Source organism: Patella vulgata, chromosome 5 (genome assembly GCF_932274485.2).
Source record: "Patella vulgata chromosome 5, xgPatVulg1.2, whole genome shotgun sequence".
NCBI classification, from domain to species: Eukaryota; Metazoa; Mollusca; class Gastropoda; family Patellidae; genus Patella; species Patella vulgata.
Window position 1 is genome coordinate 47,520,142 of NC_065883.2, and position 60,948 is coordinate 47,581,089.

General features: G+C 37.8%; 1 protein-coding gene and 1 long non-coding RNA gene across 3 annotated transcripts; one reads left to right on the forward strand and one right to left on the reverse strand.

Moving 5' to 3' along the window:
- Positions 1-12,487: 12,487 nt before the first annotated feature.
- LOC126821202 (uncharacterized) lies at positions 12,488-24,005 on the forward strand. 2 transcript variants are annotated; one of them, XR_008788297.1, is made up of 2 exons: positions 12,488-20,276; positions 23,811-24,005. It is a non-coding gene; the product is annotated as an uncharacterized LOC126821202 (long non-coding RNA). The 2 variants fall into 2 exon arrangements; XR_008788298.1 differs by lacking the exon at positions 12,488-20,276 and adding an exon at positions 20,283-20,498.
- A 10,431-nt stretch (positions 24,006-34,436) lies between these two features.
- Positions 34,437-39,514, reverse strand: LOC126821179 (uncharacterized). Its single transcript, XM_056101395.1, has 2 exons — positions 37,308-39,514; positions 34,437-35,181 (listed from the first exon to the last, which is right to left on the reverse strand). Exon 1 carries the CDS (start codon positions 38,633-38,635, stop codon positions 37,367-37,369), a length of 1,269 nt encoding a protein of 422 aa, XP_055957370.1. The 5' UTR covers positions 38,636-39,514; the 3' UTR covers positions 34,437-35,181; positions 37,308-37,366.
- Positions 39,515-60,948: the final 21,434 nt, after the last annotated feature.

Below are 60,948 nucleotides of genomic sequence, written 5' to 3' on the forward strand. Positions count from 1 at the left end.
GGGAACAGGCTATGCCTATGTGTAACCCCTCTCTCTGATTTAGGTACATGTACACATTATAAATATTTACATACATACATACATACATACATACATAATTACATAATTATAGAGCATATATGATACATCATGGATAATATAGAGACTTAGATGATTATACAGAGTGCAGGGCTTGGAATGACTTAAGAGTTGTTTATGGAGATTTAAATCTTTTTGATAAGGAAATAAATTGTTGGACTTCTTGGAAAATAAGTGTGTTTATCTCTGGACTAAGTTTTGTTGACCCATACAACAGACAACTGATTGTTTTATGATTATGTTGAAGGTTATGGATTGTCCGTTTTCTTGCATCTGAATATAAGTGGCATACGAGTAAATAGTGTTCGGTATCTTCGAATTTGTGACCACAGAGGCAAGCAGGGCTATCATCGACGTGTCTGAGGAATTTATGGCCTTGTAGGTTCGAGCAGCATAATCTTAGTTTACAGTGGATTATTTGTAATTTTCGTATCCCAGTATAGTAATATGATGGCACGATGGTGTCTAATTTATTTAGTGAATTTCCAAAGATAGCAAGGGATCGAGAGTTTCTAATTTCAACGTTAAGTTTGTTCCATTCTCGTATACTGGAAGGGATGAAGGACTCTGAGAAAATTTCGGTTCTGCATCTGGTTTCCTTCAGAAGGTAATATATTGTGATCCTCGAATAGAAGAATCAATCAATAAGATGCCATTATATGTAGAACCTCAGTTAGAAAATCGTAGAAATACTGAAATATTGCTGTTTAATGTAGAGGGATTAATGCAACATTATGAAGACGTGAAGAATGATTATAGGTTTACCCAGGCTGACTTTATCTGTTTAACAGAAACTTGGATCTCCCAAATAGCAGAATGTAAAAACTTTAAACTTGATGGCTATACATTATTTAATCAACCTACACATACATGTTATGATAACTCTAATATATAAGACACAATAGGTTATCTCCCTAAGATCTCGGTTCCTTTCGATATTGGCAGGTATCGGAACGTAACTTCATGGATTATGGCTCCTGATTGTACGAAAAATCGCGTTTTTAGCTTGTGGACACTCTAGAGGTCACAATTTTCATCCGATTTTGATGAAACTTGAAAAGTATGTTTATAACCTTTCGATATTCGCGCATATCGAATCGCAACTTCCTGAATTATGGCCCCTGATTGTACGAAAAATCGCGTTGCTGGCTTGTGGTCTCTCCAGAGGTGACAATTTTTATCCGATTTAAAAAACCGTTTGATTATATCACCGTTATGCGGTAATGAAGGTTGAGTTCGAATTTCGTGAAAATCGGACCAAAACTGCCGGACAAAATGGCTGCCGCTTGTACGCGAATAGTGTAAAAATATTGTATATCAAGGTTGTGGACCCAGTAGAGGTCACAATTTTAATCTGATTTTGATGAAACTTGAAATGCATGTTTATAACCGAAAGATCTTGGTTCCTTTCGATATTTGCGCATATCGAATTGTAACTTCCTGAATTATGGCCCCTGATTGTCCGAAAAATCGCTTTTTTTTTTAGCTGGAGGTCACAATTATTATCCTATTTAAAAAAAAAACGTTTAATTATATCACCATTGGGATGCACTGACCCGCATCCAATATATTCTACTTTCTTTTTTATACATGTAGCGTTGGATTTTATTGGTTGATAAATATAGCGTGATCGGTCAAATCTACCGCTAGGCGAACAGGTTGCCAATTTGTGTTCGTTGTAATTGTAGGTGTTGTTGGGTAATTCGACGTGCCTTACTAATACAAAAGGAGAATGAATCGTCTTCTTCAACCACTTATGACTGGTAGGCATACAACAGCCATTCTTTTCTGTCGATTGTTGCCCGCAAAATATTCAACTAACACAGGATCAAAAGAATACATAGACAACCTTATCAAAGAAAAGAGATTAGTGGTGTTTATGAAAGGCACTCCTGATGCTCCAAACTGTGGCTTTAGTAATGCAGTCGTCCAAATATTGAAATTTCATGGGGTTGATAACTACGATTCCTATAATGTATTAGAGGATGAATCCCTTAGACAAGGTAAGAATGAATTACGCTTAAACTTACTTAAAGCCAGGAGCTAAACCGCTAATTAATATTTGGGACCTACAGAAGGGCCCGCGGACTAATCACCAGAATTCACCGGAAATCATTTACAATCACCGGAATGCACATATAATCACCGGAATTCACTTCGAAAACCCCCCCGATTCCTCCCACAAAACTAATTTATTTTAAATGCATAATACATTATAATCGGCGCATCGAATTACCCAATAACACCCAATAACTCCAAAATGTTGCCGTTGGAAACACAAAATAACAATCTAGTTGAATTTAAGAAGCCTCGCTGCTTTGCCCAAACTATAACTGGCAGACAACAGACAATGTCTGCTAGAAGTAACCAAAAGCTAGCAGACAAGAATAAATATAGTTCAAAATATTCACGTCTTTGCACAATGGATTGATTGCTCTAATCACGTGATCAATTCTGTCCACTGGTCGCAGTCGGCCGAAATCAAGCTGGCCGTCTATAAGGATTCTAGCCAACGATAAGCAGAATTCAAGCTAGCTAACTATAAGAAATTCGCTGGACGACCGTGACTGCAAATGAGATCATGTGATTGGTATGGCTAATCCGTGCCATCATAGATAATACGGTATTATCTATGGTGCCATCGACAAATAAGATAAATTGAAAGTATAGTCTACTTTTATAATTAGGTTACTGTTAGACAGCGACCTTTTATTTTCACAAAACAGCAAGCATTTTTCTCTTCTAAAGTACCTAATCATGAATGTGCCAGGAAATAACTGATAGGCCTAGATCCAAAGAGCGATAGAAACATACTTTCCAGTGAGGTATGACACTGTAACTGGAATTTCGTATTAAGATCCGTATTTTAACATTTTAAACACTCGCCCCCCCCCCCTCTCTCTCTGTGTAAGTGTAACTAGAGTTTAGCAGGCCTGGAGGCTTATTAACTTTGATCCATTTTGAAACAAAAAGTATATATGCACTGTGCCCAACAAATAATGGATACAATTAAAGTTACAATTTCATATTTTCTAAGAAAGTCAAAACATAATTATTTCTATGTCTTTTGCTCAATAGGTTGTCAACTCACTATTATACGATCATTCATAGGTCATCTTTCTCACACTTAAAAATCTTCACACCGGAAATAATAACACAATTACCTCCCAATTTCCTCCATTGTTTTCCTATTCCCCACCATAGCTATCATCAAACGTTTGAATTTGAAGTTGAAAATGATATTTTTGCCAATTTCTCAACTGGCAATAGTGAATTATAGGATTAATAGGATTATTCTTGAACAAGGTAGGACTGTTTATAGATACCATCTATTTTAGGGCTTTATTTTAATACATTTTAAAAATATAACTTAAAAATATGAAATTGTAACTTTAAAGAGAGCCATAACTATATTATACTTTTCAGTATAGATATACGGAATTTTGGATTAACCCCCACGCCTCTTCCCCCCCCCCCCCACCATCCCAACCATTCCTTCACTTCAACTTATGAAAATATGAATGTGCCAAAAATTTATTTACATATTTGAAAAGAGCAATGAACGTGCTTTTCACTAATATGTCAAATCATATCTGGAATTTGGTATTAAGACGCATATTTTTACCTTGAATACCCCCCACCGGTAATCACAGTAATATCAACCAATTTTGGTCGTTGTGTAAACTAACTGAATATGAATGTGCCAGAAAATTATTTACATATTTGAAAAGAGCAATGAACGTACGTTTCACTGATATGTAGCATCATATCTGGAATTTAGTATTAAGACACATATTTTTACCTTGAATCCCCCCAACCCCCTCATAATCACGGTAATAGAGTTGAGTACCACTCAACTTTGATCTTTCTGTAAGCTAAGTAAATATGAATTTCCCGGAAAAATAATTACATATTTGAAAAGAGCAATGAACACATATTTTTACCTTGAATCCCCCCACCCCCGCATAATCACGGTAATAGAGTTTAGTACCACTCAACTTTGATCTTTCTGTAAGCTAAGTGAATATGAATGTGCCAGAAAAATAATTACATAATTGTAAAGAGCGATGAACGTGCTTTTCACTGATATGTAACATCATATCTGGAATTTGGTATTAAGACACATATTTTTACCTTGAATACCTCCTCCCCTCCCGTAATCACGGAAATAAGAGTTTAGTACCACCCAACTTTGATCGTTCTGTAAGGTATCTAAATATGAATGGGCCAGAAAATTATTTACATATTTAAAAAGTGCAATGAACGTGCCTTTCACTGATATGTAACATCATAACTGGAATTTGGTATTAAGACACATATTTTTTACCTTGAATACCCCCCCCCCCCCAACTTCGATCGTTCTGTACGCTAACTAAATATGAATGTGCCAGAAAATTATTTACATATTTGAAAAGTGCAATGAACGTGCTTTTCACTGATATGTAACATCATATCTGGAATTTGGTATTAAGACACGTATTTTTACCTTGAATCCCCCCCACCCCCTCATAATCACGGTAATAGAGTTTAGTACCACTCAACTTCGATCGTTCTGTAAGGTTACTAAATATTAATGTGCCAGAAAATTATTTACATATTTGAAAAGTGCAATGAACGTGCTTTTCACTGATATGTAACATCATATCTGGAATTTGGTATTAAGACACATATTTTTACCTTGAATACCTCCTCCCCCCCTTGTAATCACGGTAATACAGTTTAGTATCACCCAACTTCAATCGTTCTGTAAGGTAACTAAATATGAATGTGCCAGAAAATTATTGACATATTTGAAAAGAGCAAATCGGTTTTATTATCGGATCCGTCTCTTGAGCTTTCCTAATTTCATCTATTGTTAAAGAGGCATACATCATAGTCGGACAAACTGAACCATCGACATCATCCACACGATCTACATCCGTGGTTATTGCGGAAATCCAACAAGTATCATCGTCATACGCTGCTTCCTCAGCTTGTATGATTGCAGTCTTAAAGTCGTTGGTTATCGTCTCTGTGCACTGTTCTTGATATTTTTCAATATCCAGGGGCATCCTAGACAAACCGTCTGCTGCTTTATTACTGGTCCCTGGTTTGTACTTGATTTCGAAGTTGAAGTCTGAATGTTCTTTTAACCAACGATGTCTTGTGCTGTCCAGTTTTGCACTTGTTAGTATATATGTTAGGGGGTTATTATCAGTATATATTTTAAAATGTTTTGCGTAATATAGAAAGTCTCTGAAACGTTCACTAACAGCCCACTTGAATGCTAAAAACTTGAGTTTCCCAGAATGCAAGTGATATTTCTGTTCAGCTGGGGTTAATGTTCTAGAACCATATGCCACAACTCTTAACTTGCCACCGTGTCCTTCCTGGTAGAGAATACAACCCAAACCATCTTGTAATGCGTCTGTGAACACTACATAATCTTTCTCGAAATCAGGATAAGCCATTACCTCTGATGATAGTAATGCGTCGATTAGATTGTTGAGAGTTGTTTGGTGATCAGTAGTCCAATTAACTCTGTGGTTTGAAGGAACTTGACCTTTAAACTGTTTAGTCTTACTACCCTTCACAGGTGTGTCTGTTTTTGTTGACTGCTCCGGTTTCTTTAATAGATCATATAGCGGCTTACTACGACTTGAAAAATTCTGCAGATACTTCCTATAGTAACTGATAAAGCCTAACATTCGACGTATATCGCCTACTGTTTTAATTTTTCTGGTCTTCAAATCAGCCACTGCTTTCTTGTCCATGGGATCCATCTGGTAACCATTTTCTGACACCAGGTGCCCTAGATATCTAATTTGTCGCTTAAATATCTCGCATTTCTTTGGCTTCAGTTTTATTCCCTTTGCCTTTAGTTTTCTAAACACATTTCTCAAATCTTCTAAGTGACTATCAAATGATTTGGGGAATACCAATACGTCATCTAAATAAGGACAGCAACATCTGTCACGAAGGTCACTCAAGGTCTCCTCCATAAATCGTTGAAATTGACCAGCTGCTCCCATGAGCCCAAATGGAATCCTCCGCCACTCGTATAAGCCCCAAGGCGTAGTGAAGGCAGTTAAATGACAACTCTCTTCATCCATATACCCTTGATGGTAGGCTTTTCCTTGGTCCAGTAGAGAAAACCATGATTTACCAGCCAAGCCACACAACATGTCGTGGGTCTTTGGTATTGGCTGTCTGTCGGGAATAGTCTTTGCATTCAGGTTACGAAAATCGATACACAGGCGAAGGCTTTGGTCCTTTTTCCTTACGCAGACCATACTACTGGCGTATGATGAACTACTTCTAACAATGAAGTTTTTGCGAATCAAGTCATTCAGATACGTCTTAACCTCTTCGTACAATGGACGAGGTATCGGAATATATGTTTTCTTGATGGGTTCATCATCCTTTAAGTTTATTTTCAGTCGTAATTCTTGGACATTTCCAATGTCATCATCATATTTTGAGAAGACGGATGATTCTTCATACAGTAACTGTCTAATCTTGTTCTTTTCTTCTTCAGAACAATCTACATGCGAGATGTCAACTGGTGGATACCAATTTATATCTTCTTTGAGGTCTTCCTTGCTCACAACATTATGCGTCTGCTTGTTAATACTATTTATTTGTGTTTGACAAGATAAATATGGCGATCGATTATCTCCCTTTATTTCTGGTATTGTCACTGGAACTACTGACTGTACGGCATGAAGGCTACCAATGACTGTTTTGCTCCGGAGTGAAATATCATTGTTCGTTTCATTACTAGCATATACTACTACAGTTGATGTGGAACCTTTCCTTAATTGTAACAGCACCCCAGAAAGAATAATTCCTTCCGGTATTGCCTCAGACTCTGAAGGTTCAAACAGTGCAAGTGTCTTTTCACTTAAATTCGTTCGGGCTAAACATTTAATTTTCACAGTTGACTGTTTTGGCACTTTAATATTTGATCGTCCTAAAGCTACGTTACTTATGTCATCAGTCTTCAACTCTCTGATGAACCCGACTAATGCTTCTACCGTCTCTGCTTTCACATTCGGATTTCCTGACTGAATTGTCTTGACCATAACATTCAAATTATTATCAATGATATTTATATAGTGTTCGATAAGATTGTAGCCTACTAACGGTTTGTCAACTCCATCAGAATTGGTCACTAAAAATGGAACAATACATTGTTTATCAGCTGAATTTTTTTTTTTTCGCTATCTGGAACTTTAATGCTACATATCCCAAAAATGGAATAGACCCTCCGTTTGCTGCCTTGACATTCAAGTTGCAGTCAATTAATTCTGAAACTTGTCGAAGTTCTTTCTTAGGCAGGTTCAGTTTCAACCATTTTAGGGGCAGAATACAGATTTGTGCGCCTGTGTCCCACAGAACTTATGTTTGTACATCGTCCAACAGACATAAGACGTCACATTGTTTTCCAATTGTCTTTCGGAGACAGGGTAGATTGGCCTTTTAAAGTGTTGCAATCTGAGTTTTGTATTCTATTTAAAGTTTTACAGACATCATGGTGATCTCTCCAATGGTGCCTTTGACAAATTTTAGAACAGTACTTCGCAACTAGACATCTTCCACAAGAAAAGAGTTTACATACATGTTGTCCACAGTTAACACAAGCTAACTTTTGAGGGTCATGGGGATTACTGTTTATGTGGATCAGGGGTTTCCCCACTGCCCGGATCCCTGTACGTTTTTTGATCGATTCTTGCGTTGTTTACACCCTGCACGGAAATGTTCTTCAGATCCACATATGAAACAATGTCCACAGATTTCAACTTTGTTCAGCTCGCACCTTTCACACTTTTTTCTGATGAAGGGTTTAAACTTTTGAGTCTTAACATCTGAAAGTTCTCTTTTTAATGATAACACTTCCAATCGCAATTGGTCTATCTCCGAGTTTGAGTTAATAGTAGTCTCTGAAGCAACAACATTTACTCGCGTTTTAGTCTTGAACTTTTTAGTGCGCTCCTCGTATTCTAAAACTATCTTGTTACAGGATTCGGTCAGGAACTCATCTGATGGATTTTTTGCTAAAATATCCTTCATTTCCATGGCAGTTGTGGGGTCCCTCAGCCCGAAATGAATACTCTTTAAAGTCATTTGACGAACCAACTTTCTATCATAATTCAGACTAGAATCCTCCTCCTCAGATGCGAAAGAAACTTTCTGACCTAAATCAAGTACACGCCACACAAAATCTAGAACCTCTTCTTTCTGTCCTTGGATAGCTTCAGTTAACTCAGTATATTGTTCAGTGGCAGAGCGTTCTTTATAATATGTCCGTAGTAGCTTCCTCAACACTGGAAGAGTAAGATCTGATTTACCCTCAAGGTATCCCCTGAGTTTCTCTGATGTGTGTATCGCACGAACTATAGCCCACACAATTTCTGCAGCTGGATAACCTCTCTGTAATCCCGCTTCTATTTGTCTGATGATGTTTACGAAACTGATTCCATCTTTTCCGTTAATTACACCCACAATTTTAAATTCTTTTCTATTGCTATTGTCTATAACCTTTGGTTTTTCTGTTTCATTTATAATCTCTGACTCGATTATAATTTCTGGTTCATCGGCTATTAGTCTATTTTCAACAGTTTCTGTTTTTGGTTTGTCCTTATTTGACCTATTTTGTTTATCTAATTGTACCTTCAGCACGTTTAGCATATCTTGTAGCGGACGAAGATCCTCCGCGTCTTCATCACCAGTTAAGGACAACAAATATTTCTCAAGGAGTTTTACAAGTTCAAATCTATTACCCTTTGTTTTTCCATCTACAGTTATATGACCAAGCATAATGACCAGTCAGTTTTAGATAATTTCTCATGGTTAATATAAATCAGGATAGAAGCTAATTAGTTAAGTATTTAATCCATTATTGTTTATTTATGTTAATGTCTCTAGTGATAATCCTGTATAGTATATGTTTTGATGTCAACACTTGAGCTTATCCAATTATAGTTAGAATATAAAAAGGCTAATGTACATCAATAGGCAAGTCATTAGGTCACCCGACTTAGTAGCAGCTACGTCGGTTATCCACTGTGCTGTAAGTGTACATTGTATGTATTGAATTATTGTCATTTGTAAGAGATAAGTTCCAGTAATTAAAAGATTGAAGAACCATTCCAGACTTATTAGTTATTGAAGAACCTAGCGGTTATAGTTACCTGCAGCTGTCCACAACACTTTTCAAGATGAACTGCCGACAACTGGTAAAGTATCACCTTTATATCCCACAAAATTCCTTGTTCTTCCATCTCTACTGGTACACTGAATCACCGACTAGATGAGAATAAGATTCTGAGCTACTGCTTTTCACCAAACGGATAAAAGTTGCTTGACTCATCGACACGCAGATACCATTCACTGGTCACCAATCGAACTATCAATACCACTCATTGAACACCAATCGAGTCACTGATAATATTCACTGGATACCAATCGAATTATCTCATGACATCATACATCAGCACTTTACACCCAACATCCTGGCAAGCTCGCCAAATAAATGTAGCACTCTTAACTCTCAATTAGTCTTTTAAGGCCAGACCTGAAGTGTGAATAAAACAGCAAAAGTTTATAAGGCATTTATTCTTTTAAAGAGTATGGCGAAACTCGTGTTTCCTTCTGCATACATGTAAAATACAACATATAACAAAATACAAATACTATGTTATAGCCTTGGCTATTGTTACGCAATGGATATTATACAGAAGACATCTTACATTTTTTAAACTATTATTTAGCTTATTCTTTATATTATGTCGTCAAAGCTATGACGTCATATTAACATTAATAAATTATGACATCACTTGTTACCATGACTAACCTTGTACTGCAACTGTATCATTTGTGTAGCTTGTATTCTCTGAAGAAGTAGGTTTTTAGACTTACGAAACGTTAGATTAGATACTATAAAAGATGGTTTTGTGATACCCTTGACTTTGTTTTTAACCACTCCTACTACTGGTGTCATCGTATCAAGTTTATTATGACTTAGATCCCATCTAAGTTTATGTTATTAAAATGGTTTTGGATTCCCCTCTCTTTATGTATTTGGATTCACTAATGGAAATGTGGTCGTATATTGCCGTCACACCCGTCTGTCTGTTGGTCCGTCTGTCCGTCGTCCACAATTTCTTGTGAACACTTTACAGACTACATTTATCATCTGATTGTTTTGAAATTGATATATGTTGTTTGCATTAGTCAGATGAAGAAGCCTATTTAATTTCAATAAATTCTGTTAATTTCTGCTAGAGTTATGGCCGACAGTGACATTTATAATTATCATATACAATGTCAAACGAAGAGGAAATTATCAAACATAAGAGGCGTGTCCGTGGAGGCATAAAAGGCTCTGTGAAAAACCTCATTTCAAGTGTAGATGAAGTGCCACACAGCCCAGAACTTCGTCCAAAAATTCAAGCCACAATCAATTCTCTTAAGAAAAAGGAGCAAGTATTAGAAAAAATAAATGATGAAATATTAGATTCCACAAAACAGGAAAATATTGATGAAGAAATCCCCACGGCGGATGAATTCGCAACGTTCATTGGTTTGGCCATATTATAGTTCCAACAACTGTTGATCAGTATTAACAATTCCACTATCTCCCCAGAATCAAAGGTTAATGACATTGTTAGAGACATTGAGGTTTTAGAAAATTCAATTTCGCGTGATGCTGGTCCTGTTCTCAACACGGAGGGTGCAAATGATGCAGAAACAGATGAACCAAGAAATACAAACATGGTTTCACCCCAAAGAAGGTCACATGTGAAATTGCCAGAATTGTCTATGGTGGAGTTTCATGGGAAATTGGAAAGCTGGACCACATTTTGGGATTCGTTTGAATCCACAGTTCATAATCATCCACATTTACCTGATATTGATAAATTTAAATATTTGCTCAGTTCTATTAAAGGAGAGGCCGCCCACACCATTGGTGGTTTATCCATAACCTCAGATAATTACAGAAAGGCAGTGGAAAAGCTGAAAAGAAAGTATGGAAATAAACAAAAAATCATTGATCAACATATGAAAGCCCTGCTAGCATTAGAAGTCAGTGGTAAAGGTTTGAGGTACATATATGACACTATAGAATCCCATGTGAGTTCATTAATATCATTGAATGTACCCTCACAGAACTATGGAAGCCTGTTGACGTCAGTAATACTAAAGAAATTACCGAATGATATTCGTCTTACTATCAGCCGAGAATTGAAGGATGACGATTGGGATTTTGACAAATTTCTTGAATTGTTACACCAGGAAGTTGAAGCCAGAGAAAGAGCTTCTATAAAACCACCGAAATACGACAAACCACCATTAACCAATTATAATTCCAAATTTAGTAAACCAGTCAGTCAGAACTCCAGTTACATGAAGAATATAGGCACAGCTACAACATTGTTTACGCCATCCAATACACCCAGTTACGGTCCAATCCAGTGATGGGATTTCAAAAAAATTATTGTCTGACATTTTTTCCCGAAAATAAAGGGGCATAACTCTTATCGTAATTTAAGCAGACGTTTTCAAAACACAATTAAGAATCACGTGTCAACAAAATATATTCAAATTCATATGTAAAAAAAAATAGGTGCACCTCGTTATATTTCATTTTTAAAACCCGAACGGTATTCAAATTTATGTCAATAATATTCCTACAAAATTACATGACATCAATACTATAGAATGGCAGCGTGCCGACTGCTGTCGATCTGTTTCAAACTCCCCCAAAATTACCGTATTTTCCGCATCATACGTCGGTACATTTTTCAGCAAAGTCCGACATTCGTCTGATACTACGTTTCGATTTATATACGGAAGGTAAAAAAATGACATCCTGAAATTTATTTGGCCGTAAACCGTAGTTAACGACGCTCAAATACAACGAGCGTGTGACACCAACACTGCTAAATAATTGCATTCGACTGTAGCACGCGCTATCGTCTAAAACAATTAACTACTTACAATGTACGTCATTCCAATCGAAATATTCGTCAACATTTCTTAGCGTGTTTATTTATTTAAAGACATAAACCCCATTCAAAATATGATCATAAATCCGACAATATGCCATCAAAATAGAATCTTTTCCCGGACATCAATCGTATTGGATTCGGCACGTATACACCTCTTAATTTCACGTGTCTCGCGAGATTTGTACTTTCATTTTAATTACTGAACTATAGCGCCATATGCGTGTGTGTGAAATATCTTTATTTAACTTCGGCTTCCACCGAAAATATATCACAGACAAGTTATCGGATACAATGTATGTTGATTTGAGGTGTTATATACTATCAGGATATGTGACATATATGACTAATTTCTACGTGAGAATGGACAAATCACGGGTTAATCAGATTAAGTTTATAATCACTCTTATTGGATTGATATATCGTCCAACAAAGGAGAAGCAATGACATCTGTTCAGGATTGATTTGATGAATTGTCCGACAAAGGATTAAGTCAGCCAATCAAGGCAGAATAGTAGTTAATCAAGGTAGGTGTGTAGACGACATAACACGATAAATAGTCGATCACTTAATTACCTAATCAATCCAGCCTATTATCAACGATAATCGGGTTGCACGGTAGTTATACACTCAGTACACTATATTAATTTTGGAATTTGAATATTATTCACCATGTCTTGATGTCCGATTGGGCATATTCCCGGTCGGACAATTTTGGGCGTTTCGAAAAAAGATTCGGACAAGTCCGGAATATACGGGTAAAATCCCATCACTGGTCCAACCTATACCTATTGTCATAGTTCTCATGCCTCTAATTCCTGTAAAATTGTTACAAGTGTACAAGCCAGAAAAGAGATTCTGAGAAGATCCAAAAGATGTTACATCTGTCTCAGAAAAGAACATTTTAATAGAAGTTGTGATGGTAAAAACTGTCAAAAATGTGGACAGAGACATATAAGTATTTGTTCTCAACTCCACCCTGACTTCAATAATCGATCAGAAAATCCAAGATATGCAAATTATAGCCAAGATTTTAGGTATCAAGTTCCGCAATCCCAGACTGCTAATTATTATCAACCCATGCCCAACCAGGTTACACTCCAAGGAATGATTACTATAATGAGCCTGCAAGAACTCAGAATGCCAATCCCAGTTATAAATTTCCAAATAATGGTCAACACCGTTATCCACCCACACAACAACAGCAGCCGTCACAGTCAAGAGGCAATAACCCATATCAATCAACGAATCCAGCTCAGAACAGCCTCACAAAGTTATATTTTGAATCCACGACTCCTGTTCTATTACAAACGGCCTAATGCCATGCATTTCATCCAGATAGTTATTTTAGAAGAACAGTTATAAGACTTTTATTAGACAGTGGTAGCCAGAGAACATATATCACCATGAAACTTCGAAATTATCTGGGTTTGCCGACAATTGCTAAAAGAGACATAATCATAAAGACGTTTGGTTCATCCAAAGAAACAAGACATATGCGAACTATTAACCTGTCAAACTTTATACCAGGCCAAGCAGTATTTTCCACAATTGCCAAATATATCGTTTGCTGATAGCTGTTTGCCAGAAAGTAATGTTGAGATAGACTTATTGATAGGATCCGACCAATATTAGAGTGTTGTCACCGGAGGTATCATACGGGGGGAGTCAGGACTCTCAGCCATTTGTACGAAATTAGGATGGGTATTATCAGGACCATTACACACTAGTGATGTATCCATTGAAGAAAATACAAACTTTATCACTACCCATGTATTAAAGTGTGATACCCAATTAGAAGCTAGTATTTCGTCAAACCAATCAGAACTTGAAACCAGTCTTCATAAATTCTGGGACTTGGAGTCATTAGGCATTAAGCCAAGATCTGTTTATGAAGATTTGAGTGAATCAATAATGTTTAAAGATGGACGATATCAAGTACATCTACCATGGAAAACCCCTTATCCCTTGTTGCCTGATAATTATTTGACTTGTTTCAAACGTTATGAAAGTTTAATCAGGAGACTCAACAAGGAACCTGAAATTCTCAAAGAATATGACAAGACCATTAAGGATCAGCTCAAAAATGGAATCCTGGAAGTTGTTGAAGATAGCAATATTGGAGAAGTTGGTAGAACTCATTATTTGGCCCATCATTGTGTTATACGTGAGGATAAGGAAACCACAAAACTCAGAATTGTGTTTGACGGGTCAAATAGAAATCCAGGTCCTTCTTTAAACGATTGTTTGCTAGTAGGCCCCCCACTGACACATTATTTATTAGATATTCTTTTGAGATTCAGAGTAAATCGAATTGGACTCACCGGTGACATCAAAAAGGCATTTCTCATGGTATCCATAGCAGAAGAAGACCGAGATGTAATATTTATTTGGACCAAGGACATTCATGATCCTAATTCACCATTTCATATTTTACGGTTTACCAGAGTGACATTTGGTGTGTCATCCAGTCCGTTCTTTTAAATGCCACAATAAAATTCCATATGGAACAGTTCTTGGAAGATGACCCAAACTTTGTCAAGAAATTCATGGAATCAATTTATGTTGACGATCTAAGTTCAGGTGCCAATACCGTGGATAATGCGTATGAATTCTATAAAAAATCTAAGGATAGGCTCACTATGGCAGGTTTCAACTTACGGAAATTTGTTAGTAATTCATCAGAACTCATGGATCGAATCAATACCAATGAGTCGTTATCGGATGATTTGAAACCCCAAGAAACTGTTATTCATGATAATCATATTATTAGTGATGAAGATAGTTATACCAAAATTTATTTTGGTTCATCGGACATTAACAGTGAACAAAGGATACTAGGTGTAAGGTGGAATTATATCTTGGACTTATTCGTTTTTGATCTCCAAGAAATAGCCGATTTAGCAAAAAATTGTGTTCCCACCAAAAGAAACATTGTAAGTCTGGCTTCTAAGATATTTGATCCTTTTGGGTATTTATCACCAGTAACAATCCAGTTCAAAATGTTATTCCAAGAACTCTGTAAGTGTGATTATGATTGGGATAATGAACTCAAGGGAGATAATCTAGATCACTGGACCACTTTAGTGGAATCATTACAAACCAAAACTACATATTTTCTTCCAAGATGTTTATTTTATGGCGTTTCCGAAGCAGTCATAAGTATTTCATTACATGGCTTTTGTGACAGTTCCATGAAGGCTTACGGTGCAGTCATTTATCTTAGAATTGAAACTACAACAAACTGTTAAATTCGATTTCTGGTCTCAAAAACTCGAGTTTCACCCATAACTCAACACACCATACCACGTTTAGAGTTATTATCTGCTCTTGTATTGGCCAGGTTAATGGAGAGTGTAGTCAAGGCCTTATCAGACCAATTAGATATCCAAAAACTCTATTGTTGGACCGATTCAAAGGTATCATTATATTGGATCAAAAGCATACACTGTGAATATAAACAATTTGTTCAAAACCGTGTATCAGAGATTCGTAACCTCACACCAATTCACAGTTGGGGTCATTGCTCAGGAAAATCAAATCCAGCAGACATTTTATCTAGAGGGATATCACCATTAGATCTCTTAACCAATACATTGTGGCAAAATGGACCAAGTTGGTTAAGTCAATTCACAGACACTACAGGTAGCGGAACTGACAAGCCCGATATAATTCCAAATGAATGCATCCAGGAAATGAAAATTCAGGAACGAGATCGTGTCACCACTAGTCTCATGATTACAGATTTGTTAAATACTCACATCAGTCAAATTATCAATTGTGAGGACTTCAGTGACTATAATCGCCTAATCCTTGTAACCAGTTATATACATATACAATCTGGGGGGTTGGATGGCTGAATGGTTAGCGTGCGCGCGCTGTATCATAAAGTCTGTCATTGAGTCGACTGGCGTGATTTCGAATCCCCGGTTGTACGTGGCAAGGAGTAGAGTCGCCTGTCCAACCTCGTGGGTTTTCTCCGGGGCCTCCGGTTTCCTCCCACTGCTAAAGACCCCTACGCGCAAGTGAATTATGTAAATAAAATTAAACCATATGTTAGTCCCGAAATGACCTAGTTTGTGTCGAGTGGATGTTGAACCACATTTCTCTCTCTCTCTCACATAAACAATCTCAAAGCCAAATCAAGGGAAACTCGGAATTTAGCAACTCATTTGACTCCAGACGAGCTCAATAAATCCGAGAATTTATGGTTAAAGGACAACCAATCAGGTTTAATCAATAATTCAAAGTTCAACCAGTGGAAGCATGAGTTTGATTTCTTCACTAGCCACGACGGGTTAATCAAGTGCCAAGGTAGACTTCAAAATGCAGAAATTTCTGATTCATTCAAAAATCCAATTATCTTGAACTCACAACATCATGTGACCCTATTAATAGTTAAAGAATGTCATAATCGTGTCATGCATGGAGGAGTAAAATCCACATTGACTCAGCTAAGATCGAAATTTTGGATTATAAGAGGACGCCAATTTGTACGGAAAATCATATTCCGGTGTGTCGCATGTCGAAAATTTGATGCTAAGCCATATCAAGTGTTAGTTCCGCCCCCACTTCCTTCATTTCGTGTCAATGAATCTACACCTTTTAGTCACACAGGAGTAGATTTTGCTGGACCTTTGTATGTGAAAACGCAAACCCAAGAACTTCAAAAGGTATGGATTGCCTTATTTACCTGCTGTTCCACACTTGCCATCCACTTAGAATTACTACCAGATCTAACAACAGAATCATTTCTTCGCTGTTTCAAACGTTTTGCTGCCAGATACGGAACTCCAAATGAAAGTCATCTCTGATAACGCGAAAACCTTCATATCCGCGTCAGAACAACTCCAGAAATTCACGGATGATCCAGTTATTAGGAATCATTTTTCCCAGGAAAGAATTAAATGGTCTTATAATCTCGAGAAAGCTCCGTGGTGGGGAGGCATTTTCGAAAGACTCATAAAATCCACAAAAAGATGTTTACGGAAATTCGTTGGAAATGCCAAATTATCATTTGATGAACTCTTAACTGTTATTGTAGAGATCGAAACCATTCTTAATTGTAGACCACTATCATATGTGTCAACCGAAGACTGGGAAGAACCTTTAACCCCCTCACATTTACTTTACGGTCGTCGCATACTCGGATTACCAAGCGAAACAAAGGACTTAACTAAAGACTTTAATCCAGTGAAACCAATCGAAATGCGAAGAAGACTTAATCATTTATCTATGATATTAAATCACTTTTGGTCAAGATGGAAGGGGGAATATCTTTTAGAACTTCGTAATTCTCATCGAAGTCATTCATCCAATACTTCCAATATCATTTCAGAAGGTGACATTGTAATCGTTAACAACGAAAATCAACCACGTAGCCTTTGGAAGCTTGGAAAGGTGGAGAAACTCATTAGAGGAGATGATGGACTTTCGCGCGGTGTCAAAGTCAGTACTAATGGAAAATCATTTAATCTACGCCGTCCAATCCAGTTCTTGTATCCATTAGAAGTCAGTCATAAGACAGAAACCGACAACCCAGTGGTCATCGATATAGTTTCACAAGAAGCCAAAACTATTGAAACAGAAACCATACGTCCACGTCGTAAGGCAGCCGTGTCGGCAGATATCAAACGTAAAGGATGGATAACTCAATTAACCCAGGATAACGACGATATTTCATAATCCATTCTAATCATTATATTTGTGTTACAATTTATAGGACTCCAATAATCCTTTACAAGAGTTCTTATCCGTTTATGTTAATTTTCCATGTTTATTATCTGTGTATTATTATACTGTGTTCTATTTCCCATTGTGCCAGGACTCAATTACCAAAGACTCATATTGTGATAACCCTTTTTATACGCCCACATTGAAATATGGTCGTATATTGTTGTCGCCCCCGTCCGTCCGTCCGGCGTCCACAAGTAGAGGCTAAAGTTAATATCCGATTGTTTAAGGTCATGAGACGAAGAAGCCTATTGATTTTTGGCGATTTCCGATAATTACTGCCAGAGTTATGGCCCTTGATCACTTCAAAAAATCATGTGGACGCTCTAGAGGCCAAAGTTAATATCCGATTGACTTTAAATTTATACACAGTGTTTAAGGTCATGAAACGAAGAAGCCTATTGATTGCCAGCGATTTCCGATAATTACTGCCAGAGTTATGGCCCTTGATCACTTCAAAAAAATCTTGTGGACGCTCTAGAGGCCAAAGTTAATATCCGATTGACTTTAAATTTATACACAGTGTTTAAGGTCATGAGACGAAGAAGCCTATTGATTTTCAGCGATTTCCGATTACTGCCAGAGTTATGGCCCTTGATCGCTTCAAAAAATCTTGTGGACGCTCTAGAGGCCAAAGTTAATATCCGATTGACTTTAAATTTATACACAGTGTTTAAGGTCATGAGACAAAGAATCCTATTGATTCTCAGCGATTTCCGATAATTACTGCCAGAGTTATGGCCCTTAATCGCTTCAAAAAATCTTGTGGACGCTCTACGAGGCCAAAGTTAATATTCGATTGACTTTAAATTTATACACAGTGTTTAAGGTCATGAGACAAAGAAGCCTATTGATTCTCAGCGATTTTCGATAATTACTGCCAGAGTTATGGCCCTTGATCACTTCAAAAAAATCTTGTGGACGCTCTAGAGGCCAAAGTTAATATCCGATTGACTTTAAATTTATACACAGTGTTTAAGGTCATGAGACGAAGAAGCCTATTGATTTTCAGCGATTTCCGATAATTACTGCCAGAGTTATGGCCCTTGATCGCTTCAAAAAATCTTGTGGACGCTCTAGAGGCCAAAGTTAATATCCCATTGACTTTAAATTTATACACAGTGTTTAAGGTCATGAGACGATGAAGCCTATTGATTTTCAGCGATTTCCGATAATTACTGCCAGAGTTATGGCCCTTGATCACTTCAAACAATCTTGTGGACGCTCTAAAGGCCAAAGTTAATATCCCATTGACTTTAAATTTATACACAGTGTTAAAGGTCATGAGACGATGAAGCCTATTGATTTTCGGCGATTTCCGATTACTGCCAGAGTTATGGCCCTTGATCGCTTCAAAAAATCTTGTGGACGCTCTGGAGGCCAAAGTTAATATCCGATTGACTGTAAATTTATACACAGTGTTTAAGGTCATGAGACGAAGAAGCCTATTGATTTTCAGCAATTTACGATAATTACTGCCAGAGTTATGGCCCTTGATCACTTTGAAAAATCTTGTAGACGCTCTAGAGTCTAAAGTTAATATCCGATTGACTTTAAATTTTATACACAGTGTTTAAGGTCATGAGACGAAGACGTCTATTCATTTTCAGTGATTTTCGATAATTACTGCCAGAGTTATGGCCCTTGATCACTTCAAAAAACCTTGTGGATGCTCTAAAGGCTGAAGTTAATATCTGATTGACTTTAAATTTATACACAGTGTTTGAGGTCACGAAGCGAAGAATCCTATTGATTTTCAAAGATTTCTGATAATTACTGCCAAAGTTCTGGCCCTTCTTGATCACTTTGAAAAATCTTCTGGACACTCTAGAGACCAAAGTTAATATCCGATTGACTTCAGATTGATACACAGAGTTTAAGATCTTGAGACGAACAAGTATATTGATTTTCAATGAATTTTTATGACTTGGAACAGCTAAATCCATGATACAGTATTAAAAGTTTTGTATACAAAACGTTAGCATGGGGGAGAACTTTATAAAAACCAAACAAATTCTAATAGTTTTCTGAGTTGTTGCTCTTAATCAGATTTTAGTGTATTATAAATGTTTCATTACCGAAAAAAGTAAAAATATGCGACAACTCTTGTTGACTGCCCGGACGATTTAGCTGCTGTGGGCGTATGTTTCGTTGCCTGGCAACCTATCTTTTAAATTTTCATTTATCAGGGCCATCAGAGGGGAGTGTGAGAGAGACTAATATAACCAAGACTATAATACTGTCCCTTTGAAAACTCTCCTGCATTAGAAACCATAATTTTGTTATTGTTGTTGATTAAGCCATGCTCCATTTTCACTTTCATTTTATTTGTATCAGTATTTATCAGTGAATACTTACATAAAATCCATAAACCAAAAGAACAATTTGTCTTCTATGAATCGTAAAAGACACCACTCAAGGCGCCAAAGCTACGAAAAGCTGCTACAGTTACATGTACATTTTGTGATTGATAAGGTGTGGAATAAATTGGAGGAATAAAATCAAGTGAACTATTTTCCACAGGGGGCGGTATAATTACATTTACTATGGCTGTATTCAGAATTTACAAAGAAATCTGCTAAATCTGCTCAATGCTGTTCACATCTCCTGCGAATTTATCCACAAGATTTGGAAAAACAAATGTAATCCATGCTATGCAGGCCCCTCCTTGAATATGTACCATATCCGTTGTTGGGGGTAAATAAATCTTGAGTTCTTTGCCATCCATTTCAGTAGTTAAAACAAAACCATGCTGAGATTTTGGAAAACTGTCTTTTGAGTAGTGTAAATGCAACAGTTTTTCCATTATGTTAAAATATGAGTGTTGAGTAAATTGTACTGTAACACTGTGCAAGCATTTATCTGTGTAGTCACTAAGTGTGAAATACTCAGTTATTGACATCAATCTGTTTTGTTTCACAATTTGAAATTACTTGAGAGGCTTGGTTTTCAAATGAATTTACTCTCATCTTCGTGTATTTTAAGTACATTTTGTATATTATTCACATAAATTAGAAGATCGTAATATCCATATAATTGAAGCAATACCTTACAGTATTTTATTATCCATATAGTATTAAGTATTCACAGCGCTATTTAAGAATTGTCACTATATTTTTGAATCCAAAAATCTAAACTTAAGATTAAGGTATTCCACAGAATTTCACGTAAATCCAAATAATCATGTATGATAATCTTATCTTCACGTTGAAAGAAGGAATGGCACTTTGTTGGTTAGTATTTTTGAAGTACAGTACAATTTATCCAGAGCTATTTTATTCCTGACTGGTGCTGGCGGCCATCTTGAGTGAGACGGAAAATTCACACAAAATGAAATTATTGTAGCAGACAATTAATATTTAAAGGCTATTTTATACAAGAACAATTTTGAAATCCCATCACTGCTAAGAACCATTGCAGATTTGGTCATAGGTCAGGGGATGTAAATAGTGTTAGGGCACGTGATTGTTGACGAGATTGTGGGTTAGTTTTAAGAATTTTGTGGAGGGGTTTAACTCTTCACATAATCACTGACCTAGGATGATGGAAATTTAGTTCGTGATATTTTCTTAAATAGTTTTACAAATTTGGCTTGTGGTGCTGGTCGTTTTTGGCAGTAGTGACACTGATGTTCTTCTGGTATTTTTGTGTCTGAAGAAAAAATTTAATTAAATTGAGGCACTCGGGTGAGAGCCACATTAGTGTGTTTCTTATAGGGATAGAATTTTCTAAAAGCGTTTTTGTTTCACTATCCCTGCTAAATGGGACTACAAAGACGGGTATTGCGCTAGCCGTATGAATATTCAAACCGGGTGGGGTGGGGCTGTTTTTAATTTTTCAATCCAGAATTTCTCTTATTAGCCTAAAAGTTTTGATTTCTTCTGGGGTTTCAAAGTCAGTCTTAGTCTTTTCTATTGGTGTGACAGTGAGATCAGAAATGTTGTGATTTGGTTGGTTGAAGTGATTTGAGACCGGTTTGTCTTTTTTGGAAAAATAGAATGAAATGAAATGGGGTTTAAACGTCCTACTGTTCTGCTCCGACTGGGCTAATGAAGACAGGCATACATCATACTGTGAGGGAAAATTTGTCTGGGCAGCGGCACTGTGGCCTACTCTTCTATCGAAATCCAACTGCCATGGGATCTTTTACGTGCACACCAATGTATACATGGGACCTAGGTTTTTCATACGATTCAAACGACTAGACAGCTGTTCTTGTCAGGCCCTCTATCCTGCACCACTGACAATGGGAAACCACGTCGGAAAATCATGATGAACTTATGTCTTTTTGGTGACTATGTCTTACCGATGACCATTAATTCTTTCACGAAGCACATTTTTTGGTCTCTCCTACGCACTGTTTGTCACATTTGTCTACTGGAAATTAGATAAATTATGTTGGAACTGCTGCACGAAAGTTGGTCTAATATTGGGAATTGCGTGCAAGATATTTTATTATGAAAGTGGTCGGATATGTTTACGATTTTGCATGTCTGACATCTGGAATGGCCACAAGGTTTGGTTTTAAATGTTAATTGCATATTGTTTGATTCTTTGACGGGAATTTCAGCAGGAGTATTGTTTCCTATGAGTCAAAGATATCGTTTGGTGTATCCCCTTTCCCTTATTTTGCCAAAGACTAGAGTACACGCAGACTCAAAATCGTCTTTCTGTGTACATAACCTATGAAAACGAAGAATGATATTTTATTATGTAAGAGAAGGTATGTTTTGGATGAAAAGAGCTTTTGAACAGTAGTTGATGTGTGTCACTTTTTTTGAAAAGTACTTTCGTTTCTAATTGGCAGGTTTGTTTTTTTTGTGTTGGTGTCAAGGAAATCTATGCTGTTTTGACTTACATTTGCGGTTAATTTGACAGATGGGTGATGATTGTTGGAATGTTGAAAAACGTTCAAAATTCGTCTAGTGTATACGTCCAGACTATGAAAACGTCATCTAAGAAACGTCCATAGAAATCTGGTTTAATGGGCAGAGTGGTAGAACTTCCCTTTCTCACTCTGCCATAAAGAGATTTGCATAACTCAGGGAAAATCATTTTCACATCGCCATTCCGAAGCCTGAAGGTATACTTGGTCTTTGAAAGTGAAGTCATTCCTTCTCAGACAAATGTTGAGTAATTTAAGGATTGCTTCGTTCGGTCGGAATCGTAAACGTGAAGGACTGGTGAACACTCGAATGGCATAAGTTATCATCCGATCTGTATTATTTAAAAGAGTAAAACGAGGAAGCTTATGGAATTTCAACAATTTCTGTTTATAACTTATGACCCTTGTTTCACTTTGTAGTACGTTGTGAATGTTCAAACAAATAAAAAATTATTATTCAATTTGTATTAAATTGAGATCAGTGTATTGTAAACACACCCAATACCCACAAAAGAATAAATATGAGATAACCCTTGTCGACTGCTCAGACGATTTAGCTGTTGTGGGCATATGTTACATTACCTGGCAACCTATCTTTCTGTTCAAATTTGGTGTGAAGCATTGAGACAATGAGAAGATGAGCCCTATTGTTTTCCCGCTCCCCTTCCATCTCTTGCAAAATGTGGGGCATATCTTGCATGGCAACCGCTTGTTTCAAAGATTGAAATCTTTTAACTGGTGCATTATCAGTTTCACAACCCTGGCTCTAGATAATCTCTTAATAAACCTTTTGGCACTCACATATTATAACATAAAACCAAAACAGTTCTTACTCAAAGCATTCCCTTTTAATACTTCAAACAAAAATTCCTAATGTGGAAATTATCACACTACTAACAGACATGCTAACCTTGAACAGATTCTGATTTAGATGGTCTCAATGTCAGTCGTCTGTAGATGTGAACATTTGAAATATGGAGTTAATAACTATAAATGATTGTTTCTTAACAGAAGAAAAATGAAATAATCAATATCAATGTTTGTTGATAAAGGTTACTGGCGAGTGTATGTTCAGCTACCTGACAAAGTATGTATAATATCGTGTATTAACATTTAAATTGCAGGTATTAAAGACTATTCTCAATGGCCAACGATTCCCCAGGTATATATCAATGGTGATTTTATTGGTGGCTGTGATGTAATATTAGAAATGCACAAAAATGGGGACTTAATTGAAGAACTTCAGAAAGCTGGCTTAAGATCAGCTTTGCTTGATATGTAGATTGGGATCAATAGGATTAAATTTTTTAGTAAATAGATCATTGATGTTGTGGACAAATGATTTGTGTGAAGACAGTTAGAAATTAACCACAACAAACAGCAAAACTGGGGTAAAAGCCAAATCAAATATTGCTGAGAAAGCAATTATTTAGGAAATAAACTTGTATTACACAACAAACAAATTTGTATTTATGTTTGTAATGAACACTGTTGAAATGTTCACTATGCTATTTTGTTAATACACAGACTGGACTCCTGGAGAATATTAAGAATAAGATGTTATAATCTACATATTAAACAATGTATATTTTGATCATTGTTCAATTTCCCCATTGTGGGCAAGTTCCTTATAACTATGCAATAGCCTTGACCAATAAGTAATGACCAATGAATCTCATGCTGTTCAGATACTGAGTGATCGCAGATTGGATTATTTGTGCTTTCTTTGCTTGCACATTCCTCCGTAGGGCTAGACCTAGGCGAGACGTCGTCTTTGAGAAATTCAGCTGGTGGGGGGGGGGGCATTTTTATTTGGTTCAAAATCTTCACCGGGCTAATTTTTGGTTTCAGTGTTACTATTACCTATCACCGGGCAAAATTTCCCTGTGTTGGCCGAGATAGTTCATCAGGTTTTTCGGACATGGTTTCCCCTTGTGAGTGGTGCAGGATGGAGGTCCCGTGTATACATTGGCGTACACGGAAAAGATCCCGTTGCAGTTGAAATTCAATATAAGAGTATGCCATAGTGCCGCTGCCCGGGCATAATTTCCCGCGTGGCACACTGTATAGCGTATGACTGTATTCATTAGCCCAGTCGGAGTAGGACATTAGACCCCATTTTATTTTGCAGCAGATCTCAGTTATCTACCACTTTCTGAAAGGTTCACACTGTATGGACATTTTCATGTGGTTCCATCTGGACGTTCATTCAGATTTGTTTGTGGACACTCTAAAGGTCGCAATTTTTATCTGATTTTGACGAAACATGAAATGTTTATATCTGTTCCTTTCAATATTGGCACTGTCGTCAGGAAAACAGCCTGATCCATATGATCTGAAAACTGGATGGATTGGTGAAAAAATGGGGACTAGATATTGGCCTCCAGCGATGTATGGTGATATTTGTGGATATTTTCATTCATAAAATGGTCACATTAACAAAGGTATTATTTAACAAAACGCCACAGACTTTATAATCTGTAGCCTAGGCCTAATTTAGCTTAGGGCTTAGCCCTATCTAGACATCTTCAGGTATTCATTTGACTTGTCAGAAGAGACATTTCAAATGTCATTTTTTAAAATGAGCCTCAGAAAATAGGTGAAGTAATATTTTCCTAATGAGAATCCCTAAGGCCTACTGGTAATTTTTATACGCCCACATTGAAATGTGGACGTATATTGCCGTCGCCCCAGTCTGTCTACAATTTCTTGTGAACGCTCTAACACCAAAAGTTATCATCCGATCTTTCTGAAATTTATATGCATTATTTAGATTACTGAAACGAAGAAGCCTATTGAATTTCAGCAATTTCCGTTAATTACATCTAGAGTTATGGTCCTTGTTTCACTTTATTGAACCTTGTGAACGCTATAACGCCAAAATTTATCATCCGATCTTTCTGAAATTTATATGCATTATTTACATTACTGAAACGAAGAAGCCTATTCAATTTCAGCAATTTCCGTTAATTACATCTAGAGTTATGGTCCTTGTTTCACTTTATTGAACCTTGTGAACGCTATAACGCCAAAATTTATCATCCGATCTTTCTGAAATTTATATGCATTATTTACATTACTGAAACGAAGAAGCCTATTGAATTTCAGCAATTTCCGTTAATTACATCTAGAGTTATGGCCCTTGTTTCACTTTATTGATCCTTGTGAACGCGTCAAAAGTTATCATTCGATCTTTCTGAAAATTATATGCATTATTTAAATTAGTGAGACGAAAAAGCCTATTGAATTTCAGCAATTTCCGTTAATTACGTCTAGAGTTATGGCCCTTGTTTCACTTTATTGAACCTTGTGAACGCTCCAACACCAAAAGTTAATGCTCGATTGATGAAAGTTATCATCCGATATGTATGAAATTTATATGCATTATTTAAATTATTAAAACGAAAAAGCCTGTTAAATTTCAACAATTTCTGTAGATTACTTCCAGAGTTGAGACCCTTGTTTCAGTTTTTATACGCCCACATGAAAATATGGTCGTATATTGCCGTCGCCCCCGTCCGTCCGTCAATCGGCCACAATTTCTTGTGAACACTCTACAGACTACATTTATCAACCGATTGTTTTGAAATTGATATATGTTGTTTGTATAAGTGAGATGAAGAAGCCTATTTAATTTCAATAACTTCTGTTAATTTCTTCTGGAGTTATGGCCTTTGTTTCACTTTGTTGCACCTTGTGAACGCTCCAACACCAAAAGTTATCAACCGATCTGTATGAAATTTATATGCATCATTTAAATTAGTAAAACAAAGAAGCCTATTGAATTTCAGCAATTTCCGTTAATTACATCTAGAGTTATGGCCCTTGTTTCACTTTGTTGAATCTTGTGAACGCTCTAATGACAACAGTTATCAACCGATCTGTTTGAAATTGATATGCATCATTTAAATTAGTGAAATGAAGAAGCCTATTGAATTTCAACAATTTCTGTTAATTTCTTCTGGAGTTATGGCCCTTGTTTTACTTTGTTGCACCTTGTGAACGCTCTAATGACAAAAGTTATCAACCGATCTGTATGAAATATATATACATCATTTAAATTAGTAAAACAAAGAAGCCTATTGAATTTCAGCAATTTCCGTTAATTACATCTAGAGTTATGGCCCTTGTTTCACTTTGTTGAATATTGTGAACGCTCTAATGACAACAGTTATCATCCGATCTGTTTGAAATTGATATGCATCATTTAAATTAGTGAAATGAAGTAGCCTATTGAATTTCAGCAATTTCCGTTAATTACGCCGTGAGTTATGGCCCTTGTTTCACTTTGTTGTACCTTGTAAATGCTCTTAAGACAAAAGTTATTATCCGATCTGTATGAAATTTATATGTATCATTTAAATTAGTAAAACGAACAAGCCTATTGAGTTTCAGTTATCACCTAACTTAGTGAAATGAAGACGAACAAGCCTATTGAATGTCAGCAATTTCCATCAATTACATCTAGAGTTTACTTTGTTGAACTTTGTGAACTTTGGAACAGCAAAAGTTATCATCCGATCTGTATGAAATTCATATGCATTATTTGAATTATTAAAACGAAAAAAGCCTTTCGAATTTGGAAGCCCTTGTTTTAGATTTTAGAACCTTGTGAACCTTCAAACAACGGAAATTATAATGTCATCTGTATGAAATTGTCTATTAAATTCCCCTAATTACCTACAAAAGAATAAATATGTGACAACCCTTGTCGACTGCTCGGACGATTTAGCTGCTGTGGGCGTATGTTTTGTTGCCTGGCAACCTATCTTTAGAACCTTGTATATGCATTATTTAAATTAGTGAAACGAATAAGCCTATTGAATTTCAGCAATTTCTGTTTACTATATCTAGAGTTATGACCCTTGTTTCACTTGACTGCACCTTGTGAACGCGGTTAACGCCATAAGTTAGCACCCAATCTTTGTGAAATTTATCTGCATGATTTAAATTAGTGAAACGAAGAAGCCTATTGAATTTCAGCAATTTCCGTTTATTACGTGTAGAGTTATGGCCCTTGTTTCACTTTATTGAACCTTGTGAACGCTCTAACGCCAAAAGTTATCATCCAATCTTTCTGAAACTTATATGCATTATTTAGATTACTGAAACGAAGAAGCCTATTGAATTTCAGCAATTTCAGTTTAATACGTCTAGAGTTATGCCCCTTGTTTCACTTTATTGATCCTTGTGAACGCTCTAACGTCAAAAGTTATCATCCGATCTTTCTGAAATTTATATGCATTATTTAGATTACTGAAACGAAGAAGCCTATTCAATTTCAGCAATTTCTGTTTATTACATCTAGAGTTATGGCCCTTGTTTCACTTTATTGATCCTTGTGAACACTCTTAACGTCAAAAGTTATCATTCGATCTCTCTGAAAATTATATGCATTATTTAAATTAGTGAGACGAAGAAACCTTTTGAATTTCAGCAATTCCCGTTTATTTCGTCTAGAATTATGGCCCTTGTTTCACTTTATTGAACCTTGTGAACGCTCCAACACCAAAAGTTATCACCCAATCTTTGTGAAATTTATATGCATTATTAAGATTAGTGAAACGAAGAAGCCTATTGAATATCAGCACTTTCCGTTTATTACGTCTAGAGTTATGGCCCTTGTTTCACTTTATTGATCCTTGTAAACGCCAAAAGTTATGATCCGATCTTTGTGAAATTTATATGCATGATTTAAATTAGTGAAACGAAAAAGCCTATTGAATTTCAGCAATTTACAATAATTACTTCTAGAGTTATTGCCCTTGTTTCACTTTGTTAAACCTTGTTAATGCTCGATTGATGAAAGTTTTCATCCGATATGTATGAAATTTTTATGCATCATTTAAATTTGTGAAACAAGTCTATTGAATTTCAGCAATTTCCGTCAATAATTTATGGCGATTGTGAACGTTTGAATGACAAAAGTGATCATGTTATCTGTATGAAATTTATATGCATTATTTAAATTAGTAAAACGAAAAAGCCTGTCAAATTTCAACAATTTCTGTAGATTACTTCCAGAGTTGAGACCCTTGTGTCAGTTTGTAGAACCTTGTAAATCCTCAAACGACCAAATTTATAATCTGATCTGATTATTACCTACAAAGGAATAAATATGCGACAACCCTTGTCGACCGCCCGGACGATTTAGCTGCTGTGGGCGTATATTTTGTTGCCTGGCAACCTATCTTTCAGAATTTTGTCAAAGTTTAGATACTTTTCTTGACCACTTCCGGTGATTAGAGGGTTTTTATTTATAGTTTAAGCACTAGTTTTCTCCTTTGACTTCATAGACCTGAAGTTTCAGAAAAATCGTTGGAGCCGTTTTAGAGTTATTAAATTTTGACTAAAAATCACAAAAAATTGACCAAAATCAAAATCAGAATTTCAAAACAAACCTTATATTGGAGGAATCGGATAGACACCAGCTATCCAAAAATGTAATCAGAATTTAAAAATTCCAAGAAATAAAAATTTGAGAACATTTTGAAAATTTTCCAATTTTCACCAAAATAATCAAAGCGACAAAGTTTCTAAAGTCGACGTTTTTGAACTGCTATCTGCTCAGGAATGTCTCCAGCTATCCAAAAATGTAAATAGGAGAAAAATCGGTTACAAATTTTGTTTTACATTTAAGCACTAACCACCACCCATTTTCCCGAGAGAAAACCAAACTTCAGACCTCTATCTCTTATATTTGCTGAGAAATAGGCTCCCCAAATAAAAAATATATAATAATAATAATATTAATCTTAGTGTAATGTCCAAAATATTGTTTATATGTTGTGTCTGTGAAGTCGTTTGCCTTTTAGTGTTGAGTGACTGGTTGATCGTGTCTGTAGTGTTGTTATTAGTTTGTGTGAAAGAGACTTTGTGATCTTGACTGTTTAACTTCCTGTGGTCTCGTTATGAGGTTGTGAGTGATGGCGTGGGTTGATGCTATATGGCACCTAGTAAAAACACAAAAAGGGGGGGAGCTACCAATAGCTAAATGAACGTATTTGTAGGCGGGAATTAAAAAGCCTAACCACGCCTTGACATGATCAGTGAAGGTCGCTTTCTGGATATTATTCAGAGCAGAGAAATATGGCGACGGAACTGCCAGCTATGGCGACGGACCTGCCAACAAAGATGTTTAATTCCTTAGAGGAAGCAGAACGACAATTCCTGCTCTGCTGAATAATCTAATCACAATTCCAATTGCTGGGACCATTCTATAGAAAATTCTGCTGCGATAGCTATTCTGACAAAAAAATTAGTCTGGTGTAGTGGCTATTCTGCAGAATATTTCTACTGTGATGGATAATCTAACGAAATTCCTGATATAATGGATATTCTAAAGAAAGATGGTGCTGTTGGAACCAATCTATAGAAAATCCTACTGTGAGAACCAAGCTGAATAATCTAATCACAATTCCAATTGCTGGGACCATTCTATAGAAAATTCTGCTGCGATAGCTATTCTGACAAAAAAAAAAGTCTGTTGTAGTGGCTATTCTGCTGTGATGGATAATCTCACGAAATTCCTGATATAATAGATATTCTAAAGAAAAATGGTGCTGTTGGAACCAATCTATAGAAAATCCTACTGTGAGAACCAAGCTGAAAAACCATTCTGGTGTAATGGCTATTGTGAAGAAAATTCTGGTGTAGTAATGGCTATTGTGACGAAAATTCTGGTGTAATGGATATTGTGATGATTTTTTTTTGCTGTCGTGGATAATCTAACAATTCCTGCTCTGTTGAATAATCTAATCACAATTCCAATTGCTGGGACCATTCTATAGAAAATTCTGCTGCGATAGCTATTCTGACAAAAAAATTAGTCTGGTGTAGTGGCTATTCTGCCGAATATTTCTACTGTGATGAATAATCTCACGAAATTCTTGATATAATGGATATTCTAAAGAAAAATGGTGCTGTTGGAACCAATCTATAGAAAATCCTACTGTGAGAACCAAGCTGGAAAGCCATTCTGGTTTAATGGCTATTGTGAAGAAAATTCTGGTGTAATGGCTATTGTGACGAAAATTCTGGTGTAATGGCTATTGTGATGATTTTTATACGCCCACATTTTCATGAGGACGTATTATGCCGTCGCCCCTGTCCGTCCGGACGTCCACAATTTGTTTGTGGACACTCTACAGGTCACAATTTTTATCCGATTTTAACGAAACTTGAAATATAGGTGTATGTCCAAGAGATCTCGGCTGCTTTCGATATTGGTATGTATCAGATCGAAACTTCATGGATTATGGCCCCTGTTTGTACGAAAAATCACGTTTTTGGCTTGTGAACCCAATAGAGGTCACAATTTTTATCCGATTTTGTTGAATCGTGAGATGTAAGTTTATAACCCAAAGATCTCGGTTCCTTTCGATATTTGCGACCGAAACTTCCTGAATTATGGCCCCTGATTGTACGAAAAATCGCTTTTTTAGCTAGTGGACCCTATAGAGGTCATAATTTTTATCCGATTTAAAAAACCATATTATTATATCACTGTTACACCCTAAGGACGACTGATTTCGAATTTCGTGAAAATCGGCCAAAAACTGACAGATAAAATGGCTGCCCTTCGTTCTCAAATAGCGTAACAATATGGTATATCAAGGTTGTGGACCCTATAGAGGTCACAATTTTTATCCGATTTAAAAAAACGTATTATTATATCACTGTTACACCCTAAGGATGACTGAGTTCGAATTTCGTGAAAATCGGCCTAAAATTGACAGACAAAATGGCCGCCGTTCGTTCTCAAATAGCGTAAAAGTATGGTATATCAAGGTTGTGGACACTATAGAGGTCACAATTTTTATCCGATTTTGTTGAAACTTGAAATGTAAGTTTATAACCCAAAGATCTCGGTTCCTTTCGATATTCGCGCATATCGGACCGTAACTTCCTGAATTATGGCCCCTGATTGTACGAAAAATCGCGTTTTTAGCTTGTGGACCCTATAGGTCATAATTTTTATCCGATTTAAAAAAACGTATTATTATATCACCGTTACACCCCAAGGCCGACTGAGGTCGAATTTCAAGAAAATCGGACCAAAAATGACAGACAAAATGGACGCCCTTCGTTCTCAAATAGCGTAAAAATATGGTATTTCAATGTTGTGGACCCTATAGAGGTCACAATTTTTATCCGATTTTGTTGAAACTTGAAATTTAAGTTTATAACCCAAAGATCTCGGTTCCTTTCGATATTCACGCATATCGGACCATAACTTCCTGAATTATTCGCCCTGATTGTACGAAAAATCGCGTTTTTAGCTTGTGGACCCTATAGAGGTCATAATTTTTATCTGATTTAAAAAACCGTATTCAGTACTTGGACTAGATGAAAATTAGCCATTTTTCCCCAAATTTAGGAATGCGACCCCCACAGACAATACAGTTCTGTTGAAGAGAATCTTGTCATCAACTTGTCAAAGACAATATGTTGTAGCATAATTATCAGATACAGATGATGTGGTGTTTAGAGCATGCTAAGTATCATATTACACTGCTCTATATTTAGATGGGTTTGGATCAGTTTCTATATGAGACTTTTAATTCACATTCAGATTCAATGTAGAAAAAAAAAATTAAAATAAAAATTTAATAAAAAAAATAACATTTGATTCAAATATTACATAAAGTTATACTAAGCTTTTTATATTTTAAATTTGATGTAATAGAAGAAACGCGAGGGTCACACCTGCGGCTGATCAGTCGGTCAGGGAAACGCTGCTGTAGCCCTGCCAATGATTCGTTTGAGGTGTGGGGGTGGCACCATCCTGCTGGAACCACTGGAGGTCCCTGACGACCCCTCTTCATCGACCAAGTTTAGGTGATGAACGCTTTTTTGGTGTCACCCGGTACACTTTACAAAGACATGAACAAATTGTATACAAAAGCTCCCAAATATTCTAAAATGTCTACATTTTTATTGATCATCAGTATCTTAAATTGTTGAGAGCCACGGTTGCTAAGTGGGTAAGACACTGGTCGAGAAAGTTCGTTGGGATTTTCCGACCTGGCTTCCCCTTGTCAGTGGTGCCGGACGGAGGGACTGATAAGGACAGCTGTCTAGTCGTTCGGATGGTACCAAAACCGACTGCCAGGGTATACATTAGCGTGCACGTAAAAGATCCCTTGGCAGTAGGAATTCGATATAAGAGTAAGCCATGGTGCAGCTGCCTGGGCAAAATTTCTCTCATAGCACACTGTATGGCATATGCCCGTCTTCATTAGATGGACAGAACAAGCTAACAAAAAGGCGTTTTTTTTTTTTACAATCAGTGGTCATAATCCAGCAAGTTACGGTCTGAAGTATCAACATTAGGAACCCAGATCTTTGGGATATAAATATATAACTGGATGAAAATTGTGACCTCTAGAGAATCCACAAGCTAAAAACGAGACCCGGTCTGGTACATGCCAATATCGAAAGAGACCAAGATCTTTGGGAGATATGCCTATATTTCAAGTTCTGTCAACATCAGATAACAATTGTGATCTGTTGAATTTCCACAAACAAATTATGGCCGGACAAATGGACAGCGGCGACAGCAGTATACATCCACAAGAACATATAGTCGTATGAAAATCAGGACCGGATGAAATGTGCCCTCTCAAATTAAAATAACAGCTCTGGTCTGGTATCTGTGTTCTTCCTTGAATAAAAAGAATATGTTATGTATATTGGTTATATGACAGTCTCCATATGTAACAGTGTTAAGCTGTTATCTATCAACTTCATCATTAGTTAATTCACCATATTTAAAATGACAGTTTAAAAAATGTTACTTTATTTTTAAAATGAAATGAGCAATTTAAATTTTATCTAGTTAAGTATTTGCAAATTCTGTACGAATACACACTTCTACAGAACATGTACTTTGTCTCTGGTTTAGACATGCAAATCCTTATCCAATTAAACTACATAATGCATATGTTCTGTTTTCAGAAAGAATATAATTATAAATAGCTCACCTTTATTGAAAGACGTCAATTTTATTCTGGCATCCACTACCATTCTTTTTAATGATAAAACTTGTTTTTTGGAATAAATAAACAACTAATTTCCCCAGAAATGATACCGATTATAATAAATGATGTCATTTGATACTCCCAATAGCAGGCAGGTTTATAGTTGTCAACATATAATTAGGGTAATAATGCTATCAAGTCGGACATGTTGTTTAGATTAGCATACCAGAAAATTAAATGTCAGTGAACTGGACACAACACAAACATCCAAAATTTAGCCCCTTTTCTGGACCTGGTCCATACACTGTATTATTATATCACCGGTAAACCCTAAGAACGGCTGAGTTTGAATTTCGTGAAAATCGGCCCAAAACTGACAGACAATATGGCCGCCGTTCGTTCTCAAATAGCGTAAAAATATGGTATATCAAGGTTGTGGACCCTATAGAGGTCACAATTTTTATCCGATTTTGTTGAAACTTGAAATATAAGTTTATAACCCAAAGATCTCGGTTCCTTTCGATATTCGCGCATATCGGACCGTAACTTCCTGAATTATGGCCCCTGATTGTACGAAAAATCACGTTTTTAGCTTGTGGACCCTATAGAGGTCATAATTTTTATCCGATTTAAAAAAACGTATTATCATATCACCGTTACACCCTAAGGACGACTAAGTTCGAATTTCGTGAAAATCGGCCCAAAACTGACAGACAAAATGGCCGCACCTCGTTCTCAAATAGCTTAAAAATATGGTATATCAAGGTTGTGGACCCTGATCTTTAAGAGGCATTTAGTAATTGGTTAGAGCAATAAACTGTAACACATACTTATGGAAGAACAATTACTGATTTATTTGGGCGACGTTTCGAAGAGTATTCTCTCAACATTTTCAAGCAAGTACAGTAACAAATGTGTAGAGCAATTATATATAGACAAACAATAACAACAATTCAGAAACCATGCATGACAACAACAAGATCAAAGGATTAAAAAACAACATGATCAAAGGCAATATACATATGACGGATTATACGGGTAAATAATTTTAATTGGACAACCAATCATGACAAATGAGAAACCATACATGATGTGATTGGCTAGGTGAGGGTACATCAAGGGAATAATAAAGGACTGATAATAGGGGTAAACATACCATTAAACCAAACAAAAGGGAAGCCATACATGTGGACCCTATAGAGATCACAATTTTTATCCAATTTTGTTGAAACTTGAAATGTAAGTTTATAACCCAAAGATTTCGGTTCCTTTCGATATTTGCGCATATCGAATTGTAATTTCCTGAATTATGGCCCTTGATTGTAGGAAAAATCACTTTCTTTTTAGCTTGTTCTCTATCCATCTCTCGAAAATGTGGGCATATTCTGCCTGGCAGCCGCTGGTTTTTTGCTGTGGTGGATAATCTAACGACAATTCCTGCTCTGCTGAATAATTTAATCACAATTCCAATTGCTGGGACCATTCTATAGAAAATTCTGCTGTGATAGCTATTCTGAAAAAAAAATTAGTCTGGGTTCGTCTTAAACGTGCGATTGCCTGGTGGTTAAGACTTCGTAAAGTATTAATACTGAAATCTAAAAATCGTGATGAAGACAGACTTGATAATCTAGTTAATAATAAACCCCTTTCCTTTGAAGAAGTTGATAATGCAGAATGTGAAATTATAAGGTTTGTCCAGCAACAAAACTTTTCTGCTGAGATAAAAACTTTTAAGTGATTAGAACCCTGAATTCATGAAGTCTGTAAACTCTAACAGTGTAATTTCAAATCTTGATCCTGTGCTTCAAGATGGTTTACTTCGAGTTGGTGGTAGACTTCGTCATGCCAATATACAATATAACGCGAAACATTAGTTAATACTTCCCAGAGTGAACCATGTATCAAACTTAATAGTGAAATATTGTCATCAAAGGTAGGGTGACCCATGCACTCTACAGAAATACAGTCCACCGCTGATAGTTCGAGACTACCACTGAAGCGTGCACATTGTAAATTCAATTTCTTGTTCTAGCTTTCTGTCATGTTTCGTAAAAAAGTAGTCTTGATTATCCCGGCCTGTCAATCAGACGGAGAATGGTCGGTAGACTGGTTAAGTGGGACTAATTTCAAAACAAGGGCACGTAACCTATTTTTTGCTAAAAAGTGTCTGGATGTCATGGACGACACTCCGAACCATTTTTCAGTGTATTATTTATAGATGGTTAAATGGTCATATCTTATTAAGTACAACATGACCGTTTATTTAGTGACTATAATTGTGCGAAACTGATTTTAAGCTTAGTATATATATAAGTATTATGGTGTAATTGTCGAGATATTTGGAGATATTTATTTATGGTGGGGCAGCCTATCAAAGGGTATGTCACCAGGGCAGAAATCATACCTTAGCGGAATTGTAGGTGAACAAAAAATGGCTGATTTACCATATTCAAGATTAAAAGCTGATGAACGACAATTGTTTTAAGAACCATGTAAAAGTAAAATGAAACTACTGCTAGTATCATTTTCCTGCCCAACCCGCGTTATTCAGAGATATTATTTGTACTAAACCAAAAGATGCCACTCCTAACGGTCTAATTAATGATAAAGCAATTTAAAAAATGAAACGAACGTAATTTCTATATCTGCTGTAATAACCAAGAAGCTTAATTTTACTGCTATTCAAAATCGTCAACAATAAATTTTTTACGGCTGTAATAGTTGATAGATTTGTAGAGAATTGCACGTGCCATGGCTATTTATAGTATCATACTGTCAGAAAGTTGGTCTCGACACGGCGAATGTGCACGCTTCAGTGGTAGTCTCGAACTATCAGCGGTGGACTGTATCATTTTCCTGCCCAACCCGCGTTATTCAGAGATATTATTTGTACTAAACCAAAAGATGCCACTCCTAACGGTCTAATTAATGATAAAGCAATTTAAAAAATGAAACGAACGTAATTTCTATATCTGCTGTAATAACCAAGAAGCTTAATTTTACTGCTATTCAAAATCGTCAACAATAAATTTTTTACGGCTGTAATAGTTGATAGATTTGTAGAGAATTGCACGTGCCATGGCTATTTATAGTATCATACTGTCAGAAAGTTGGTCTCGACACGGCGAATGTGCACGCTTCAGTGGTAGTCTCGAACTATCAGCGGTGGACTGTATTTCAGTAGAGTGCATGGGTCACCCTACCTTTGATGACAATATTTCACTATTAAGTTTGATACATGGTTCACTCTGGGAAGTATTAACTAATGTTTCGCGTTATATTGTATATTGGCATGACAAAGTCTACCACCAACTCGAAGTAAACCATCTTGAAGCACAGGATCAAGATTTGAAATTACACTGTTAGAGTTTACAGACTTCATGAATTCAGGGTTCTAATCACTTAAAAGTTTTTATCTCAGCAGAAAAGTTTTGTTGCTGGACAAACCTTATAATTTCACATTCTGCATTATCAACTTCTTCAAAGAAAAGGGGTTTATTATTAACTAGATTATCAAGTCTGTCTTCATCACGATTTTTAGATTTCAGTATTAATACTTTACGAAGTCTTAACCACCAGGCAATCGCACGTTTAAGACGAACCCAGTCTGAATAATGTTCAAAGAGAGTCATCACTGACTTATCACCATCTGTTTCCACTTTAATAACATTCACATTTGAAACATTAACAGAGTCTGATTACGCTACTGGATAACTGGGCCACTCACTGCTGGGTTGCCGTAGGAATTCTGGACCAAACAACCACTCAGAGTTCATCAAGTCACTTGCAGACAAACCACAAGATGCATAATTTTCACAATTAAGTTTCGAAGGTACATAATGCCACTGACTAACATCAGAGCCATCATGAATAATAGCTAACCTGTTCGACACAAAAATCTGATGTCTCATTTTGTCATTTCTAATATACTTAATGATTGTTTGGCTATCTGTCCAAAAATAAATGGAATTCACTGGAATTGAAAGTTCTCTTAGTAACATAGTGTTTATTCTAACTAAACATGTTGCAGCTGAAAGTTCTAACTTTACTATAGTATGTGGTCTAATAGGGGCAACTCTTGACCTTCCAAGAACAAATGCCACATGAATGTCACCTTCACTGTTCACAAATCGTAGGCCTACATATGTAACTGTTCCATACCCTGTTTGGCACGCGTCCCCAAAATGATGGAGATCGGTATTCACGACCTTACCAAAATTATTTGGCACCAAACAACGGTTTACTTTGACCTTGGATAAATTAGGTAAATCTATTAACCATTTTTCCCACTCAAGTTTATGTGTCTCGGGAATAGTCTCATCCCACGACAATTTGGCACGACATAGTTCTTGCAAAATCATTTTTGCTTTTAACACGTATGGAGCAACAAAACCACAAGGGTCATACACGGAACTCATCGCAGAGAGTATATTGCGACGGGTAGCCTTAGGATTAACAATGTTTATATCAAATTCCAAACGGTCTTTAACTACAGACCACTGAACACTGGGTGCCCTTTTAATTGGTAAATTATCTGTTTCAAAGTCTAATTTTTTCACTTCCTCTACTCTATCTTTCTCTGGAATAGTACTAAGTAATTGTCTGCTATTACTTAACCATTTGGTGAGATTAAAACCACCTAATTTAAGAATTACACATATTTCTTTGACTAACTTAATAGCATCATTTTCATTAGGCATAGATTTTAGAAAATCGTCTACGTAAAAGTTATTATTAATTGCATTTATAACTTCTGGGCTACACTTGTTCTTATTATCACAGGCTACTTGTTTTAAGGCAAAGTTTGAGCAACTAGGTAAACTACTAGCACCAAATAAATGTACTAACATTCTGTATTCACACAGTGGTTTGTCTAGTTGTCCTTCTGGCCACCACAAAAATCTCATCATATCGCAATCATATTTTACAACTCGACACTGATAAAACATCTCTTGGATGTTTGCCATGAAACATATCTGATGCTGTCTCCACCTTAACAAAACACCTAGAAGTCTATTAGTCAGATCAGGACCTGGTAATAATTGTTCATTTAATGAATGGTTATTAAACTCAAGAGGACAATTGAAAACAATCCTAATTTATTCAGGTTTTTTCGGATGAATAACGCTGTGATGGGGAATAAACCAAACACGTCCATCATTCCTACCAATTTCATGATCTTGGATTTTTTCAGCATAGTTTTTCTCAACTAAATAGTTCATAAAACCTGAATAATTATTATTCAGCACAGGATTACTAAGCAAACGTTTTCTTAGCTTATATGCAAACAATTCGGCCTGCAATTTATTATTTGGCATATTCACTGTTCGATCTCTGAAAGGCAATTCTGTTTCATAATAGTTATCTTTTAGAGTTATTGAATCGTTCATCTTTTAGAGTTATTGAATCGTTCATTATTCTAAGAAATCTCTTGTCTTCTAATGACAAGTGCTGTTTTTCATCACTAAGTCTTTCTCCAAATTCTAAATTGAAATATCTACGAACTTGGTCTTCTAAATTATTATCTACTGCACAGAAATTAACACCTACTTTAGAAGGTTTATTTAATTTTCCAGGTAATCCATAACACAACCATCCTATAGGTGACTTAATTGCGTAAGGTTCACCAATGTTTCCTGTTATGATTTCAAGGGGCGTAGTAGCAGCTGGAACATTAATTCCAATCATCATGGTTACCTTTGGAATTCAATGGCCAGTGAATGTTGGGATTGTAATGTCCTTTAGATGATACCATTTATTTAAATCTTCTTGCTCTGGGGTATCACATAATGAGACTGGCATCGAGTCTTTTACATACGCAGGAGGCAAGTCTAGAAAGTTTTCACTGTCAACACCACTATATAATTTGTATGATATCTGTAAGAAATTTAGTGTCCCATAATTCGTCAGAATTCAAGGTTTTCAAATTAATAAGAGTTTCTCTATAGCGCAACTTTAAGGAATGCACTAAGTCTTCATCAATAAACACTGCTCCACTTCCATTGTCTACAAATGCATAAGTGGAAATACTCTAGTCACTGCATTTTTGGTTTCACACGAACAGCCACGATCGCCATTAAAGGATTATTAGTACCAATAACGTCTGCACAGTCATTAAAGGTATATTTCACACAACCACCCAGCGGGCACGCAACGTTGTTACAACATTGTGACAACGTCAATATTGGTCGTGACGTTGTACAACGTGTTTTCGACCAATATTCGACGTTGTATTTACGTCATATACAGGTTGTTGACACAACGTTGTCACAACGTCATCAAAACGTTATCAAAACGTCATATACAGGTTGTTGTCACAACGTTGTCACAACATTGTCACAACGTCATCAAGACGTTATTCTAACGTCATATACAGGTTGTTGTCACAACGTTGTCACAACGTTATCAAAACGTCATATACAGGTTGTCGTCACGGCGTTGTTACAACGTTGTTACAACGTTGTCACAACGTTGTAACAACGTCTTCAAAACGTTATCAAAACGTCATATACAGGTTGTTGTCACAACGTTGTCACAACGTCATCAAAACGTTATTCAAACGTCATATACAGGTTGTTGTCACAACGTTATCAAAACGTCATATACAGGTTGTTGTCACAGCGGTTTTACAACTTTGTCACAACGTTGTCACAACGTCTTCAAAACGTTACCAAAACGTCATTATTATACAGGTTGTTCACACAATATCTCACAACGTTATCAAAACGTCATATACAGGTTGTTGTCACGGCGTTGTTACAACGTGGTCACAACGTCTTCAAAACGTTATCAAAACGTCATATACAGGTTGTTGTCACAACGTTGTCACAACGTTATCAAAACGTCATATACAGGTTGTTGTCACGGCGTTGTTACAACGTGGTCACAACGTTGTCACAACGTCTTCAAAACGTTATCAAAACGTCATATACAGGTTGTTGTCACAACGTTGTCACAACGTTATCAAAACTTCATATACAGGTTGTTGTCACAACGTTGTTAAAACGTTGTCACAACATTGTCATAACGTTATCGAAACGTCATATATAGCAGTTCGAACCTTGACCTCTGATTGTCAAACCAAGGTCACCACGAGACTCCCAGGGGTCAATTTAGTTTAAATAGCCACGACCTCAAGGTCGTCGGATCCGATTTGGGATGGGCGAGTTATCTGCCCTTAGACCACACCGCTGTAATGCTCAGCTATTTCACTTTCTAGGGAAATTTGCCCCAAAAATGTCATCCGATCGCCCCGGGGTTTGGTGACCCGATAGACTGACCCAACATTTGTTCTTCATTTTTTAAAATCGCCAACCAAAAGTCGTGACCTTGACCCGCTAGGGGCCCCGGAAGTATTTTGGTTTTTGAACCCTAGGGGCCCATCTAATAAAGTCAGGACCACTGGACCTTGACCTTCCAAAATGTCATCTTGGTCCACATGACCCCGGTAGGTCAAGGTCATCAGAAAGGGTCAAGGTCACCAAAATATCTACTGAGTTCGATGCTCCCGGGCACATGGTGGGGCCCCTGGTCTGCGCGGCAAATCAAAGGTCATGACCATGGATAGGCAACTCATTGACCTTTCGAATGGGGCCTTGACCTTTGACCTGACCCTTGACCTTGGGATCGAAAAAGTCCCAAAACTTCATGTACCACCCAGATATCACGAATAAATCTCAAGGTCAAAGTCGTGACCCGCACCCGCAAGGTCAATTTTGGGGTTGTAACCTGAGTCAAGGTCATGACATTGCCTGACATTCCCTGTTCCCGGCAGCCATTTAGGTAAAAAGTCACATTCAAAATCCCGAGAGAAAGTGAAAGCGGAACTTTCAGAATGTTATTTGGAAGAAAATATTTTGCTTTCTTGTCAGTCAAATAAAGATCCCCAAATTCGATGATTTTTAAGTATAATAAAACATTTTCACTTTCTTGTCATTGAACACGGCGAATTTGTACTGCATTGATCGCGGATTGAAACATTTCGTCGGGTCCCACTCGGCGGTGTGCGACATCGGTCAGTTATTTGTTTTATAATTTTTCGGAAATCATAATTTCCTTTAATGCATTAAAGTTATTGGTGTACTAAATAGGCAATACTGGCTTGCTTTCATGTTGCTGAGCACACGGGTTGGGAAAGCAAGAAAAGGCGTTTGCGTCCGTCAAGTATTATAAAAATGTATTATGAACTGTAAACGAGATGCCTCTCCCGCACCTAAATGTCGCTGTTTTTACATCCGGTGTTTTTCAATTGAAATAATAACACAAAACACAGAAAATGGTGATTAATGCATATTGTGTAGTGTGCAGCGTTTGCTACACAAATTCAGTGCATAAAACAGGAATTGCAATGCGCTTATCTATAGAAATTGACGTATGATCTTGGGTACAGTTGTATTGGTTAACGACGTAGATCGAGATTTAATAACACAATACAAACTATAATACATTTTATTTAAGGCTTATTGTAAAACAACTAGAAGCTGACAAATATTCCGGTTAATTCTTCAGTAAATTATCTGGTAACACTAGCGGTTTTTTTTCCCGCGGAAACTGATAACGTGACTCTAAATGTTGCCGCGAAAGATGCTTCTGGGACGCAATATTGGTTTTTTGGTTCGTGCCGAAGGTAAGTTCTATTATTTTAACTCTCAACCGGGTATGTGGAAGGGATATAAAAATCGTCAATTGCTTCTTCTAAGGCTAATATAAGATCAGATAAAATTATATTGTATCTTAACACCCCATTAGGCTATTAGAGACAGCATACAAATACAAACAAAACATTAGGCTACCTACGCAACAGCATTATCAATGGCTATAAAACAACAAAAACACCAACTATATTTACATGTATGTAAAACACGCGCACCTATACATACATCATGTAGTAACAGAGACTATTATTATTAAGTTGAATATGAAAGCCCCTCGAATTTGATTACCGGCAATGTAGGTTTGGACTTTGTTGACTACCGCGATGTAAGTGGCGACGTTCATTTCAAAACACACTCAGACTGCAGCTGTGCCGAGTGAATTTCATATTTTTAAGTTATATTTTTAAAATGTATTAAAGTAAAGCTTTAAAATAGATGGTATCTATAAACAGTCCTACCTTGTTACAGAATAATCCTATTATTCCTATAATTCACTATTGCCAGTTGAGAAATTGGCCAAAATATCATTTTCAACTTCTAATTCAAATGTTTGCAGATAGTTTTTCCATGGGGGGGGGGGGGGGGTAGAACAACAAAGGTGGTAATTGTGTTATTATTTCCGGTGTGAATGATTTTATAAGTGCCATAATGATACCTATGATCCTATAATATTGAGTTGACAGCCTATTGAGGAAAAGATATAGAAATAATTATGTTTTGACTTTCTTAGAAAATATGAAATTCTTGCTTTAACTTTTAAAACTAGCTGGACCAGCTGCATGATTGTGTCAGTCCGCTCAGAATACACGAGTCTAGGCCAAGCGACGTAGAATTTAGAACCGACGTGATCTGCACTTGTCTAGGCTAGACATTTGCGTTGATGTGTTGCGCAAGTAGATCTAACTAAATGAAATCTCTCATCATTAGTTTTTTCATATTACTCATATACATAGCCGTTAAACGAATAATTTGCGACACATAGCAAGCCATTTGATCTATTCTACACGTCACTGGGCTATTTGATTTGACGGAGTTTTGTTACCCACGGCAAAATCTCGATCATTCGGCTTCACTAAACAAATTATTAATAAAAACAGCCGTAGATCGACATCTAATAGTGCTAATGTAAATTTAATAATACTATTCCGGTATAAAAAAAAGAAATAATAATAAAAGAATAATGAAATCAATTCAATCTCTTTTAAGTATTTAAATGATCATTTTAAGTAGATACCGTTATATTACTGAGCGCCATGGAAAACGCATCACTTTTTTTCCCAAATATTTTATTACTAGTTGGTTTTGTATGTATAATATTATGCAATACTATGAACTATTGTTTCACACAATGCTTCCAAACGCAAAAATTTTCGGCCCGTGTGCACAAAAAAAAATTGCATGAGATGCACATGAAAAACCCAATATTCACCTGCAGCATTGTGTGTGAGCCCTTTAAAAGCATGTTTTCAACTTAATGTGCTGTACATGAACTGTGAAACGTGAATTTATCGTAATTTGTTGTTGGACGTGTGAAGGAATCGAGCTAGAGATGCCGAGACTTACTGAAAATCAACGGAATGAAGCCATGGAAATGTCCAGGGCTGGCATGTCTACGCGTGCTATTATTGCCAGACACCTCAATTGTCATCAGTCCACTACTGTAAGGTTGGTGGAACGTATTCGAGTTACTGGATCAACGCGTGACCGTCAACGTCCTGGTCCACAACGCGTTACAACCCAGGCTCAAGACCGCTACATCCGGGTCACTCATCTGCGTGACAGATTCTGCCCAGCGACTCAAACATGTGCGGCAGTCGTCGAAAGACAAGGACCAGTAAGTGCCAACACCGTAAGACGTCGTCTAAGAGAAGTAGGACTCGACGACGACCTTATGTTGGAGCTATCCTTAGGGATCATGACCGTCAGCGGCGTTTGATATGGGCTCAAGGACACACCAGACATGGAGAAGAGTAGACTGGCAAAGTGTGCTCTTCAGTGATGGGAGTCGCTTTCATCTTTATCACGCTGATGGCCGTCAACGTGTGTGGAGACGTCTTGAGGAACGTCTTGCAGACTGCTGCGTCTTCGAAACGAATCGATGGGGTGGGGGAAGTGTAATGATGTGGGGAGGCTTCACATTTCATCACCGGACCGCCCTACACATTTGCAGGGGTCGCGTTAATGCTGTAGCCTACCGTGATGATGTCTTGCAACCAATTGTTGTTCCGATGTTTCGAGCGCACCCACAACTTCAGCACTTCCAACAGGATAATGCACGTTCGCATACCGCCCGTTTTAGTATGGACTTCCTGGCTGCTAACAACATCAATGTCTTGAACTGGCCAGCCATGTCTCCGGACATGGCACCAATAGAACATGTCTGGGATGAGATTGGACGCCGTCTGTATCGGAGACCACAGATGCACACCATTGCTGCTTTAGAAGCTGCTCTTGTCCAAGAATGAAACAATTTGCCCCAGGCCTTCTTTCAAACATTGGTTAATTCCATGCGACGTCGCTGCACAGCGTGCGTAAAAGCCCGTGGAGGACACACGCGCTACTGACATCTGTGTCGTACTTTTGGTTTTGACCCCTCTGACTTTGTACCGTTGATTACAGATTAAACATCCATAAGTGTACAAATGTGTTGTTATTGATGTGTTCCCATTTGAATATTGTTCACAATAAGAAGCAAAATAAATAAGATATGTTTACAGGATCATTTTGTTATACGAAAAACTAAGTGATGCGTTTTCCATGGCGCTCATTATATATAAGTGTGAAACCTGGCCATTATTTAATTAATTACAGTTCTAAGTGAATCCCAGCAAGCACAAAATATTTCAAAAACGTTTTTTGTTTTTGTTTTTGTTATTTTTCTTGTTTCTAAAAGGTTATGTAAAAAAAAAAAATATTTATTAAACGTTTTTTAAATGTTTTAAGTGTAAGTTTTCGATAAATATTGATAAAAATGTTTAATATATGTTTAGATAACGTTCATAATTGATGTTTTCTTACAAAATTTTCCATTAAAACGTAGTACCGTAAATATGATTTTTTTAAACGTTTATGAACCGTTTATAAAGAACCCGCAATGAATAGGTAACAATTACCTATACACGCCATTTGAAAAAATTTTTTTTTTTAAAAAACATTTATTAAACGTTTATTACACCTTTAAAACTTGGGGGGGTGGATGGCTGAATGGTTAGCGTGCGCACGCTGTATCATAAAGTCTGTCATTGAGTCGACTGGCGTGGTTTCGAATCCCCGGTTGTACGTGGCAAGGAGTAGGGTCGCCTGTCCAATCTCGTGGGTTTTCTCCGGGGCCTCCGGTTTCCTCCCACTGCTAAAGACCCCTACGCGCAAGCGAATTATGTAAATAAAATTAAACCATATGTTAGTCCCGAAATGACCTAGTTTGTGTCGAGTGGACGTTAAACCCCATTTCTCTCTCTCTCTCTCCCTTTAAAACTTAATTACGTTCTTAACTTAATTGCAAAATATCTATATTTAATGTACCGGTATATAAAAAAAACCCAATAAAGGTCAAGATTAATTATCTTATACATATTTTATTTTAAAACACACCCAAGGTTGACAGTTGGCCCAATCAAATTTAAACATCTTTCCGCCAAAAAGGAATCCCAGCCAAACCTGCATGGCTGCTTTTGTAGAGCTGTGATAAACTGTCGAGTTTTATAAGTTGCTAGAAGGCGTAACAGTTGAGAATTAGGTATGTTACGATTAATTAATATTTTGTGTCCATTTAGAAATAATTATGATATAAAAGAATTAATTGTTTCGGTAATTGTAGATTATTTTCTACTGGTGTCATTTCCACGTAGTCGAACTTCTATTGTCATTTCATTATTGAACCCTCCTTGCAAAGTAAATTGAGTATTTTAAATATGTTTTATTATCTCTTAAATGATTTATTTTAGTTCTGAAACTTTAGTGTTTTTATTTTATAATTGTATTGCATTTTAATCATTTAGTTTTTGGTCATTTGCTATGTCTGGATTTGGAAAGAGCTATTTCAATCTATTTCTGGAATTGGAAGGGGCCATTTCAATATTTATAGTATTGTATAATGGACTTTCCCATTATCTATTATCTTTAAATTTATAGGGTTACCAATTTCATGAATTGTTTAGATAAGTTGATACTACCCCAAGCTTTGCAGGGAGTGTTAATAATAATGTAACGTGTACAAAACTTCGAGCGGGAATTAATAAGACATTAATTTCCCGTGATATATTACAAATGACAAATGCTATATGAACTTTGTGCTGTATGAACTATTTATATAGTCTTTAGTGAATGAAAACATTTTGGCTACCATTCCTGGTTTTGAATGTCAAATATGATATGAAAACGAATATCGGTTTGTAATTTTTTTAACCGTTTCACCAGTAGTAACCGATGAACGGTTAACCAAGTCGCTGTATACATCTTAATTATTAGGCAACCAAGTCTACGATCTTAATTAAAAAGATAGGTTGACACGCAACAAAACATATATGCTCTGAAAATTAAATCTTGTACTTTGTCGATCTACGGACAGGTGGATATAATGCCGGGCTAGTGCGACTGTTAACACCACAGCTCTTTAATTACATGCTTGTGGGTTTTAGATTTAATTCAAGTGAAGGGTAATTTTATTATTAAATGTATACAACATCAATATCCATGAGCATACACCTGCATAATTGAACTGACATTGATTGTAAATATTACAGTGATTGAAATATAATAATATACTAGATGTGTTTCATTTATTTCATGTTATAGCTATAGGTAACCCATCTGATGAGCCTTGGTGGTTACCAGTTTAAAGTCGTATTCTTTCTTTTGAAAACAAATTGATAAAATAATCGTACATTCGTTTTCCAATCGTCTTCGTCTTAAAGGAGTCAAGTCTCTAACTCAATATCATCCACAGTCTTCGACATTGCAACCATGGGACTCATTGTTTAATTAAACCCAACATCAATGTTGTAACCGTGAAAAGATGGGCTTCTAATGTCCAATATTTAACACAAAGTTAAAGTTTTGAAATTGCCACACGAATCGCGCGCAAGAATGCTTTCAAATTTCATTTGTAATAGAGAGACTCAAAGAATGAAATTAAATATACCCAAGAGAATACTATATGCGGGTGTAAACTTGAATAACCAGACGCCAAAGACTGGCATTCAATTTGGACTCTTCGCGTATGGGGGGTTGGATGGCCGAATGGTTAGCACGCGCACGCTGTATCATACGGTCTGTCATTGAGTCAACTGGCGGGGTTTCGATTCCCCGGTTGTACGTGACAAGGAGTTTGGTCGCCTGTCTAACCTGGTGGGTTTTCTCCGGGTCCTCCGGTTTCCTCCCACTGCTAAAAAGACCCCTACGCGCTAGCGAATTATTGAAATAAAATTGAACCATGTGTTAGTCCCGAAATGACCAAGTTTGTGTCAAGTGGACGTTAAACCCCATTTCTCTCTCTCTCTTCGCGTATTTCGCCGAACATAACTGATTAGACATTACAGTAAAAACAGAAACGATTGAATGTAAATCAGTTAATATACAAACATATTACATTATTATATGCGTTGCAACCCATTTATGTCCATATCTAGGTGTCAAGGAATGGAAAGTCAAAATTCGTGGTATTGTCAAACGCATAAACAGTATGTCTTTTTATTTTAACAGGTTGATGTCTAATTCCCTAATGGCCCAATTTAATTTAAAGGGAAATAAAGGGAGGCGGTCCATAATGGACTTAGAAATTTACAAAGTTGTCCGAGGTTTGTTTTTATCATACTCAATTTACGAACATATCCTTAAATATCTGATAATCAAACATGGTATGGGCATACACGAGTTTTTATTACTTCATCGATGAGTGTTGATCTTTTTATACGCATTGAAATGTGGTCGTATATTGTCCTCGCCCCCGTCCGTTCGTCCGTCGGTCCGGCGTCCACAATTGCTTGATCACTTCAAAAAATCTTGGGGACGCTCTAGAGGCCAAAGTTAATATCCGATTGACTTTAAATTTATACACAGTGTTTAAGGTCATGAGACGAAGAAGCCTATTGATTTTCAGCGATTCCCGACAATTACTGCCAGAGTTATGGTCCTTGATCACTTCAAAAAATCTTGTGGACGCTCTAGAGGCCAAACTTAATATCCGATTGACTTTAAATTTATACACAGTGTTTAAGGTCATGAGACGAAGAAGCCTATTGATTTTCGGCGATTTCCGATAATTACTGCCAGAGTTATGGCCCTTGATCACTTCAAAATATCTTGTGGACGCTCTAGAGGCCAAAGTTAATATCCGATTGACTTAAAATTTATATACAGGGTTTAAGGTCATGAGACGAAGAAGCCTATTGATTTTCAGCGATTTCCGATAATTACTGCCAGAGTTATGGCCCTTGATCACTTCAAAAAATCTTGTAGACGCTCTAGAGGCCAAACTTAATATCCGATTGACTTTAAATTTATACACAGTGTTTAAGGTCATGAGACCAAGAAGCCTATTGATTTTCAGCGATTTCCGATAATTACTGCCAGAGTTATGGCCCTTGATCACTTCAAAAAATCTTGTGGACGCTCTAGAGGCCAAACTTAATATCCGATTGACTTTAAATTTTATACACAGTGTTTAAGGTCATGAGACGAAGAAGCCTATTGATTTTCAGCGATTTCCGATAATTACTGCCAGAGTTATTGCCCTTGATCACTTCAAAAAATCTTGTGGACGCTCTAGAGGCCAAAGTTAATATTCGATTGACTTTAAATTTATACACAGTGTTTAAGGTCATGAGACAAAGAAGCCTATTGATTTTCAGCGATTTCTGATTATTACTGCCAGAGTTATGGCCCTTGATCACTTCAAAAAATCTTGTGGACGCTCTAGAGGCCAAAGTTAATATCCGATTGACTTTAAATTTATACGCAGTGTTTAAGGTCATGAGACGAAAAAGCCTATTGATTTTCAGCAATTTACGATAATTACTGCCAGAGTTATGGCCCTTGATCACTTTGAAAAATCTTGTGGACGCTCTAGAGTCTAAAGTTAATATCCGATTGACTTTAAATTTATACACAGTGTTTAAGGTCATGAGACGAAGAAGTCTATTCCTTTTCAGTGATTTTCGATAATTACTTCCAGAGTTATGGCCCTTGATCACTTCAAAAAACCTTGTGGATGCTCTAAAGGCTAAAGTTAATCTCATTGACTTTAAATTTATACACAGTGTTTGAGGTCACGAGGCGAAGAATCCTATTGATTTTCAAAGATTTCTGATAATTACTGCCAAAGTTATGGCCCTTGATCACTTTGAAAAATCTTGGGGACGCTCTAGAGGCCAAAGTTAATATCCGATTGACTCCAGATTGATACACAGAGTTTAAGATCTTGAGGCGAACAAGTATATTGATTTTCAATGAATTTTTATGACTTGAAACAGCTAAATCCATGATACAGTATTAAAAGTTTTGTATACAAAACGTTAGCATGGGGCAGAACTTTATAAAAACCTAACAAATTCTAATGGTTTTCTGAGTTGTTGCTCTTAATCAGATTTTAGTGTATTATAAATGTTTCATTACCGAAAAAAGTAAAAATATGTGACAACTGTTGTTGACTGCCTGGACGATTTAGCTACTGTGGGCGTATGTTTCATTGCCTGGCAACCTATCTTTATGACTTGGACAGCTAAATCCATGATACAGTATTAAAAGTTTTGTATACAAAACGTTAGCATGGGGCAGAACTTTATAAAAACCAAACAAATTCTAATGGTTTTCTGAGTTGTTGCTCTTAATTAGATTTTAGTGTATTATAAATGTTTCATTACCGAAAAAAGTAAAAATATACGACAACTCTTGTTGACCCCCCGGACGATTTAGCTGCTGTGGGCGTATGTTTCGTTGCCTGGCAACCTATCTTTTTTGTAATTTAACACCCATGCCTTTCTTACACGTACAAATTTATGGAGAATATGAAAGTAATAACACAAGCGATGTCTCATATAGAATGTGTTATTGGGTCATATATAATATAATTCATATGGGGTTTAACGTCCTACTGTTCTGCTCAGACTAGGCTAATGAAGATGGGCATGCGCTATACCGCGTGCAATGAAGGAAAAATTTGCCCGGGCAGCGGCACTATGGCCTACTCTTATATCGAATTCCAACTGCCAAGAGATCTTTTACTTGCACGTCAATGTGTACACGAGGCCTCGGTTTTTCATACCATCCAAACGACTAACAGTTGTCCTTGTCAGGCCTATTGAACTTTCTCGGCAAATGTAGGGATCGAAAATGCGACCTCCAGACAAGCGAGCCAGCGTTTTACCCAATAAGCCACCTTTGGTCCATAATTCATGGGATGCAGAATTATCTGTTACAGCTTCAGGACCACCTTTTTGATCGGACTGAATTATATAATTTACAAAATTTGACAGAGTAAATATACAGTTTTTTGTATTCTTCAGATAGTGTAATGATCAGTCAGCCGAGCTGCAATGAAGCCGAGATAATAACAGCAGTTTCGGCTCATCTAAAATATGAGCCGGACAGAAGAGGGACCAATTAAGTACATGTACAGTTTAAATTTGTTTATTACATGTCATATTTTATTATAATCTTTATAAGCCATTTTAAGTTCTTTTATCATCCATTTAATTTTATTTTATTTTCTATGTGTGATGTCCACAAAATGTTAACTGCGCCATTGAGCATTGAGTGTTTTATATTGGTAATAGGCGCATTATAAATAATAAATTATTATTATTATTACAGTACCAATTGCATTAAAATTACTTTCTCATTTTTAGCAATATCATTCATTACCCATTACATTGAAAGTAAATAATTACATTTTATTACTATTTAAAGATTAGTGCTAATTTAGCATTTAATCAATCAGATTTAAAGACATGCATACCATTGGATAGTTCGCACTGATGTTTATATATATATTCATATCTTTCTCATTTTATTTATTTGTGTATATATGCTTGAAAACGACTTGTGAAATCTTGTTGAAACGTTGCAGTGAAATAAACCATAGTAATTGTTATTCCATAAAAGTGCGTTATTTGATTATGTTCTAATTACTAAATGCCATTCAAAGAATGCGCCATTAAATGTAATTGAAATGTAATTGACCATTACATGATTTTCGGAATGTAATTAATTACATTTCCATTACTCATTACTTTTGAAATCTTCCATTACTCATTACATGACCATTACTTAAAATTTAATGATCAGATTCTATTACCTTTACCCATTACTGCAAAGTTATATGACTCTAGCATTAATATTGACTGTAATATAATCGTTTGAATTGAATGTTTTGAAACTACGTACTGTCCTATTAATTGATACTGATTTTATTCAGAAAGAAGCAATTAGATTGGTTGTGATGGGACACAATAACTTTGATTCTAATTGAGTGAGGGTGTTGAAACTTCGCGTATCGTTTCACTATGTCAAAACCGTGGCCCAAATCTGTCGGGCATTTAAGCACCCCCCCCCCCCCTTCCCCGAACACACACCTAATTTAACTTCCATCGTGCCCGGCCGCCTATTCCCGTCTTCGTTAGTCCAGTGGGGGCAGAACTGTAGGGAGTTCGGATGGGGCTTATACTGGGTTTTATACAACCTCAAAACAACAAATTCTGACGTCGTGACAACTTTTCGCCAACCACCACACAACGTTGAAAAACAACAAATTCTGACGTCGTGACAACTTTTCGTCAACCACCACACAACGTTGTGACAATGTTGCTTGAACGTCCGTACAGCGTTGTCACAACTTTTCGTCAACCACCACACAACGTTGTGACAATGTTGCTTTGACGTCCGTACAACGTTGTCACAACTTTTCGTCAACCACCACACAACATTGTGACAATGTTGCTTTGGCGTCCGTACAACGTTGTCACAACTTTTCGTCAACCACCACACAACGTTGTGACAATGTTGCTTTGACGTCCGTACAACGTTGTCACAACGTAAGAGTTTGTTGCAAAACAACCTACAGCTGACCTATTTCAGACGTTGTGATACAACCCCTGAACAATGTTGTCACAACGTTGCTACTTTCACATTTTGATTTTTCAGTCCTACCACGATAACTTTGTTGAGTGTCACGACGACTATCTCGATTATCAGTTTCACGATTCACACGGTCCCTACTAGAGTCATGCAAAACTGTAGGGTGTGCAGGGCTGTCGGTAATTTTTCACAGTTGATTAGCAGCACTGCTAATCAAAAATTCCAATTTTGCCAAATTTGATTAGCAAATTTAAAAATTGATTAGCAGTTTTTCAGTTTCAACATAAAAACCTAAATAACAAGATATTACTTTAGTTCATAACAAATATGATTAGATTCCATTCTTACTATTCTTAGATTTTTTTAGCACTGCCACAAGTACTTGTGACAGTTTGTGAATGTGATGTAGACATTTAGTTAGGTCTTATGTCTGAATCCAATTCTTAACAGTGACTTCCAAGGCCCCAATCATTTTAATTGTTATTTTTCGTTACGTTAGAAATCTTCGTTAGAAAACAATTTCGTCTGCTTTTTATCGTGTATTGCTATTTTTGTTCAATCGGGCGCACCTCGGGGGGTTGGATGGCCGAATGGTTAGCACGTGCGTGCTGTATCATAAAGCCTGTCATTGAGTCAACTGGCGTGGTTTCGAATCCCCGGTTGTACGTGACAAGGAGTAGGGTCGCCTTTTCAACCTCGTGGGTTTTCTCCGGGCCCTCCGGTTTCCTCCCACTGCTAAAGACCCCTACGCGCAAGCGAATTATTGAAATAAAATTAAACCATATGTTAGTCCCGAAATGACCTAGTTTGTGTCGAGTGGACGTTAAACCCCATTTCTCTCTCTCTCTCTCTCTCTCGGGCGCACCTCGATTAACTAGACACACGCGATATTTTACGGGAATTTTTACTTTGATTTATCATTTTACAATACGTTAACATATATTTATTTATTTTATATTTTATTTACAATACGTGGGGGATACACTGGCTTTATTTCTTTCAAAATGAATATAATATAATTACTTGATGTCTCGCAACGTGAGTGGTACTACTTGATTCCCTATTTCCGGTTTAATAGTCCCTATTCATAGAGTTATGTCCCTGTATTATATAGTACCGTATGAGTCGACCCTAAGTCCAAATCAAATAGTCAGTCGAATAAACCGGTCGATGGCTTATTAAAATTTTGGAATCGTTTGTAATCAGTATAAGTTAAAGAAAAAACGCACTAATTCCAATATCTTTTATCATTGTTTTTGTTTATTTTTTACGTCCCCTCATGTTCAAATTTGATTGTTCAAATTAAAACTTTAAGGTGTTATTGCCACCGCGGCTTAATAAAGTCATGCTTTACTTCTTCCCTCATCCCCATATGCCCCCATCTTTTAAGTGCACGCCAATGTGTACACGGGACCTCGGTTTTTCGTCCCATCCGAACGACTAGACATCTGTCCTTGTCCACCTCCAAAAGAATATAGAGTCCCTATATATGATATGTTGGGTTAGGGGGGCATATGGGGATAAGGTATTTGACATTATAATGTGGCCTCCTCCAGTCAATAAAATCAGTCAGTTAGTTCAGTCGATAACATCAGTAAGTTAGTTCATGCTCGTCCCATCCGAACGACTAGACAGCTGTCCTTGTCCGCCTCGAAAAGAATAGAGTCAATATATATGATATGAACATGGAAAGGGGATGCGATGGGGCGGGGGGGGGGGGGGGGGGGGGGGCGTGTCGGGATGAGGTATTTGACATTTTCATGTGGCCTCGTCCAGTCGATAAAATCAGTCAGTTAGTTCAGTCGAATAATCCAGTCGAATAAACCAGTCGAATAATTCAGTCGAAAAGTTCAGTCGAATAATTCAGTCGAATAAACAAGTCGCTCAATATTAAGTAGCGGTGGCAGCGGGCTAAGATAATTAGTAGCAAATCATGCTCGTAGCCATAGCTGAAGGAGCCGGGGGCATGGGGTAGGGACCTGGGGGCTTCCCGACTAGTTTCAAGAAATGAAACGAAATGAAATGGGGTTTTAACGTCCTACTGTTCTGCTTGGAACTGTGCTAATGAAGACGGGCATACGTCATACACTGTGGGATGAGTGAAATTTTGCCCGGACAGCGGCACTACGGCATACTCTTATATCGAATTCGATCTGTCAAGGGATCTTTTACGTCCACGCCAATGTATACACGGGACCTTGGTTTTTCGTCCCATCCGAAAGACTAGACAGCTGTCCTTGTCCGCCTCGAAAAGAATAGAATCCCTATATATGATATGAACGAAGAAAGGGGATGGGGTGCGGCGGGGGGGGGGGGGGGGGAGGTATTTGACATTTTCATGTGGCCACGTCCAGTCGATAAAATCAGCCAGTTAGTTCAGTCGAATAATCCAGTCGAATAAACCAGTCGAATAATTCAGTCGAGAAGTTCAGTCGAATACTTCAGTCGAATAGTTCAGTCGAATAATCCAGTCGAATAATTCAGTCAGTCGAATAAACAAGTCGCTCAATATTAAGCAGCGGTGGCAGCGGGCTAAGATAATTAGTAGCAAATCATGCTCGTAGCTATAGCTGAAGGAGCCGGGGGTATGGGGTAGGGACCTGGGGGCTTCCCAACTAGTTTCAAGAAATGAAAAGAAATGAAATGGGGTTTTAACGTCCTACTGTTCTGCTTGGAACTGGGCTAATGAAGACGGGCACACGCCATACACTGTGGGATGAGGGAAATTTTGCCCGGACAGCGGCACTACGGCATACTCTTATATCGAATTCCATCTGTCAAGGGATCTTTTACGTCCACGCCAATGTATACACGGGACCTCGGTTTTTCGTCCCATCCGAAAGACTAGACAGCTGTCCTTGACCGCCTCGAAAAGAATAGAGTCCCTATATATGATATGAACGAAGAAAGGGGATGGGGTGGGGCGGGGGTGTGGGGTGTGTGTGAGGTATTTGACATTTTCATGTGGCCTCGTCCGGTCGATAAAATCAGCCAGTTAGTTCAGTCGAATAATCCAGTCGAATAAACCAGTCGAATAATTCAGTCGAAAAGTTCAGTCGAATAATTCAGTCGAATAAACAAGTCGCTCAATATTAAGTAGCGGTGGCAGCGGGCTAAGATAATTAGTAGCAAATCATGCTCGTAGCCATAGCTGAAGGAGCCGGGGGCATGGGGTAGGGACCTGGGGGCTTCCCAACTAGTTTCAAGAAATGAAACGAAATGAAATGGGGTTTTAACGTCCTACTGTTCTGCTTGGAACTGGGCTAATGAAGACGGGCATACGCCATACACTGTGGGATGAGGGAAATTTTGCCCGGACAGCGGCACTACGGCATACTCTTATATCGAATTCCATCTGTCAAGGGATCTTTTACGTCCACGCCAATGTATACACGGGACCTTGGTTTTTCGTCCCATCCGAAAGACTAGACAGCTGTCCTTGTCCGCCTCGAAAAGAATAGAATCCCTATATATGATATGAACGAAGAAAGGGGATGGGGTGGGGCGGGGGGTGTGGGGTGTGTGTGAGGTATTTGACATTTTCATGTGGCCACGTCCAGTCGATAAAATCAGCCAGTTAGTTCAGTCGAATAATCCAGTCGAATAAACCAGTCGAATAGTTCAGTCGAATACTTCAGTCGAATAATCCAGTCGAATAATTCAGTCGAATAAACAAGTCGCTCAATATTAAGCAGCGGTGGCAGCGGGCTAAGATAATTAGTAGCAAATCATGCTCGTAGCTATAGCTGAAGGAGCCGGGGGTATGGGGTAGGGACCTGGGGGCTTCCTAACTAGTTTCAAGAAATGAAAAGAAATGAAATGGGGTTTTAACGTCCTACTGTTCTGCTTGGAACTGGGCTAATGAAGACGGGCACACGCCATACACTGTGGGATGAGGGAAATTTTGCCCGGACAGATGGAATTCGATATAAGAGTAGGCCGTAGTGCCGCTGTCCGGGCAAAATTTCCCTCATAGAAAAGTGTATGGCGTATGCCCGTCTTCATAAGCCCAGTTCCAAGCAGAACAGTAGGACGTTAAAACCCCATTTCATTTCTTTTCATTTCTTGAAACCGGTTGGGAAGCCCCCCGGTCCCTACCCCATGCCCTCGGCTCCTTCAGCTATGGCTACGAGCATGATTTGCTACTATATTATCTTAGCCCGCTGCCACCGCTGCTTAATATTGAGCGACTTGTTTATTCGACTGAATTATTCGACTGAACTATTCGACTGAAGTATTCGACTGAACTTTTCGACTGAATTATTCGACTGGATTATTCGACTGAACTAACTGACTGATTTTATCGACTGGACGAGGCCACATGAAAATGTCAAATACCCCCCCCCCCCCTGCCCCACCCCATCCCCTTTCTTCGTTCATATCATATATAGGGATTCTATTCTTTTCGAGGCGGACAAGGACAGCTGTCTAGTCGTTCGGATGGGATGAAAAACCGAGGTCCCGTGTACACATTCGCGTGGACGTAAAAGATCCTTTGACAGATGGAATTCGATATAAGAGTAGGCCGTAGTGCCGCTGTCCGGGCAAAATTTCCCTCATAGAAAAGTGTATGGCGTATGCCCGTCTTCATTAGCCCAGTTCCAAGCAGAACAGTAGGACGTTAAAACCCCATTTCATTTCTTTTCATTTCTTGAAACCGGTTGGGAAGCCCCCCGGTCCCTACCCCATGCCCTCGGCTCCTTCAGCTATGGCTACGAGCATGACTTGCTACTAATTATCTTAGCCCGCTGCCACCGCTGCTTAATATTGAGCGACTTGTTTATTCGACTGAATTATTCGACTGGATTATTCGACTGAACTATTCGACTGAAGTATTCGACTGAACTTTTCGACTGAATTATTCGACTGGTTTATTCGACTGGATTATTCGACTGAACTAACTGACTGATTTTATCGACTGGACGAGGCCACATGAAAATGTCAAATACCTCACCATACCCCCTTTCTTCGTTCATATCATATATAGGGACTCTATTCTTTTCGAGGCGGACAAGGACAGCTGTCTAGTCTTTCGGATGGGACGAAAAACCGAGGTCCCGTGTATACATTGGCGTGGACGTAAAAGATACCTTGACAGATGGAATTCGATATAAGAGTATGCCGTAGTGCCGCTGTCCGGGCAAAATTTCCCTAATCGCATAGTGTATGGCGTATGCCCGTCTTCATAAGCCCAGTTCCAAGCAGAACAGTAGGACGTTAAAACCCCCATTTCATTTCTTTTCATTTCTTGAAACTAGTTGGGAAGCCCCCCGGTCCCTACCCCATGCCTCGGCTCCTTCAGCTATGTCTACGAGCATGATTTGCTACTATATTATCTTAGCCCGCTGCCACCGCTGCTTAATATTGAGCGACTTGTTTATTCGACTGAATTATTCGACTGAAGTATTCGACTGAACTTTTCGACTGAATTATTCGACTGGTTTATTCGACTGGATTATTCGACTGAACTAACTGACTGATTTTATCGACTGGACGAGGCCACATGAAAATGTCAAATACCCCCCCCCCCCCCGCCCCACCCCATCCCCTTTCTTCGTTCATATCATATATAGGGATTCTATTCTTTTCGAGGCGGACAAGGACAGCTGTCTAGTCGTTCGGATGGGGTGAAAAACCGAGGTCCCGTGTACACATTCGCGTGGACGTAAAAGATCCTTTGACAGATGGAATTCGATATAAGAGTAGGCCGTAGTGCCGCTGTCCGGGCAAAATTTCCCTCATAGAAAAGTGTATGGCGTATGCCCGTCTTCATTAGCCCAGTTCCAAGCAGAACAGTAGGACGTTAAAACCCCATTTCATTTCTTTTCATTTCTTGAAACCGGTTGGGAAGCCCCCCGGTCCCTACCCCATGCCCTCGGCTCCTTCAGCTATGGCTACGAGCATGACTTGCTACTAATTATCTTAGCCCGCTGCCACCGCTGCTTAATATTGAGCGACTTGTTTATTCGGCTGAATTATTCGACTGGATTATTCGACTGAACTATTCGACTGAAGTATTCGACTGAATTATTCAACTGGTTTATTCGACTGGATTATTCGACTGAACTAACTGACTGATTTTATCGACTGGACGAGGCCACATGAAAATGTCAAATACCTCACCCACCCCCTTTCTTCGTTCATATCATATATAGGGACTCTATTCTTTTCGAGGCGGACAAGGACAGCTGTCTAGTCTTTCGGATGGGACGAAAAACCGAGGTCCCGTGTATACATTGGCGTGGACGTAAAAGATACCTTGACAGATGGAATTCGATATAAGAGTATGCCGTAGTGCCGCTGTCCGGGCAAAATTTCCCTAATCGCATAGTGTATGGCGTATGCCCGTCTTCATAAGCCCAGTTCCAAGCAGAACAGTAGGACGTTAAAACCCCATTTCATGCCTCGGCTCCTTCAGCTATGTCTACGAGCATGATTTGCTACTATATTATCTTAGCCCGCTGCCACCGCTGCTTAATATTGAGCGACTTGTTTATTCGACTGAACTATTCGACTGGATTATTCGACTGAAGTATTCGACTGAACTTTTCGACTGAATTATTCGACTGGTTTATTCGACTGGATTATTCGACTGAACTAACTGACTGATTTTATCGACTGGACGAGGCCACATGAAAATGTCAAATACCTCACCCCCCCCCCCCCCCCGGCCCCATCGCATCCCCTTTCTTCGTTCATATCATATATAGGGATTCTAATGTTTTCGAGGCGGACAAGGACAGCTGTCTAGTCGTTCGGATGGGATGAAAAACCGAGGTCCCGTGTACACATTCGCGTGGACGTAAAAGATCCTTTGACAAATGGAATTCGATATAAGAGTAGGCCGTAGTGCCGCTGTCCGGGCAAAATTTCCCTCATAGCACAGTGTATGGCGTATGCCCGTCTTCATTAGCCCAGTTCCAAGCAGAACAGTAGGACGTTAAAACCCCATTTCATTTCTTTTCATTTCTTGAAACTAGTTGGGAAGCCCCCCGGTCCCTACCCCATGCCCCCGGCTCCTTCAGCTATGGCTACGAGCATGATTTGCTACTAATTATCTTAGCCCGCTGCCACCGCTGCTTAATATTGAGCGACTTGTTTATTCGACTGAATTATTCGACTGGATTATTCGACTGAACTATTCGACTGAAGTATTCGACTGAACTTTTCGACTGAATTATTCGACTGGTTTATTCGACTGGATTATTCGACTGAACTAACTGACTGATTTTATCGACTGGATGAGGCCACATGAAAATGTCAAATACCACATCCCGACACCCCCCCCCCCCGCCGCCCCACCCCATCCCCTTTCTTCGTTCATATCATATATAGGGACTCTATTCTTTTCGAGGCGGACAAGGACAGCTGTCTAGTCTTTCGGGTGGGACGAAAAACCGAGGTCCCGTGTATACATTGGCGTGGACGTAAAAGATCCCTTGACAGATGGAATTCGATATAAGAGTATGCCGTAGTGCCGCTGTCCGGGCAAAATTTCCCTAATCGCATAGTGTATGGCGTATGCCCGTATTCATAAGCCCAGTTCCAAGCAGAACAGTAGGACGTTAAAACCCCATTTCATTTCTTTTCATTTCTTGAAACTAGTTGGGAAGCCCCCCGGTCCCTACCCCATGCCCCCGGCTCCTTCAGCTATGGCTACGAGCATGATTTGCTACTAATTATCTTAGCCCGCTGCCACCGCTGCTTAATATTGAGCGACTTGTTTATTCGACTTGTTTATTCGACTGAATTATTCGACTGAACTTTTCGACTGAATTATTCGACTGGTTTATTCGACTGGATTATTCGACTGAACTAACTGAATGATTTTATCGACTGGACGAGGCCACATGAAAATGTCAAATACCTCACACACACCCCGGCCCCATCGCATCCCCTTTCTACGTTCATATCATATATAGGGACTCTATTCTTTTCGAGGCGGACAAGGACAGCTGTCTAGTCTTTCGGATGGGACGAAAAACCGAGGTCCCGTGTATACATTGGCGTGGACGTAAAAGATCCCTTGACAGATGGAATTCGATATAAGAGTAGGCCGTAGTGCCGCTGTCCGGGCAAAATTTCCCTCATAGCACAGTGTATGGCGTAGGCCCGTCTTCATTAGCAAATCATGCTCGTAGCCATAACTGAAGGATCCGGGGGCATTGGGTAGGGGCCGGGGGGCTTCCCAACTAGTTTCAAGTCTTAAGTGATACATGTACTTTAGATACTAGTATTTTCGCTCCCACACACAGGGCCCCTCCCATTCCACCAACACCCCGTTTCTATGGTCATATATAGGGACTATTCTTTTCGAGGTGGGGGCCGACAATATTAGTATCTACTTAAGTACAATTATCTCCTGCGACGGGTGAGGACCAAACCCCGCCCAAGCCCTCGGCTCCTACAGCTATGGCAACGAACATTGAGCTACTCAATGGGCTGTTTTTCCGACTGGTTTCATCGACTGAAGTATTTGACTGATTTTATCGACTGAGATATGTGTGGGATTTTATCGTCTGGACGAGGCCACGTTAAAATGTCAGATTTATGTA

Bases quoted from the DNA above. Each gene is read 5' to 3' on its own strand.
- LOC126821179 (XM_056101395.1), bottom strand. From the start codon at position 38,635: ATGGCAAACATCCAAGAGATGTTTTATCAGTGTCGAGTTGTAAAATAT.